The 70,544-nt window shown below is 38.8% G+C and overlaps 5 protein-coding genes across 6 annotated transcripts; 3 read left to right on the top strand and 2 right to left on the bottom strand.

The window, feature by feature from the left end:
* Window positions 1-2,170: 2,170 nt before the first annotated feature.
* Window positions 2,171-8,967, top strand: LOC104435945 (lysine--tRNA ligase, cytoplasmic). Its single transcript, XM_010048666.3, has 17 exons — window positions 2,171-2,449; window positions 2,594-2,669; window positions 3,394-3,462; window positions 3,555-3,720; window positions 3,813-3,906; window positions 4,665-4,750; window positions 5,820-5,938; window positions 6,014-6,076; window positions 6,512-6,637; window positions 6,723-7,005; window positions 7,092-7,188; window positions 7,288-7,444; window positions 7,802-7,945; window positions 8,038-8,106; window positions 8,183-8,326; window positions 8,434-8,485; window positions 8,601-8,967. Exons 1-17 carry the CDS (start codon window positions 2,364-2,366, stop codon window positions 8,612-8,614), a joined length of 1,845 nt encoding a protein of 614 aa, XP_010046968.2. The 5' UTR covers window positions 2,171-2,363; the 3' UTR covers window positions 8,615-8,967.
* Window positions 8,968-27,359: 18,392 nt separating this feature from the next.
* Window positions 27,360-34,429, top strand: LOC104435944 (plasma membrane ATPase 4). 2 transcript variants are annotated; one of them, XM_010048665.3, is made up of 16 exons: window positions 27,364-27,679; window positions 29,710-29,829; window positions 29,911-30,147; window positions 30,329-31,090; window positions 31,189-31,311; window positions 31,412-31,516; window positions 31,614-31,758; window positions 31,841-32,005; window positions 32,114-32,352; window positions 32,453-32,485; window positions 32,580-32,661; window positions 32,775-32,935; window positions 33,042-33,215; window positions 33,365-33,547; window positions 33,660-33,841; window positions 33,975-34,429. In XM_010048665.3, exons 1-16 carry the CDS (start codon window positions 27,623-27,625, stop codon window positions 34,069-34,071), a joined length of 2,865 nt encoding a protein of 954 aa, XP_010046967.1. In that variant the 5' UTR covers window positions 27,364-27,622; the 3' UTR covers window positions 34,072-34,429. The 2 variants fall into 2 exon arrangements, with proteins under 2 accessions (XP_010046966.1, XP_010046967.1); XM_010048664.3 differs by having other exon boundaries at window positions 27,360-27,679; window positions 31,841-32,352.
* Window positions 34,430-47,495: 13,066 nt separating this feature from the next.
* On the top strand, window positions 47,496-50,569 carry LOC104435943. Its single transcript, XM_010048662.3, has 3 exons — window positions 47,496-48,261; window positions 49,337-49,578; window positions 49,661-50,569. The coding sequence occupies exons 2-3, from the start codon at window positions 49,339-49,341 to the stop codon at window positions 50,270-50,272; spliced, it is 852 nt and encodes a 283-aa protein (XP_010046964.1). The 5' UTR covers window positions 47,496-48,261; window positions 49,337-49,338; the 3' UTR covers window positions 50,273-50,569.
* Window positions 50,570-51,684: 1,115 nt separating this feature from the next.
* Window positions 51,685-57,630, bottom strand: LOC104435942 (putative glucose-6-phosphate 1-epimerase). The gene is made up of 9 exons (XM_010048660.3): window positions 57,258-57,630; window positions 55,977-56,051; window positions 55,362-55,418; window positions 55,115-55,275; window positions 54,544-54,678; window positions 53,250-53,352; window positions 53,066-53,165; window positions 52,712-52,959; window positions 51,685-52,058 (listed from the first exon to the last, which is right to left on the bottom strand). The coding sequence occupies exons 1-8, from the start codon at window positions 57,402-57,404 to the stop codon at window positions 52,745-52,747; spliced, it is 993 nt and encodes a 330-aa protein (XP_010046962.2). The 5' UTR covers window positions 57,405-57,630; the 3' UTR covers window positions 51,685-52,058; window positions 52,712-52,744.
* A 1,373-nt stretch (window positions 57,631-59,003) lies between these two features.
* Window positions 59,004-69,227, bottom strand: LOC104435941 (villin-4). Its single transcript, XM_010048659.2, has 24 exons — window positions 68,938-69,227; window positions 67,189-67,308; window positions 66,865-66,964; window positions 66,228-66,296; window positions 65,910-66,146; window positions 65,643-65,820; window positions 65,434-65,566; window positions 65,028-65,190; window positions 64,793-64,940; window positions 64,544-64,644; window positions 64,250-64,405; window positions 62,820-62,888; window positions 62,653-62,721; window positions 62,426-62,563; window positions 62,160-62,288; window positions 61,792-61,939; window positions 61,648-61,658; window positions 61,279-61,419; window positions 60,963-61,088; window positions 60,820-60,885; window positions 60,110-60,437; window positions 59,809-60,011; window positions 59,526-59,719; window positions 59,004-59,423 (listed from the first exon to the last, which is right to left on the bottom strand). Exons 2-23 carry the CDS (start codon window positions 67,242-67,244, stop codon window positions 59,606-59,608), a joined length of 2,883 nt encoding a protein of 960 aa, XP_010046961.2. The 5' UTR covers window positions 67,245-67,308; window positions 68,938-69,227; the 3' UTR covers window positions 59,004-59,423; window positions 59,526-59,605.
* Window positions 69,228-70,544: the final 1,317 nt, after the last annotated feature.

The raw sequence follows: 70,544 nt of genomic DNA, 5'->3' as shown, positions 1-70,544 counted from the left end.
CACATTGCATATTTGGCTCAAGTTGACAAACCAAGGATCATTTGTGTCCGAAAAACATGAATTATCCTATGGCACAAATAATAGCATGCACATGTCATATTTTATCGGTGATTAAGATGACCTATGAAACCAAGAATTAGTGAGTGGCTCTTCTATACACTCATGTTTTAGATGGGTAGCTGACGCGTGATATGAGTTACATCCCTGGTAACGAGATTTCAAATTTAGATAATCTAATTAGGTTTCGATTCAAGCCTTACTTGATATTTTGTGAAACACAAAGTTTATCTTAATAAAAAGTAAAATAACTTTTCATAACACGACTAGATTTTGCACTCCTCAATGCGCTGAAAAAATAAAAATATTCCACTTTTGCCTTATGCTTTGGCTACACTTGCTCTCCTTATTAATGTTTTGATTTGTCATGACGCTATGTCGATTGTGGGTAATAATGTTACATGATAATTCGAGAGCAATGCCGTGATATATCACATAGGTAGCAGGGATCGATATGGCTGCCGTGACTCCATCCAATCCACATTAAAGTTTTCTTTTAAAAGAAGCAGCATTATCGACATTATATAATCAACTGCTGTGGAGTGAATTTTAGAGATATTCAGCACTGACATTTTATAATCTACGCGTGGAGACCAAACACATATTCTTATTCCCTCCAAAGTAGTAATATTTTATGAACCACAAAGTGTGATTTCCTTTGTCCTTTAAGCGTGGAAGCCAAGCGTACGCCATTGACAGTTTCGTGTGCTTCAAGACTCGAAAAAGAAACGAACTTTTTCGCTGCACACTATATAATAAGAATATATTCACTAAAAATCACGAAACTTATCATTAAAGTACTATTAACATTCAAAATTTATAAAAAATTCAATTAAATTCTAAAACTTATTAAATTTATTCAATCGAGTTATTTCATTGACTCAATCCAATTTTATTAATAGAAAATGCCAATGTAACTAAATTATAGAGTAAAGACTAAAACGGCGTTTTTTCAATTCAAATATGATTTTAAATAATAATTTTATTGATTTTTTTTTAAATTAAGCGGTAGGGCTATTGCCACCCCCATCGTTAGGTGAGGGTCAGTAGGGGGTTGGCCTCTCCCGGCGAAGGTGGGGCGGTGGTGGTGGGGGGAGCTTGCAGCCCTCGCCTAATATCTCCTCTTTAGAAAAAGATAAATTTAGCTCATTTTTTAGATTTAAATTAAATTTGTATGAAAATAACAATAAAGTCATGTCATGGTTAAGTTAGTATTTTTCATTAATCAAATTAGACGAAGTTAACGGAATGAGTGGAATGAATATATTCGATCAATTTTAGACCTTAAGGGCTTGTTTAGTAACTATCCAAATAGTGTCGATTCGATTTTTTGTCCTCAGGAGCAGTTTGGGAACATAATCACGTTTAGTAAAATTTTTGTTATCAAGAATAGATTTGGAAGTAAAATCAAGAATTAAAAAAAAAACTTGATTCTTGTTTGGGAACCAAAAAAAGAATAAAAAAAAAGTAGAACTCTTCTTCTCTACTGAGACCTTCTCTCTCATACATTCTCTCCCCTCCTTTGTTGCTGTCATCCGCTGTTGTTCGCTGCCATCTGTCGCCGTTCATTGGCCGCTAGCAATCGGTCCGACGAGCTCGTCGAGGCAAGCCCACCCACCGGGAGGCTCGGCTTTGCATCCAAGGCTAGCCCTCGCTCGGTGGCCGGGCAAGCTTAGCCCAGTGGCGAGGCCGGCCTAACCGGTGAGGCTCGGCCAATGAAGTTGCTCGCGAGGGAGCGATGCTCTTGAAGAAGAAGAAGCCGACCAGGCCAAAAAGGAAAAAGAATAATAGGAAAAAAAAATAAAAAAATTTAAAAAATTATTTAAAAATTAAAAGAAATTAATTTGGAACATAATCAATTAGCACGATACTAAACACAATTCTATTCCAAAATCATAAAGTTTGACAATTATCAAACGCCTTAAAATCTTAGAAATTATCATCGGGAATAGAATAAAAAATAATAATTTTTTATCGAATTTGTTATGAGGAATATAATCATTATCGAACTTGTCATAATTATACTTTCGTGATAAATTTTAAGATGTATAATTAACACATCCCAGATGAATAAGTCACCTTTATTCACTCATCGATCTTCATTCATAAGCTCCCAACCCAAAAATGTTAGGTTTTTTGTAACGCCAACCCCGGTAGTACGCGTGCATATCGCTGTCGAGAGCCTCCTCAGCTTCTTTCTCATCCCAGCGAAAACCCTAGCACCGGCGGCTTCTCCGTGATATACCTTCCTGCTCTGCACCCGGTCTCTCCCGTAAGGCATTGCGGCGCCGCCGTCTTCCCCGGCAATGGAAGGAGGTCCCGCCGACGAAGCGGCGAAAGCCGTCGCGGACCTGGCCGTGGACGCCTCGTCCGGAGACACGCAGAGCAAGAAGTAAGTTTCTCTGCGTATACGTTCGATGGTCGATCAGAGTTTGGTGCTTTGAGATCAAGCTCGCTTTTTTTCCTCGCGCTTTCGTTTTTCCGTTTGTGGGTTCTGATGGGTCGAGCTTCTTTTTTTTTTTTTGACCGACCGCAGTGCGCGCAAGAAAGAGCTGAAGAACAAGCAGAGGGAGGAAGAGAGGCGGCGCAAGGAGGAGGAGAAGGCTAAGCTGGTAGGACGTTGCTTCCCTTTGCGCTCGTGAATTTCCCGTTAGTCGTTCTAGAAACTGGTTCCATCGAGACGTCGGCCGGAGAGTTTTTCCGCTTTTTTCTTTCGTAATGTGGAGGAGTTTTGTGCATCAGCGGTCATAACTGGCCTTATCTGGAGTACACAAATTCCATAATTTTTACAAACCTAGTGCATATATAGTTAGGCATTTTGCATCAACAATCGGCAGCTAGATTGCATTTGGATTTGTCTCCCCATTGTTGGATGTGGATAAATTATCAGTATATCATGCAGAGCAAATCAGATGGACTGCGCACGCAAGTTCATAGTAAACAATCTTCTGTTTTCTGTTAACTCTGTTGGATAGATGTCTTTTTAGAAGAGTCTTAATCTTAGTACAAAGAAAAGGATTTGTTTTTCTTCCTTTTATTTCTTTTGGTTTTCTTTTCTTTTTTCTTTTTTTTTGGGGGGGGTTGGCACTTTTCTGATTATAGTTGCTTGCTTATTTTTGTCCTCAAACCTGCATAAACGAAGCCTTTAAATATAAATAATGCCCAAGGACACTTATTTTGAATAAAGTTGAATGGCAAAGATGATTATTTCTTAAGTAGATGGCCATTTTAGATCTTGAGTGGATCAATCCTGGTCCGACTCTTGTTAATGTTGGTATTGTCATTTCTTTCAATGACTTGAATCCTGATGCTAATTTGACTTGTACAAATGTGAAGGCCGCTAGCAAGGCAAGTTCCCAGTCTCAGAAACCTGGAGCAGCTGATGATGAGGACATGGATCCAACAGTATGTATCATTTCCTCCCTTGTTGTATTGCATATTACTACTTCTTTAAGAGCTTCATGTATTCATGCTTGTTTTCTCTTGCCTACTGGCAGCAATACTTTCAAAACAGGCTGAAGTATCTTGAGGCACAGAAGACAGATGGGAAAAACCCTTATCCTCACAAGTTTCAAGCTTTGATGTCTATCCCTGAATATATTAACCAGTACGGAGGCTTAAACAATGGAGAGCATCTTGAGGATGTATCCATATCTTTGGCTGGTACTTATAACGGTGTTTTCTTTGTATGGGAGAAATGTGTTATTTTGGCTTGGCTCCTGCTCTTTATCTCACCAGTGTTTCTGTTGTTCAAGGTCGAATCATGAACAAACGATCTTCATCTTCAAAGCTGTTTTTTTATGATTTGCATGGGGGTGGAGCAAAAGTGCAAGTCATGGCTGATGCTAGGTGACTTTGATTTCCTTTTTTTATTGCTTGCAAAATTCTTTTTTTATTTTTTTTGTTCTTTGATATTCTTTTGTCTACTTTTACTTTTACCATCTTATGTTTCCATTTAGTTAGCAATTCGCATGTAGTAGAAATAATCATTATTCTGGACATATTTCATACACTAGTGGCTTTAATTACCTCGGATATCTCTTTCAAATGCTCTCATATTTTTATTCATCGATCATCCAAAACCTTTAGGCAATAATGTTAGTCAGAAACTGAATTACAACAGCTTCAAGATCATTTGCTTATGTTTTCCATGCCCTTTTGTTTGCAATATTTTGAAAGCTTAGCGACAGTTTTGGCCTAAGAATATTTGGATTGCAGTTTGAGAGATTGTCAACACATCAATGATTGACTATGTTCTTAAGATATCTCCCTCCAACAATTTTTGCTTTCCCTTCCTCTAATCAAATGGGCCTCTCCGTGCGAGCCTTTGCTCTACTGCACTTCCATGTCGAAATAGTCAAGCATGATTGCACATATGCATGCTTAAACATTTAATGGCTTGCGTCCATTTGTGCGAGAACTTTGCCTTTCTCTACCACAAGTACAATCAATGAAAACCCATAAGATACAGAAAAGGAAAGGAAGAGAAAACCTTTTGTTTATTGACTATATTAACCCTTTCTTCAAAATGGTATATGTTTTGTAATACTCACTTTCGTTCTGTTGCTTTATAACTCCATAATTGAATCCTCTATTTCAAACTGCAGTAAATCAGGTATGGATGATGCTGAGTTTTCAAGATTTCATTCCAACGTGAAGCGTGGGGATATTGTGGGCATCAGTGGTTTTCCAGGTTTGGCTCTTGCCACTTTATTGCTGTATTTCTTTCATATGCTCATTATTTACTTTTGATGCCTGAGATGCTACTGTTGATGTTGCTAAGTGTAAGATCTTCTATTCTTTGTCAGTAACCATAACTTCATCATGTCCTTTGATGGAAAGAAAACTTCTAGCTGGTCAAGAGAACTATTAAATTGCTTTTTTGGATATATCTTCAAATTATAATTCAATATCTAATCAGAGAATGGTAGCGGTGCCTTCCATGGAAGTTTGACTCGCTGACTAGTCCTGAGAGGGAAAAACGGGTGTAAATCATTGTGTGTTGTGGCATACTTTCGCTTCTTCTGGCAATGGATGTGCCCTTTTTCGTTGTTTTGGCAATGCTTGGTTCCTCTTATGTTCATCTCCTTCTTGTAAATCCTAGCTGGAGGGGAAAGAGAAGGGATCATGGTGAAAGAATTTGACCATTTTCTTCTTTTATGGATATGAACACCCATGTATAAGATAAATTGCTGTTCACAAAAATTTCAAAGGGCACAATTTCTTAGGTTGGTTGGTTCAATTTTTTCCCTTTAATGCAGATTTCAATGAACACAGCTTCTGTGTAAAAGCAGAAAGTACTTTTTAACTTCCAGCCCAAATCTAAGTATTAATTGCAATTCAGAAAATTATGAAAATATTTTATGTAAATCTATTTGTTAGCATTTGTGTGTTGTGAAAGCTTTAGGAGTTTTGGATTTAAATAAATTTAAGGTGTATAAGTTGCAAGATTTAGATTAAACAAAAACAAAAAGTGAAAGTCAATGTAGACAAGCCCAGGGAAAGGTAAGTATAATAAGGTGTTCGAAAAGACTCCCCCTCCTGTCCCGAGAGATCGGTTGTCAAAGTCCATAGAATCACTTTTATATATTAGACCACATCAAATTTTGTTTTATAATTAATCACACATCATTAATCTTAACAGCCCTAGGTATATCACATATATAAAATATGCGTGCTGTATTTATTCTTAACCAGACCTTTATTTCTCCTTGGGTGGCTCCTTTACCTTGTTAATGTTTTTCTTTTCTTCGTTCTTTCAGGAAAAACCAAAAGGGGCGAGCTAAGCATATTTCCCAGGTCTTTTATAGTTTTGTCCCATTGTCTTCACATGATGCCAAGACAAAAAGCTGCTCCAGGTTCAGAAAATGCAAATGTGAAGGTAAGAAGGCATGATTTAGAATTATCTAAGATAGAAATTTCTTCATGATGAGATTGATTCTGCGTGCTTGTGCAGAAAACAGAACTGTGGGTTCCAGGAAGTACTAGGAATCCTGAAACCTATATTTTGAAAGATCAGGTACTTGATCAATATCCTTTATTTGGTCGTATTTATAGTCCGCAGTTCAGTGTTAGGACTTTTTATATTTGAGACTGGTTTGTTTAACAGTGCTAGATTGCAATTTGACATATAAATGGAAATCCAACATGTCTGATGTAGCCCTCTAGAATGCTATCGTGCCCTAAAAAGCAACTGTCTTTAGTTTATGTTGGAATGACTTGACTCTATCATGTGGTATTGCAAGGGATAGGTTCTTGGCAATATGAATATTCATTCTACTGCTATTTGTTATACTTGATTGACATCTAGCTACAGTGGTTGAGCTTTTTCTTAGTAACCTGTTGATTGAATCAAGTTTTCCTCCCTTTCTTATGAGTCATTTGCTAAATTGCACCAATGTGTAGAAATTGATATTTTTGGTTTACTTATTTGCTCTATATATTATCTTTCTAGGAAACTCGATACCGTCAGCGTTATCTGGATTTGATGTTGAATCTGGAGGTTAGGCATATATTTAAGACGAGAGCCAAGGTCATACAGTATGTTAGGAAGTTCCTCGATGATCTTGACTTCTTGGAGGTGAGTGAACTATGCTTTTCTGTTTGTCTGCTCTGTTTGTGACTAGTGCATTAGATTTCTCAACCTTGTCCTTAAAAACTTGCAGGTTGAGACACCTATGATGAACATGATTGCTGGAGGAGCTGCTGCCCGTCCTTTTGTGACTCATCATAATGATCTAAACATGAGGCTGTACATGCGTATTGCTCCTGAGCTTTACCTGAAGGAGCTGGTTGTTGGAGGATTGGAGCGTGTTTATGAGATAGGAAAACAATTTAGAAATGAAGGAATAGATTTGACTCATAATCCTGAGTTCACTACTTGTGAGTTCTATATGGCTTTTGCAGACTATAATGATATAATGGAGCTCACTGAGAAAATGCTTAGTGGTTAGTGTCTTTGACAGTCAAAATCATCCTGTATGATATTCGTTTCCCTTTATAAATCTCATACTTTGACATATTTGACAAAACAGGAATGGTGAAGGAACTTACTGGTGGTTATAAAATTAAGTATCATGCAAATGGACTTGACAACGATCCAATTGAGATTGATTTCACTCCCCCTTTCAGGTGCGTGATTACACATGACAAATTCATGTGATGATGGATTTATTGTTACACATTTGATCATTTGTTGGGACTCAAATTGTTGGGACTCAACTTGTGCAGGAGGATTGACATGATAGAAGAGTTGGAGAAGATCGCTAATCTTGACATTCCAAAGGATCTGTCGAGTGTTGAAGCTAACAAGTACTTGATGGATGCTTGCGCTAGATTTGATGTCAAGTGTGCTCCTCCGCAAACGACAACTCGTTTGTTGGACAAGGTAAGCATAAATACTTTTGTCTGTTCTGATACTCACAACATTGTTTAGCTGATTGCTTGATATATTCAGCAAATTGTCTCTGAATATGAGCATGCAAAGATGCCTGTAGTTCTACAATTGTCTTGTTATCATTCGTGGACGTTGATAAGATCCTTCCATTTAGCAGCCCTCTTGAATTGCCTTTTTCATTACTTAATGCGATATGGAAGCTTGGTTGGTACAGGTGTCTAGTTGAATAGAAGCATTTATTGGAAGTGGAAATTTACATGCTACTTAATTTCCACTTTAATTTTTTTTTCTTTTGGCCAATAACCTTCAGTCTGTTGCTGGAGTTCATTTCATCCTTTTCATTTGCAGCTTGTGGGTCACTTCTTGGAAGAGACCTGTGTGAATCCTACTTTCATCATCAATCATCCTGAGATCATGAGTCCCTTGGCAAAGTGGCATAGATCGAAACCAGGCCTGACCGAAAGATTCGAGTTGTTTGCCAACAAGCATGAAGTATGCTTTCTACCTTTGTTCAGGTTTTTTAGTTTTTTATACTTCCATCATGTCTCTTTTTCCTTATTCAACTTTTCTCTTTCTTTGGTCAGCTATGCAATGCATATACCGAATTGAATGATCCTGTAGTACAGCGGGAGCGATTTGCCGAACAACTCAAGGTATTATCATTGCTGGGTGCAATTTTTTATTATACTCTTGGGAAGCAATTCTGAATTGAATCTGCATGGTATTCAGGACAGGCAATCGGGTGATGATGAAGCCATGGCTTTGGATGAAACATTCTGTACCGCACTTGAGTATGGTTTGCCTCCAACTGGTGGCTGGGGGATGGGTATTGATAGGCTTACCATGCTTTTGACCGATTCGCAGAATATTAAGGTTCTCTCTCTCTCTCTCTCTCTCTCTCTCTCGTGTATATTTGCATATGCCCACGTCCAATCATGCACGCGGATGTAGCTTTGACGTTTTGCTTTCTATTTTAACAGGAAGTGCTCCTCTTTCCGGCTATGAAACCACAAGACGAGCCTCCGGCCAAAGGTACAAATCTGCATATCTTTTGCATGAAAATGTCTTCATTTATTCCTCTTCCTTAGAATTCAATTCAGCCAATTTTATAAGTTTTGTGCCTGATGGTTGAATGGTTATCTGGCAGCTCCATCATCTTAGGGATGTTGACATACTTAAAAACTGGAACATTCTGGTGTTTCGTCCATTCCGGTGGAAAGCACTACCATCCACCTAGAATCATAGCCAGTACCTCGCGCCGTGACCCAAAATTATCTGGGTATCTACATTAGTTTTTAAGTACAACTTGAAGTATTTTTACTGAAAAGCCAGCCATAGGGATGTGGAAGCACACTTTGTTTGGAACTTTATTAATTTGATTCTTGGATGCTTTGGTACTCATTTTCTCTATATTATGAGGATGTGAAATAGGCAATGTTTTTGTTAAGAGTATATGTCGAACACTTTGGCTCAGAGTTAATAGATTGATACACATATGAGCAAGTTCTCTTCAAGCATCGATGATCCTAATGCCATTCTTTGTAGAGCTCTCGTGTTCCTTCACAATGAGCAGCACATTAATAACTGCATTGTAGCGGGATTTGATGAAATGCATCTAACCAACCTAAACTGATAAATATATTGATTCAGTAATGATAATGGACCACGGAGAAGTCCAACAACATGACAAAAGAAAAAAAATGCCATTTATATAGAGAAATGTAGTGGAATCATTTAAATGAAACTTGGGAAAAGGAAGGCAGAATTCAAAGAGAAGTTTCCGGAAAATGGAGATTGTATATCATTCCCTTGAAACAAAGCAGAAAAGGAATCCCAAATTGTCTGAAAACATTGGGCCATTGTTGGCTGGAGCCGGTCTAGACCTTTGCAACTAGCTGGTCCCTCTAAGAAGTTGGCCTAGCAAAAGTAAAAAAGCCTAAACTCAATGTCATCTTGGACCATGGTATTTTAAACCTTAATTAGGTGGGTACCATAATGTTGGTGAATTTTTGACTTTTTAGATTGGAGCCCTGCCAAGACATGACAGTGATAGGTCATGGAAATTCATTTGTCCTTATAAGTTTATGCCAATATTTTTGTTTTGCCCACTAATCCTTTTCTAGTTAATTTGATAATTCAAATGCACAACCCTAAGACACTCAACATTCGATTGCAGTTACCACATCTCGATACAGAATAAAAAGGACTTAGTGTATCACGTTTCACATCTTATGCAAAGTTCATGATACCATAAATTTTCGTACTGTGCTTCATTATATTTACCAATATAAGAGTCAAAGGGAAAAAAAGAAAATAGTGTCATGGCTCTATACTTTTGTTAAGATAATCCTTTGTCCAATGGAGGTACGAAGCCTTTCTCTCTCTTTTCTTAGAAAATCAATGAAAATAACAATAAACTTGAAGTTGGGGAAGTGCAACAAAAGGCCAAGCCAAGTTGGGTAAGTGGGAGGAATGGACATTCCATATTCACAAGAAAGAATCAGAAGCCACACCTGGTTTTGCACTATCCGAACGCAGCTTTCGGCTCCTCTCTATTGTCTCGAGAAGACAAGCCACAATGTTCAAGAATCTCCATGATGAGGACATAGAAAGAGAAAGGAGAAGCAAGAGAGAGTGGAGAGGGCATCACACAACACAAAAGGTCACTCATTCATGGATTTGATAAATCGTTTTACGCACTTTAAAAAATGATTCTTTTTGGACTATCTTCAACTCTTTATTCTAACCCACCCACCCCCTACTCTCTTTTTGAATGCACCACTTTCGCTTATAGATTATTTCTCTTCACTTTAATAATTGAACATAGACACAATCCCTTCATTATTTGCCAAAATTCATTATCATTGGGCAACATCGTTTTATAAATCTTATATACTTAGTTCCGAGTGCACTCTTCGCTTTCCCCACCTTGAAGCTAAAAAAGCGTCATGGAAATACGTGATAAACATCATGGCCCGACCTATTTAAAAGACCAATTGAAAAACACCAATCTACGTTTATCTGGTCGTCATGCTTGGTTTGGTCCCCTTTTTACTTCTATCCAGTTTGTGGGCGCGGGTGTGTGTGTTTGTGAGAGGGAGATTAGTCAACTTGAGGGCATCGTTCTTCAATAATGCAAGAAATGTCATAAAAGAGAAGATTCTTGGGATTTTGTTGTGGGCACAGTGTGGCCAAAAAGCGACATGGTCCATCGCTCTTTTTCCCCAGACCACAAATTACAATCTCGTCCGGAGCCGCATCCGAACTCCATATATTGCGTTTTGATACCTTAGTACAATGGCGCAATAAGACCGATATACAGAATGATGCGACAACACTATAGGAATAATCTCAACTAATTGCATCCTTCTCTTTTGGACTCAAACGGTACCATATTTTCTTTATGATCTCGCACATTCAATATTGTCATTTTCATGCAATCTTGGCACGAATGAGCAAGGAATTTAAATTGCTTTATAGCCAACAAGAACAGACAAGTATGTACTAAGTTTGGGAGGGAGCAGAAGTGCCCTCCTTAGACAGCTTTTATACGCACGGACTCAACCATCCTCGCTGGACAAGCATTATCCATCCATTCACACACAGGACTACTGATACCCAACCATGCCGAAATTCGAGGACCAAGCAAAATACAAAATTGGGTTGAATCCGTGTCGATCGGCCAAGAAAAAGTGTCAGCCATTAAAATTGTGTCGGTCAGCATATGATGACCAACTTGGCCAGGCCACAATTATTTCGCTAGTCATGTGGAAGTAGGTCAGCATGCGTTTTATTTTGTCCAAATTTTGTGCCTTCTATGTCCCCTGGACAATGGATTATAATGTTCAATTATGAGAGAGGAACTAAATTTAAGGTTTCATCTCCTCGATCTCATCATTCCATATTGCTCCTTTGTTTCCTTAAAGGTTGGATGCTCAAGGGGCATGTTAATGCTAAAAGATAGTTCCATTCTCATGATATGACTCGCCAATTCTACCATACAACGAGAATATATAATTTTACAGATACAACCTTCGTGCTGCAAGGGAAAGGGATAATAGTGATGCCTAATTGGAGTGCAATCGAAAGTAACAATTATGAATACATTTGCGACATCTTTTAAGGCAGGTGGAGATTATTGTCACAGAACATAAAACTGAAATGATGTACATTCTTGTGGCATCTTGATATGGCAAATTATATGGACAGGTACTTGACATAAAATAAGACCTAACTGTTGTCACACACTGTCATGTCTAGGTACAAACCAAAGTGATATATATATGCATGGTTGGGGGGTGCTTGTACTTTAGCATTGAATAGGTGTACCACATGTTCACATGTTCCAATTAGTCTTGGTGGAGCCTCCTTTCGTCTTATTATTTGTGAATCAATTGCTGATCTTCACTCTATGGCATGCCGGTGAAGGTTGTTCGCATTTCGTGCTTGTGACCAGGGGAGATGCATTGCAATCTCTCAATATGTATGTGTTCAACCAATTAAATTCCCCATTAATGGCCCAATTTTCAAGGAAGAAAAAACTCGCATTATTTCAACTCCTCGAATAATTTCCAACACACCTTAAAGTTTAAATGGTTCAAAATAATCTCATTACTTCTTAGTTAAAGATAAGTTTGATGAAAGAGGAAAAACATATCTTTAACGTGAATCAATCAGTCTCATGATCTTTATCCATCATTTCTTGACTATTGTTTCTTCTTCTTTTGTGTTCAAGAAGGAGAAGTTTATAGAGTTTTTCCGTTTTTTTTTAATAATATAAAATTCCTCTAAGATTTGAGTATTTCAATGAGCTTGCAGTTAGGAATTCTATTTTAAAAGAATATCAATAAAGTGGTGATATCTAGAATGTTTATTTAAAAATTCGTAAAATTTTTAATCTTTAATAACTCTTGTCATATCCAAAACTTTGGCTCAAGTTCTCTTTTAGTGGAATTCTTTGATGAAAGGACACTAAAAGTACTAAAAGTTATGTGCAGTGTTCAATTTAGTGTTAATTTTTTTTTTGGATCACTTAAGTGTCATTTTAAAAAAAAAATGATCTTTTTAGTGTCAAATCCGTTTTGTTTGGCCATAAATTCGACATGACATTTTTTATATTAGTTTCTTAAGTCAACATGGCCCGCCAGAGAGTCTAGTAAGCATCTAAACCTTAAAACGATGTTGTCTAGTACCTTTTCACCAAATAAGAGCCATAAATTCCCAAGCTCACTTCCCATTTCGATTTGCCCCAAAGATTAATAGCTCAATCTTGCAAATGGAGAGTAGGAGCTTCAGTAGTAGCTCACAACCCCAATTTTCCTTTCACGAGCTGTAATTTTCTCTCACGGACCCTAATTTTCCCCTTCTAATTGAGCGACATAGAGAGAGAAACTCACTTTACCATCGGGGACGAGCAAGTGACAACAAGCAAGGGCAGACGTGCGACGATAAGCAAGCGACGGCGAGTGAGTGACAGGGAGAGATGTGACGGGATTGGCCTTCTAGTCAAGTTCAAACAATATGACTTTTGCCCAAGACAATGTGTAACATCATTTTGTTCATCAGCCAGCCATGTTGGACTGAGCGATGCCAATTTGCATGTCTATGTGGAATTTTTTATTTATAAAAATGTAAGATATGTCACTTAAAATTTTTATATACAAATGCCACGAGATCAATTTGATCATAATTTCTCGTTGTTGGCACTTAAATGATTATTTTTCTTTGATTTGACACCTAAGTGACCTGTCGAAAACTTTTGGCACTAAAATTAGCGCCGTATATAACTTTTGGTACTTCTAGTATCATTCCTCCTTTATTTAAAGTTGTGATATATGATTATAATTTGGATTGAGGTATGTTGATTAATAAAGGTTATGAAAATTACCCAATCAGTCTTAGAGCTATTGTATGGATGCCAATTTAATTCTAAGCTTTTTCAATTTATTAATTTAGTCCTAAATTTTTGTGTGAAATTTCAATGTAGTCTTTTTGCTCGATATTTATTGGAAGTCACTGACTCGATGATCCAATCATCACCGGCCGTCTTACATGACATACCACCATGTCAACGATTTTGACGAATATATGTCGGAAAGACCAAACTCAAATTATGTACAAAAGTTTAGGGCTTAATTAGCAAACTGAAATGTTTTGGATTATTGATGTCCATATAATAGGTTCAAACCTGATTGGATAATTTCTTCCAAAGATTACAGACAAGACTCAAGCTCATTACAATAAGTCTCTCACAGAATTCATTCTTAAGCACAATAGTAAGTACAATAGAGGAGACAGAGTTCTTATAAAAACGAAAGAAAAATAATAGAAAGATTTCACCCTTTCCACCTTAGTCCCTTGAGATTATTTTCATCAACTCATAAGTTAGGGTGTGTTTTAACCAATTTGAATGTGGAAATAGAGGTAATAACATATAAATTGAACATGCGAAAAAGGGTTAGAAGAAGAATGGGGGAAAAGAAAGAAAGAAAGAAAAGATTCCTTGTATCCGCATGAAATGGACTTACATGGCATATAGCAAAAGGTTTGCGCAATGAGAACCGCACATGCACATTCCCCATGCTTTGTTCAATGTGGATGGGATATCCAAAGAGGATAGAGCACCCGAACTAGCCGGGCAAATTCCTAACATTGAAACTCTTTGTTTATTAGTACAAATTCGTGGGATCATTCGTAATTTTGTCTAGTTGTCTATTGTCATGCATAGTCCTGCACAATTGAACGAAATTTTAGAGGCCCTAATGATCCATACACACTGTTTCGTATGCATGGAAACTGGCTGATCCTGAATTCACACAATACCTATTTCAACTCTCAATTCAATCAATTAACTAGCTTAATCTTAATTACTTGTAAGAGCATGGTAATATATGATCGATAGTTTTTTTAAGCTAAAATAAACCATTAAACCTATTTTACATCATTCGTGATACAGCATAGGTCGATAAGAATGATAGGCGATTTCGATCATGGACGCAACTTCACTCGATGGACTTCTACGAATCTGGACGAACATGGGGAAATCATTGCACTGATATACCGAAGACAGGAGCTCTTGACATGAGATTGGTGAATGAAAAGAAACGGTACACTGAAGCGTGCTGTTTCGGTCGGATGACAATTTAGATCAATTGCGATGTTTTTTGTATCTTGCACCTAATTCTATTATCTGTACTTTGTTTTTAGGGTTTTGTTGTTTGCGAGAAGGAATGCTACATGCGACTTCAAGGACAGAAGTACCAGACTTAATTAAAGTTACTTAGCTTGGCTTGACATCATTAAATCGTGTTTTATTACGCGTGACTCCGTGTGTGAGCAGAAGTTTATGATAATTGACAATGGAGCTAAGCAACAAAAACAAGTGACGTCTAACATGAGGCATGAAACTTGGGTTCTTTCCTTTGTTTTTGCTTTCTTGTTGTATATGCTTTTTCTTTGATAATTTTGAGGTTTTTGCGAATTCTTGTTAGAACATGATAGCATTAGATGATTTTTGATTTAGGGCTTTTTGATCCTTTCTTGGGAATGTCCCACTTGTGGAAACGAAATAGAAAGAAGTTGTTGAAGGCGGTAGAAATTTAATAGCTTCGCCTGGGAGATTAGAAAGGAGTTCAAATCCGAGCCGTTAATATATTTAGTTGGACCCATATTTACTCAAAAGTTTAAGTCAATGAGTTATGAGCCAACCTAGGATATATTAATTCCTTTACATAACATTAATTCTCCGATGTGGGATTTTGTTAACACAATTTATACGTGAATCTTACATGTGAGCTTCAATGTTAGATTTGCTCCTTCTTAATTTGTGTATCCTTCATCAGGCCTACATTGCTACACCACAACGTCCACTTGCCTAGGAACTACATTAGTCACAAGATTTCTCCTGGGCCACCAATCAACAGACTTGCGTTGTTACACCACAACATCCACCTGCCGAGCCACATTAGTCACCAGATTTCTTCTAGGCTACCAATCAACCATCGGCTCTCATATCATTTGGTGGGAGTGTGATATCTTTGCCTTGGGAGATTGTTAAGAGGAAGCCTAGATTCAAGCATGTTAATATATTCAGTCACATTCATTCAAAAACTTAAGCCAATGAGTTATGAGTCAATTAGGACATATTAACTATTCTATATTACATTAATTCTTTGATGTGGAATTTCTCTAACATAACTCATGCGTGTATTTTAATAGAAGTTGCCGTCACACAAGAGCAAAGTTGGCCTATTAGATGATGCCAGCCCTACCATCGCCTCATCTCTCTCTAATTTTTTTTTTTTTTTTTTTTTGAGAAAGGTCTTTTAAACTAGTGCATGCTCGAAGTATCTTTTTTTTTTTTCTTTTTAATTACCAGAAAAAGGTAATGAAGATTTGACTATCTAAATATGTTCAAGTAGTTTCAATTTACATCATCAATGCCATGCTTAACTATATGACTCCAAACTTTTAAATCTTTAATTAAAGTAAAAAGTGACATGCTGCAAGATTAACGGGCTCAAGTCAAATCGAATATTAAATAAAAGATTGCCGGAGTTCGATTTTCTTTCTTCAGAAATAGAAGGTCCTAATCAATATTACGTTCAACGCTGGCGGCCACTTGGACAGTTACCTATAATTTTATTTATCATCTAACATAGTCCACCACCAGCCGAAACCCTAAATGTTAAACGAGTATGATGTTCATTTCCTTGTCCCTACTCGAGAGAGAGCTTGACTCTCAATGTGGCTTTATCTTCACCTTTGTATTTCCCGCCAATTTCCCATTTTTATATTTATATATATCTGTTTCGGACGCTTTATTGAATCATCTCCCTATGATAAAGACTACAAAATTGCCGTACACTGCCGTTCGAGCGATGGAGAAGGCAGGCCAAAACCCAAGTTGCCTGACATTTCCGTTCACAAACGACGTGAACCGTACTCCATTTCCTACTATTAGCAGCATGTTAACATCATACGCAAATCCTTCAACTACTTCTAGCCATCCTTTTAAACACATCGTTGTCGAATTGGAGTTCCGCATGTCCCACGAAAGTTCCCACCCGTAGATGGTAAAGCACGGTTATTGTCCTTAGCGTGCATGGTCGACAACCTAATGCGACATGACTAGATTGGAAGTCTAAAGGGCAAGTTCGTATATACTCTCGTCGAGGGCATAAGTAAGAATGATCCTCCCGATTTAATAGGGAAAATTGTTCAAAAAGTCCTAAATCTATTGCACTTTTGCTAATTCAATTTAAACATTTTAATTTTGCCAATTGAGTCATGACCTTTTTCACTTCTTGCCGATTTAGTTCATCCGGCCAATTTTGGTAAGAAAATGCTGACTTGGACGCCGGCGGTGCCACATAGGATTGCCAGTGTTGACGTTAACAATTTTTAATAATATTTTAATATTTTTTGATTTTTTTGAATTTTATTATTATTATTATTATTATTATTATTATTTTGGCTTTCTTGGCCTTTTCCGGTGGCCGGCCACTAGCCACAGCTAGCCGGCTGGCCTTGCCCGCCATAGGCGAGGCCCCGTCGAGCGAGGAGGAGCCCTGGCGAGCGCTCCTCCGGTGATGGCGACGCTAGGCGAGGCCAACCTGGCCTGGGTGAGGGCCAACCTCGCCAGATCTGGCAAGGGGAGCCCTCACCGGGGTTCGCCCTCGCCCAGACCAGATTTGGGGGCCTCGCCACCGCTTCTCGCCGTAGCAGCATTGTTGGGCCTCTAGGTCAGAGGCTTCTTCTTCTTCGAGCTGAGCCGAGCCGAGCCAAGCCACATTGGGGGAGAGTGGGGGCGTTGTTCTTCGGTTGGCGGGGGGAGAAATGGAGGTGCTGATCAAGCTCTAGGACCTCATCGCGCATAATCCGGCACAATTTGTCGATAAGCTGGCGTGGATTTATGGCAGATGCCCCCAATCCGAGTCCGTCCTCGCCGGATCTCATAGGGTGGTCTCGCGTTCGCACCTCAATGTGGTTCTTGCTGTCATCTTCTTCTTCTCCTCGTTGTTCGTGATCGGCGTCGTCGCCCTCCTCATCAATGCAAAATCGTCGCCGTCGCCCGGCTAGGGGCGAGGGTTGGCCTTGCCAGATCTGGTCTGGGCGAGGCCGATGCTCGCCTGGGCGAGGGCGAGCCCCAGCGAGGGCTCCCCTCACCAGATCTAGCGAGGCTGGCCCTCGCCTAGGCCAGGCCGGCCTCGCCCGGCGTCGCCATCACTGGAGGAGCCCTCACCGAGGCTCCTCGCTCGACCGGGCCTCACTTGTGGCAGGCAAGGCCAGCTGGCTGGCTGTGGCCGGTGGCTAGCCGTTGCCTGTGGCCGGCCACCGGAAAAGGCTAAGAAAGCCAAAAAAAAAGAAGAAAAAAAAGGGAAAAACAGAAAAAAAAAAATTAATAAAAATAATACAAATTCAAAAAGATATTAAAATATCATTAAAATTGTCCACGTTAGTGCCAACAGTCCTACGTGGCATCGTTGGCGTCCAAGTCAGCATTTTCCAGCAAAAATTGGCCAGATGGACTGAATCGGCAAAAAATGAAAATGTTTAAGACTCAATTGGCAAAAGTACAATAGATTTAGGATTTTTTGGATAATTTTCCGATTTAATACATGATAATACCCAAAACTAAGGGTTATTTTTTTTCCTCATCTTTCTTATACAAATAAAATAACGGGAAACCCTAAACCTAACGTTCGTTCCGCTCACTATTTATGTAGTTAGAACTCCAGATTTTCATGCAAATGTTGCAAAACTCGGGACAAGAAACGTAGCTTTAAGCAAAAGGCAAAAGGCAAAAGGAAAAGACAGGAAAAAATAGTAGGAAAATCCCTTGAAACTCTGTCCTATGTGACCAGATTATTCGGATCTGGTAAAACACCTTAACCCTCCTCTGAATAAATAATATACTCTCCACATACGATGAGCTTGTGTTTCCAGATTTAGAAATAACACATGGCATTTATGATCCGAATTTATATTTTTTTTTCGGCTCTACTCTTTCCCAATATAGATAAATCATACCAGGTGTTATTTGCTCTATACAACCAGGTAGATCCAAAAAGAAAAGAATAGAAGAAAAAGGAAAAGGAATCAAGGCAATATAGAACTCCACAAGTCAAATTGCTCTTCCCCTGCGGAAGATGGAGCATCATTCTCGACCTAACCGAGGGGAAATAATGTGCCACGGAATAGTAATTTATTCCGGTAACATTTATTGAGATGTCAAACAATGTTTCGAGCATGTTCATAAACCAAGTCGGAAGCATATAATATGACATTATTGCATGATGATTGCATTTCATTGACCAAAAAAAAAAACTCCATATAAAACCTAAATTAGTCGCGTTCATGATTGTTGTCATACCGCAAGAGAAAACACAGGTGTGGGTTAGGGCTAGTGGCGCATGCTCGTTTGACTTCTCCTCGGTTCCAAATTGAAAATTTCAGTATTCCCATATTGTTTAGTTTGCATTATGCATCTAGGGTCAGTGAGTGCTCGGAAAAAATAAAACAATCATCGACAAGTGGGATGCAATTTAATTAATGTGGGGTCAGTGATTGAGAGAATACGTATAACCTGAAGAAGCAGGTAAGAGTTGATATGCATCGAGTCATTATTACACTCTTATAATTCGAGTGATTGAAAAATGAAATTAGAATTTTTTTCGAAAGTAATTAAGATAAAGGGTGAGAAGGAAGAAGAAGAGGGCGATGGTTGGAACTTGGAAGTAACGCGCTCATTTCACGGCGGTCTCTATTAAAAGAAGAGGGCGTGGCGAAATGCAATTGCAGCCGAAAACGAAAGGCTCGAGCTAGTCTAAATATGTAGACCACCTAATCCTCATTGGCTGGTGTAGATGAAATCTTGGCTTTTTCTGATGTGGACGTTTCATCACGTTGGAGACTCGTAGGCATTGCATTACGATCAAGAAGGCACGCGTGTGCTGTAGCTACTAATTTAATTCTATAAAATTCTAAATTTTTTGATAATTTATTAATTTAATTCTAAATATTTTAACGATTTAATTTTGATTGAAAATCGCTAATGTGATAGTTTAGTCCGCATTAGTCATTCCACGTGATATGATTAGTGCTAACGCCGATTTATATTTATTTATATTTATTTTATGTAGTTTTTTTTTTTTATTAATATTTTTTTCTCTTTTTCTTTTTCCCTTGTGAAGCCTTGCAGAGGGGAAAAGAAAAAAAAGGTCCGGATATATCACATTTTAAACATTCTTTCGTTTGTCTATTCCTTATTCTGCTATTTTTTATTTATTTTTTATTTATCTCTTGCAAGACACTAATCTTTTATCAACTTTTGTGGAAATAAATCAAACTTCTCTGTATCGTGCATTTTGAAACTGATTTGGCGTGATCTAAATTCGTGTTTATCCCAGTGCTCTTAGCCAAAAATTGCAATTCTTGATGCTTTCCTATTTGATTTGTCTTACATATCTTATCCTTTATTTGAAGCGCTCATGTCCTTCTACTGTAATTCAAGAATAGGATTTGCGATACATGAGTTATTATTATTATTATTTTTTTTTTTTGGGTCAAAGATACATGAGGTATTGGTTAGGGTATGCATTGTCCGGGTGGGTGGTTCCCAACCTAGAATTGGGAACCGCCTGCTAAGAACTGATTCCGAAAAATTGGAATTGGACCCGCTAAGAACCATTCGAAAAATTGGAAGAACCGATTCCGAAAAATTGGAACCGAAAACCACTTGCTAGTTCCATAGATCCACCCGGGAACCAAACCACCGGTCCGATCCAATTCCCGGGTGGATCCATAGAACCAGTCCAACCTCCCCGCCTTCCCCTTTTCACCCTCCCCACATTTGTTTATTTTGGCTCTCCCGACCATGGTAGCTTTATTCACCTCAAGTACTAGCTTGTGGCGGTGGTCACGACCATCGCGCTGCTTCCATCTCGGCCACCACCACCATCTCGGCCGCCACCACCATCTTCGCCACCACCTCCGCCATCTCCCGCTCCTCCCTCGAGGCCAACAATGAGGAGGACAACGTGAACGATGAGTTGTTCTTAGACCTAAAGTTCGCCCTTTTCCCTGAAGATGAGGATGATGGGAGAAGCCTGATGAGGGGGAGGAGGAAGAGGGAAGGTAGAAGCGGGACGAGCCCAACAACGAAGATGATGATAGTGACAGTGAATGCAAAGGTGGCGACGGCATGGAGAGAAAGTTCAAGTTCAAGGGGAGAAAAGAGAATTGTTCACTCTTTCGTCGAGTTTGAACTAGGACTCGAAGGGAGATGAGTAGATCCGGAGGTAAATTAGAGAGGAAGAGGGAGCGAGGGGAGATTTTGAACTGAGAGAGACGAGATGGAGTAGCAGAGTAGTGAATTGAGACATGGTAATTGGAGTCCTAAATTTTAGATTTGCTAATTTCGATTTTTTTTTTTAATATTAAAAATTAATATATTATAATAATATAATGTTCGGTCCGGTGGTGAGTGGGCGGATCTGCCCATGGAATCGAGAACTGGACCGTACCCGCCGGTTTCCATAAATTGGAACCGGGAACTGAACCGGTTCCCTTAAGAACCATCGGTTTCGGGCGATTTCGGTCCGATTCCGAGCAGTGCGGGTGGGTCCCGATTCTTTTGCACACCCATCCTTAGGTATTAGGACATGCTTGACTGTACACACTTATTCCGTGATAGGTAAATCTTTTAGGATGAGCAATTTCTTAGCAATTATTATAGTCCCACATAAATTATATGAAGAAAATATTGGACCAAAGTCTCTTTCCGATGAAAAGGGTCGAATCTATGAGGGAAGATCTCTTGAAGGTGAGTTATCACTCAATCATATAATTCAATCTTGAAGGTAATATGTAATTCCAAATAAAGTTAGGGGTATCGAGAATCCCTAAAAAATATATATGTTAGGCGTATTACCAAAACATCCAATTTTATCTTAATAAATTACATTGTAAATCAATTTTAGTCAGAATTTTTATCATTTAATATTGAAAAATGACGCAAATGATCATTGAACTTTGTCCCAATGTGCAATGTGGTCTCTCAACTTTTAAATTATTCAATGTGATTCCTATACTTTTTGTACATATTCAATTTAGTCTCTAGGTTATATAAAAAAATGTTTTATGTTGTCCCTAATCTTGAATTAATTGAATAACAATTTCGCATATTTTCACACAGTTCTAGAATTCATATTAAATAAATTAAAAATTTAACAGCCATATTGCACATTGGGATAATATTCTTAGATCATTTATATCATTATCCCTTTAATATATGTACTCATCATCCTGTCGCTAAATGAGATTGACTTAAGCTAAGGCTGATTTCCAGGAGGGCCAAAAAGAAATGTTCAACTCACCACTTAACAACGGCCTAATACCCTAAAATATTTCCCCACCTTTAGGTTCAATCATGATTCTTTCAAAATATTTTTTCATCCAAAAACTTTTGGTCTAGTCCTTTTTACCCCAAACTTTTTTCGTCTCATAAAAAGTCTTAAAGTCCAATCCCTATTGCATTTTGGACTTTTTTTTTTGTCTCATGAAAATCTCATATATGCCTCCATTAACCCTCTGTCTAAAATTACCTTTAGCGATGTAGCTTTCTAGTTTTTTTTTTCCCAAATTTCATATTTACAAAGACAGCTTTTGAAGATGAATTCCATGTTGGCCCAAAAGATGTCTTATTGGATTTGTAATTTGGGTAAAAACAAAATTAGATTGGCTTTCTTCAATTGCTCTTGCTCTTAGAAGAGTATTCCTTTTGTCTTGCTTGGGGATCTTCAGTTTTTCGCTCAGTTAGCAATTTGTCGAGCTCAAGAGTCTGCTTGAGACACTTGGCTTAGGACACTTGAACAACTCGCACTAAGGAGTTTTCCATCTCTTGAACAACTCGCACTAAGGAGTTTTCCATCTCTTGAGTCAAATTTTTTTGAATGGAGGGTTAACAAAGTAGATTTGGGATTCAAGTAAAAGTTGACGTATTTTTTTATAATATATAAAAAATTTGTTTTATAATTGGGACTGAAGCAAAAGTTAAGATTTTTTATAGGACAAAAAGAAAGTTTAGGATAAAATTGGGATTGAAGCGAAAATTAAAGATTCATTAGTGTATTAGACCCTCAATAACTCTATGCACCTACTGCCTATATACCCCACTAGCAAAAGCGTCAAATGCCTTAATTTTTTTTATTTTGGGACCTTATATCAAATGCTGCAATGAGATTCCCAAATATATCTCTAATAAATAGTATGTGCCTCCGGAGACATTGGATGCACACAGGTTTATCTGAAACACTCCAAGCTCCTCAAATTTGTATATAAAAAGGAAAATTTTCGGGCTGAATGAGTGTGATTATGTCCTTTCAAGTAATATGAAAAGTTAGGGTTTCAAACCCCAAAAGAAAATGAAAAGGTGAAGAGCGAAGGGACAGGAGACTAGAGAATAATCATATGGTATCGATGAAGGGACACAAAAAGGCTCGAATGTTTTGGACAAGGATAAAGATTCGAGGGTCTCTTCGAAGGGGGGAGGTGGATCTCTCACCCTAGGCTTTTCCAAATTGGCCTTCCACTAGCACGACATGGAAAAATTGAAGGGGGCAAAAAGAGAAATGAAAAGAAGGAAGAAAGACAATTGGCATTCTTAAGGTTGTACGATCAAAATCAAATTAGAAATAGCACAATATCGCTAGTCAAGACGGCATGTCATAATTTGTAATAATTGCTCGATATATCATGTAACTCTATTTGCTTTTCTTGCATGGATTCACGGTCTCCGTGAATGACACAATATCATAGTTGAATGTACATGTTTCATTTTTGTTATATGTCATGATTTGTAATCTTTTAACTCTGAATATGAGGATTGATTTTTTTTTTTTTTTTTTTTTTTGGGAGAAGGGTTAAATAGGAAGTCCAATAGACAAATTTGCATTCCTCTCCTAACCTCGCCGCCCAAAGAGAATCTCCGATATCGATTTCGTCAATATATAACTGCGGCGGCATTTGACACCGCCGAGTGTATTGGAAAGCGTCCCTTAATTTATAAGTAGCATTATGAAGTTGACCCTGCGACTTTTCTTTCCTTTTTTTTGGGGCGGCTGGCGTGGGGGAATCGCCATGTGCCACACTGTTGACACACCTTCCATTGCTCCACCTTCTCTCCCTGGCGTTTCTCCTACATATCGGTGACTAGCCTTAATTAAAATCAAGAAGCTATTTCTTTTTCGTACTGTTCCGCGGAAATTCGACCTCGCCACAATATACTTTTTATCAAAAGTTGTTCTTCGGGACAGCTTTTGTGGTGATTTCAAATAGAAAATATCACAGATAATTAAGAGAATTGATAAATTCACCCCAAATGGAACTAAAAGTACATAGATTTTGCTGAAATTTGATCAAGAGCAAGGCTTAAGAATTTAAAATTGCAATGTTGGAATTTAATGAATGACGAGGCGCCTAGAAATTACAGCAAAAATACATGTTAGAATTTAATTGACAACGCGAGTTTAGAAAGTTTAATTATAGTGTAGGAATTGAAAGATGACATGCTTATTTGTGTGCCGAGAACCTCTCTAGTAGATGAACACCGGTACTTATAGTGTTCACAACGTAACCATCTACGAGCAATGCTTCTGCAAGTTTAGCCATATCTCCATGTCTTCAAGAATCTGTTCTCGCGTTTGCCATGATTTCATCTGCATGTGGTTGTTCCCTAAAGAATTGCACCTCAATCTTTGGCACTTTGTTGTTGACTTTGCTCCATTCCTTCTCCCACGATTTCGCTGGACTTCAATGCTTTATTCACCAGTTATTTTAGAGATGTAATTGAGTTTTGGCGCCTTCCAGATACTCCCCCTTTACCTAGTGTCTAAATCGGTAATCTTTCGATCCCCTTCTAATCGGTACTCTTATCAAGCAATTTTTCCATAACAATCATTAACCATGCGCTATCGTGTGTCGACGGCACAAGCCACGGCCATGGATCATCTTTACCCACTTGCTTACTGTGTTGATGATCTATTTAATTTTTGGTGCAAACACCTACCCTTGAAAAAGTTGTCCAAGATCTTGGGGGATTTGGAATGATAGGATGTTATGCAATGCTTTTTAGAAGCCAAAAAGGCGGCATTAAATCATGTTATATCAATCACATTGTCAATACTTGAGGCAAATAAACTTTACATAGATTTGAACCGATTGGTGTTTTCTTTCTCTCTATCTATAAAGCATAGGTGGTGTTTCAGATCTAGGAAAGGTACTCACCAGATTTCATGACCCTATTGTCAATTGAGTATGGTGGGGCTACTTGTCCTTATATTCCGTAATTTTGTTCACTTCAGCGTAGCAATAAATGTCCTGCTAATTATACTAAATAAAAAGAGAGCCTTAGATATTGGTCACCAAGATTCAAGAGAATTATCAAATAAAGTTCAAAATTTATTGTATTTGTGCTAATTTAATTTTAAACCTTTTAATTTGGCCAATTTGGCCAAAATTCACTTACGTAGGTATACTGGCATCCTGCGTAGAATGAATAGTGCTAATGTGAACAAATTTTTATTAAACTTCTGACTTCTTTATTTTTATATTTTTTTTTCTTACTCTTTTCCTTCTTTTGTTTTCCTTCTTCCTTCGTTGGTTGCATTGGTAGTACTACGTAGGGTGGCTGTCATATATATTAGTGATTTTCAGTTAGAATTGGTTGAATGGACTAAATTGAAAAATTGTCAAAATGTGGAAGATTAAATTACTCAAATTAAAAGGTCTATGACTGAATTAGAACAAGTACAATAGATTTAGCACTTTTTGGTAATTTGCCCTCAAAATTCACTGTAATAATTACATAAATGACTCGTACACCTGAACACCCATTTCGAGGGAAAAAAAAAAATACAACTCGAGAGACAAGATCGATACTTTTTCGCTTGGAGAAGAAAGAAAAATTTACAATAGTGGAATATTTATTAGCAAATAAGGAAGGCAGGCCTAAATAGAAAGGGACCACCGCCACCACCGGCGGTCAACTTGGCACGAGAGCACGAACATAGCCTTGACGACATCTCATCCCTCCAATTGTCAAATTAAAATATAACTCCTCAATTTATTTATTCAAAAATTAATTTAATTCCTATTTCCTTTTTTTTTTCTTTTTTAAGTGTACATGGCTGGATATCTTTTAAGGGAATCCAACGGCCATAAGCCTTCGACCCCCCAAAAAAAAACGGCCATAAGCCACCGGTCACGCCTCTATTATTGTACCCAATTTTTATGATTTTTATGGTTTGTGAGTGAATAGCTTTGCTTAGGCTGTCGAAGGCTTCGACGACTTTTTACTTATTTATTTCTTTTTCAGGTGCGGCCCCACTAAATTAAAAGTCAAATATCTCCTCCAATCAAATATTATTTCCTCCCCCCCTTTTTTTTTAATCTTTTTGAATCTAGAAAATAGTTTCTGCCATGTGCACCTCCTTTTTTTTCTTTCAATTTTTAGTTTCTGAATTTCTTTGGCATCCTCCTGTTGGAGGGAGCTTAATGTGAATGCGATGCAGCTTAGTTGGACCGTCAACATTATTTTTTCTTCCAATTTTCCTTTTTTTGAGACTTTATGAACATCCGTAATTATTTAATCTTTTAAACCTAAATATGGACATAAATCTACAAAATTACAAGAAGAGTAGGTTTTTAATTTCTCGCGTGCATTCTTATGGACAGATACAACAAGAGAGTACGAGGGCATTGACTGGAATTTTGAATGAATTTCTCCACGAATTACAACTTTATTAATATTTATGAAGATGACTTATATAGAGTCCTCCAATTTATAATTAAAAGTTAAGAGATTTATTAACTAGATTTTTTTCCCTTCTTTTTGCTAAGTTACGAGGCAGCATCATATTGCGCAAGAGAACATTAATTTTTCTTTTTTCTGTTTTTTTTTTTTTTTGGATCAAAGCAGGAGAACATCAATTGAGTTATGCTTATGAATTGGTGGCCATATTATGAATACCACCAAGGTCTTCAGATACACCTTCCTAGATTATGTAATTAACGTCTCCTCAGTATTAAATAATTAAAGTGAATGAATTATATATGGAAAACAACGGAGTGGGCAGAACTATAAACATTATGTCCTAAAAGATAAAAGTGCGACAACATCATTAATTTCAAGAGATGGGTCGCACAGATGAAACGACTAGAAATCGATCTTTAGTGTCGAAACTATCTCATGAGGAAGAAAAGTACTTTTTGGTAATCTCCTAATCCAACATGAGTAACCCGTTTTGGATTCAACTTGGCATGAGCTTAATAGGATATGGCACAAATGTATCTCGAAAGTCAGCATGGAAAAGCGAAAATAAAGAAATAAAATATTGAAGCGGCAGATAATGATGTGAAATAGAATGTAACTAGTGGCAAGCGATGCACGCCCGGCTAGTCTTAGACCGATCAGGCTGCGGCTGGTGGAAAATTTCTCCTCGTTTCCATCGATTCCCAAGGCGAGAGAGGTCGTACTTGGAACCGGCCGAATCCGAGAGGCGTGATTGGGATGATCCCCGTTCGCGAAACGACATAGAAAAAAGGGTGTAGGAGGAGGAGGAGGAGGGGGGAAAAAGGGTCAATGATGATCGATCATGAGGGAGATGACCGAACCAGACAATTCCCACTCGATAACATCGGTAGGCTCGTGCACACGCGATCACAGTGCGCGCACGCATGTGTACGTGTCTGTGGGGCCCCGCTCGAGTGAAAAGGCAAAAGGGGCTAGGGGGAGGAGGAGGGGAGTGAAACGGCGGGTCACTTTTGGGAGGAGGAGGGGCGGCCTTGCGGGGAGAGAGAAGGTGGGGAGGGGAGGGGAGGGGGGGGTGGACTTGAGAGGTATATAAAGGAGAATCTCTCCCCATTTTTCATCACCCACCTTGGCCCTCCTTCTCCATCTCTTTTCTCTCTAATTTCTTGTAGAAAAGAGAGAGGGATTCTCATTCAATGGCCTTAAACTCTTCCTCGGGGTTGTCTCTCCATTGAAGAAAGCAATCATTTTGTGATCTTCTTAGCCGAGTGTTGTGCTCTCTCTGTCTCTGTCTCTGTCCCTCTGTTGTGTTCTTTTTTCCTTTTCACTTTTTCGGCTGGGGTTGAAGGAGCGCAGAAATGGGTGGAGCGGGTGCCATCAGCCTGGAGGAGATCAAGAATGAGACTGTTGATCTGGTAAAAAAATCATCACTACCCATTCTTCCTTGTCGTCCCTAGAGAATTGGGTCTCTCTTTTTCGTGGGGTTCTTGGTAGCTAGCACTCTGTTTTTCGAATTCATTTCGCCTTCTCTCGAATGCTAAGCCATCGTGTACGGTTTATATGTCCTGTTTCGCCATGTGCTTCGTTTTTTTCTCTTTGCTCTTTGCTCTTTGTCTCTTGTTCAGATATTGGAGTGCATGTACTAATTTCCCACCCCATGTAATGCGTTCTTTATCTCTCTGATTGATGATCTGAGTAATCTGAGCCTGAGCTGTGGTCTTGAACTCATCTGAGTGCTGAGAAAAGCAGAGAGAGAAAGGTCGTTGGATTGTCCTAGACACGGAAAAAGCAGAGCACAGGCCTTTGACTGCATGCGGTGCGGGAAAACGCCAGAGAGGTCGTTGGATCAGAGAGTCTGATCAGATCCTCGTTTCGTCTGATTAGATCCTCGTTTCATCATCATCCCCGAGGCTAAAAACTTTTGGGTTTATAGAAAGAAAGCAAGCTCGATGCTTTCTCACATGTTTTTCATTAGGCCTTCATTTTCACCTTCCCTCCCACCCAGAGAAGGCAGATCAGGGGCCCCAGTCGATTTGGCTCATCGCCGGATCTAAACATGTGAGGGAGAGAGAAAGAGAGATAAGGAAGGAGATGGAGAGTTTCAAAGCCATCGGCTTTCTCGCAAATTTTCAATCTTTGACACCTACCCATGTTCCCTAATCCCTCTCTCTCTCTCCTCTGTCTCTACTGTGTGATAGTCTGAGAGCTTTTTGTTTTGCCTGTTACAGTGAGGGAGGAATTCCAAGTACCTTTCCGTGGTACTTCTTTTTCCCCCTCATTTTCTGCCGTGAGAAACAAAATGAGATTTTGCCTATTTCCCCATTTCCCCATTTCCCTTTTCTCTTGCTCTGCTTTAACCGTTAGTTTCTTCTTCTCTCTCTCTCTCTCTCTCTCTGTGTTTATTGTAACTCTCACGTTCAACGGTTCTGAGCTCTGACACCTCCTCCTCCCCTGCCCCCACGTCGGTCCAAATTTATTTTATTGGAAAACGCAGCTTGAGTTATTTTAATGGGGAATTTTTCATTTATACATCGACCCATCAATTATGAGGGGAAAAAAATAATCTTCTTTCTTTGGCGCGTCATGTGCACGGACCAGCCACATGCAGTTAAAGTTGGAAGGCATCGATATCGAGCCGGGTTCTGCGCTCACTTTTTAATTTTTGTTTTTTGTTTTGGCTTTATCAGTTTGTATTTTCAGAGGTCAGCTCCACCGCAAGGCGTCGGTCAACGCTAAATGTGTGGCTGTCACAAATTTCTGTGCACTACCCTGTCATGGCCGGTTTTTGTCTGACTTTTAAAAAAAAAGAAAAAAACAATAGAGTTAATTGAACGATCTTCGGATTAGTAAAACTATAATCAATCTTAGGAATGAAGTTTGGCTTCTGTGTATATCTTCTTCCGCAATGATACTATTTTATCGCTATACAGTATTCAATGGACGGGATGGCTTCTTTAGTTTATGTATCTTGGGGCTATTTGTCATAATTTTTGTGGATGGAGAATCTAGATCGAAAGGATCAATGCCCTAAATAGGCAATACGTCTTCGATATCAGAGGCCTAGCGAGACAATTTTTACATCATTCCAGGAGACAATTTATGGTTTAAAATATTTGCTAAGAGAAAACATCGAAAAGCTATCTCCTACAAGGAAAACAAAATATTAGGAATCTCTTAATGTAATTACAGGAATAAACAATGAGGAAAATCTGCCAAGATGCTCTTGTAGTGTTGGTGATGTACAGCATTCGTTGCAGAGTTACTTCATACTGATAGAATTTTGGATTTTTCCAAGTGTATCCAATTTTGAATATGTATATGTATGCTTCCTCGCTACCTGGCATGTCTGATAATTTTCTAGGATTATTATGATCACTTGGTGAATCTCAGCTTTATCAGCTGAATTCAAACTTAATCCTCTCTATCATCTGAAAAATCTTCTCAGGAGAAAATTCCTATAGAAGAAGTGTTTGAGCAGCTGAAATGTACTCCAAAGGGTTTGACTACCGAAGAAGGAAACACCCGTCTCGAGATCTTTGGACCCAACAAGTTGGAAGAGAAGAAAGTAATTTCTCGCTATCTACACTTTCTAATGGCCTTTACTCATGAAATCCGTGAATGTCTGACATTGTTTCTCTGTCGATAGGAAAGCAAAATCCTGAAGTTCCTTGGCTTTATGTGGAACCCTCTGTCGTGGGTTATGGAAGCTGCAGCTATTATGGCCATTGCGCTGGCAAATGGCGATGGAAAGCCTCCAGATTGGCAAGACTTTGTTGGTATCATTTGCTTGCTAGTGATCAACTCCACCATCAGTTTTATAGAAGAAAACAACGCTGGTAATGCTGCTGCGGCTCTCATGGCTGGTCTTGCCCCCAAAACCAAGGTATCATATCATAAATGGCTTAAATCTTTGTGCTGTCGTGTCGAATTTTAGGACCTTGGCCATAATGAAATATTAGTTGATCATAGCCGTACAGTTCATCACTCATTGAGAGTGTCAATCATAGGCTTTGACAAAGCTTTGTCTGTCTGCACATGAACTTAGTTTCTGTTGTATTTCGTAGGTGCTTAGGGATGGCAAGTGGAGTGAGCAAGAAGCTGCCATTTTGGTTCCTGGAGATATCATCAGTATCAAATTGGGAGACATCGTTCCTGCTGATGCCCGTCTTCTTGAGGGTGATCCGCTGAAGATCGACCAATCCGCCCTGACAGGAGAATCGCTCCCAGTGACCAAGAATCCCTCTGATGAAGTTTTCTCCGGCTCCACATGTAAACAAGGGGAAATCGAAGCTGTTGTCATTGCCACCGGTGTTCATACCTTCTTCGGTAAAGCCGCGCATCTTGTAGACAGCACCAACCAAGTTGGGCACTTCCAGAAGGTGCTCACCGCTATTGGGAACTTCTGTATCTGCTCAATAGCAGTCGGAATGCTGGTTGAGATTATAGTGATGTACCCGATCCAACACCGCGGGTACAGAAATGGGATCAACAACCTCTTGGTCCTTTTGATTGGAGGCATACCCATTGCCATGCCCACGGTTCTGTCGGTGACCATGGCCATTGGGTCCCACCGCCTGTCTCAGCAAGGTGCGATTACTAAGAGGATGACTGCCATTGAAGAGATGGCTGGTATGGACGTCCTCTGCAGTGATAAGACCGGTACCCTGACCTTGAACAAGTTGAGTGTCGATGTAAACCTGGTCGAAGTGTTTGCCAAAGGAGTGGAGAAACCGCATGTGATATTGCTCGCGGCCAGAGCTTCTAGGACGGAAAACCAGGATGCCATTGATGCAGCCATTGTGGGAATGCTTGCTGACCCAAAGGAGGTACGGTATCTTTCGCGTTCGCATCGTGGCCTCCTCTCTAGTGAGCCAGTTTTAATCAGAAAGACTGATGTACTTGTCATTTCATGTGCTCGATGTAGGCTCGAGCCGGGGTCACGGAGGTGCACTTCTTCCCATTCAATCCTGTGGACAAGAGAACTGCCTTGACTTACGTTGATTCAGATGGAAGCTGGCACCGTGCAAGCAAAGGAGCACCTGAGCAAGTAATGCAACATGGGCCATCGTCCTCCAACAATGCATTGTGCAGTAAAATCCGATTAGATTGGTTCACTGACTTTGTTTCTTGCCTTTTGTGGGATACAGATTTTAGCGCTCTGCAATGCCAGAGAAGACCTTAAAAAGAAGGTCCACTCTGTCATAGACAAATTTGCTGAACGTGGGCTGCGGTCCCTGGCTGTCGCTAGACAGGTGTTTGATATATAACCTCTCAAGACTCCTATGGAAGTGTTCCTTTCACTTGGAAGCAACCCTAAGATTCTTTTTTTTTTTTTTTTGGCATTCACAGGAAGTGCCAGAGAAAAGCAAAGAGAGTCCCGGTGCCCCATGGCAGTTTGTTGGTCTATTGCCCCTCTTTGACCCTCCGAGGCATGACAGTGCAGAAACTATTCGCAGAGCTCTCAATCTCGGTGTCAACGTCAAAATGATTACTGGTAATTATGTGTTAAATCATTGCTGAATTAAATTGCAGTGGATATTCAATGGTTGGCATTTGGTTAACATGTGCTCTTTCAGGTGATCAACTTGCCATTGCTAAGGAGACGGGGAGGAGACTTGGAATGGGAACCAATATGTACCCATCTGCTTCTCTGCTAGGTCAACACAAGGATGCTAGTATCGCGGCCCTTCCTGTAGAAGAACTCATTGAGAAAGCAGATGGTTTTGCTGGTGTTTTCCCTGGTAAGTCCCTTCTTTTCTCATCTACTACTCTCTTGTGTCTATTTTCAACTAGAAGATTTGCTTACTCTAACAAGTACACCAAATCTTATCCAAATCTCTATTTGGCAGAGCATAAGTACGAGATTGTGAAGAAATTGCAGGAGCAAAAGCACATTTGTGGGATGACGGGCGATGGTGTCAACGATGCCCCGGCTTTAAAAAAGGCAGATATTGGAATTGCTGTTGCCGATGCTACTGATGCTGCACGGGGTGCTTCTGATATTGTCCTCACAGAACCTGGGTTGAGTGTTATCATCAGCGCTGTCTTGACTAGCAGAGCTATATTCCAAAGGATGAAGAACTACACAGTCAGTGTTATATTCTTTTATTTCTTATGTTTTTATTTTCCTCTCTTTTTTCTTCTTGAATGGAACTGATCATTGTTTCTGTTTTTTTAACTTCTTGCAGATATATGCAGTCTCCATTACTATCCGTATAGTGGTAATTTCATGTTTTACTCATATTATGTCTTGACTTGCGCCAATCTATGGATGGATTATTCATTATGTTTTTGTGTTTGCTCCTGCTTCTGCAGTTTGGTTTCATGTTTATCGCTCTAATTTGGAAATTCGACTTTTCTCCATTCATGGTTTTGATTATTGCCATTCTAAATGACGGTAAGCACTTACACGACTTTGGGAAATGCTTTAATTTTACCTGACAGTTTTTTTCTTCTTACAATGGCATGGCAACAATGTGAGTTAATAGCATCCTATTTCACTCTTTAAAGGAACAATCATGACGATTTCAAAGGACAGAGTGAAGCCGTCTCCACTCCCTGATAGCTGGAAACTGAAAGAGATTTTTGCCACTGGTATTGTGCTTGGGGGTTACTTGGCGCTTATGACCGTTATATTCTTTTGGGCCATGCATAAAACCACATTCTTCTCAGTAAGAAACATGAGATTCCTCCGCCCTTACAGATTTTGCTTTGTTCCGGTTGTATGATGTAAAGAATGATCTTTTCAACTCTAATTTGTGGCTTCTCATATGATAGGACAAATTTGGGGTCAGATCTCTGAAAGACAGACCGGATGAAGAGATGGCTGCTCTGTACCTTCAAGTGAGTATCGTGAGTCAGGCACTGATATTCGTGACGAGATCTCGTAGCTGGTCATTTGTTGAGCGCCCGGGGCTTCTTTTAATGAGTGCTTTCTGTGTTGCACAACTCGTAAGACCCTTGAGCCATTTCTTCATTTCTTGGAACTTCAATTACACTATCCTGCTGCTTCTGTTCCACCTGATGTTTATGAACTCAACAGATAGTAGTTCTAATACTGACGATGAACAAATTCTTTCTTTTTTTTCTCCTTTTGGCAGATTGCTACAGTGTTAGCTGTATATGCCAACTGGGGCTTTGCAGAAATTAAGGGATGCGGGTGGGGATGGGCTGGGGTCATCTGGCTCTACAGCATCGTCACCTACTTGCCTCTGGATATCCTCAAATTCGCTATTCGCTACATTTTGAGTGGAAAGGCATGGGTTAGCATGCTAGAGAACAAGGTATGTTTTTAGTCGTATTACCCTAGAGTACTACGTACAGCAATTGACCTACATTTAAATGGGCGAAATGAGACAACTGATTTCCTTTTGCTCTATTTTGACGATTCAATAGACCGCATTCACCACCAAGAAAGATTACGGTAAAGAGGAGAGAGAAGCCCAATGGGCTCATGCTCAGAGGACTCTTCACGGTCTTCAACCCCGGGAGACTTCCAGCATCTTTAATGACAAGCACAGCTATAGGGAGTTGTCGGAGATCGCTGAGCAGGCCAAGAGACGAGCTGAAGTTGCAAGGTATAGCTATTGCAGAGCACAGGACAAGATGACAAATCTTTCTTTCTTTCTTTCTTTCTTTCAAATGGATCTTTCTTAGTAGGATGCTTCCTAGTGAACTGAATAAGAAGCAAAACTTTTTTGGACTTTGCAGGCTTCGGGAGGTCAATACACTCAAAGGTCACGTCGAGTCCGTGGTGAAGCTGAAAGGGTTGGACATCGACACGATCCAGCAGCATTATACCGTGTGAATAACTTAATCGAACTCCATCAAAAGAGTTGCGGAAAAAGGTCCCGAGGCTCGCCACTTCCCCATTACACCATGGTCGTGACTGATCGAGTCGAAGGACTAACTAGCTAAAATACTTGTGCAAGGGAGGGAGAGGGTTTCTTGATCATAAATCTCCCTGCGCGTTCTTTTCTTTGTCCTTTTCTTTTGTTCCCTCCCTTCTTTTTCCATGTATTTGAAGGCCAGAAAGAAGGCTCGTGTTTGCTTTGCTCCGTTTTCCACCGTCCAGTTTAATGGGGGAGCTATGTAAAACTTTGTTGCACCATTTCCCAGCTTAAACGATCCTCTCCATCTTTAACTTAAGCATTTAAACTTGTCTCTCTTTCTGCCATTTTCCCATATTTTCAATTATATCTAGCGGAGTAAATCTGGAGGAACCCATGATCGGATTTCAGAAAAATAATTGTTCAGATCAAGATTAATCCGAACAAGCTAAGAGCATATATATATTTATATATGTTCCCCGTCAAAATCCATTTTCTTCTCAAGACCATTGGTCTGTAGTGTGAGGCTGATTTGCAAAATTTCATGAACAACATCTCAAAACAAGAGGAGGTCGCATTTTCTCATTCTTGTACCTATGATCTTCTCATCAAGAGCACCCATTCCTAGGGCAGTATGGTTCTCCAACTACCAAGTTTGATCCATGATGACTTGTGATAATTTGGGCAAGTCAAGCATGTCCACTAACATTATAGTTCTATAATAACGTAATACGCGTGACCAAATTGTACATGCTTTACACTTTGGAAATTATTTAGGTATTTCAAGAAAACATAAAGCAAGACTACGCAATCCCTCACAGCCATCTCATTTAGAGTAACTATTGAATCATCAGTCATACTTTCCCCTTCACGAATCAAAAGTGGCTGAGCACACAAAATTATTTAATTATGAAACCATAGTTGCTACATCAACGTAAATTCCAATTAGTTTGTTTGAAACGTATCCATCTAAATTGAGCATTTCAACTATCCTATTAATCATCGGTCGGAAAGTAGATTATTTTGTATGTGACCACATACAGAATTTGCCACTACATAGAGAAAGATCAAAGATCCCTTCCTATTTCAAAGTTACAAACGAAAAGTATTAATCTGTTTCTTTATCTGGTTATGCATATCGTACCATTCTAACATGATTTCACCCCCATTTTCTGCATTTCTTTTCCTTTCCTTTTCTTTATTTTGCCCCTCCTTTTGCAACTAAGGACATAGATTGGAACTGAGAATGAGACAGAAGTATTAATGACCATTTCTACTCCTCTTTTCCCCTCCATATGTACTTTAACAGAAACTTTGGCTCATCTCTAACTTAGAAAATTATCTATACTAGCAGCTGGAAAAGGTCAATCCACTCACATTACAATGTGTATGTAGTTTCCTCAGTTTAACCCCTCGTTTGCTTCACGAAAGCCCAAGGCCCTAGATTCTAAACTTCTTTGTTGGGCTCCTCTTAGATCTATATCTATCTCAATTAATGATTATTTCCCCTCAAAACATACACAAGCTGAACCATACAGGTTTCAACAACCATATCCTTTAGGAATGGATAGGACTTGCTATGTTTATCAAATCTTAAAAGCAATTAATCTTTGCAAATAACTCCTAAGAGCTGCATAGAATAGATAGATGTGCATTGGTTATTCAGTCACATCATAACTTAGAATTTTCACTCTCACTTTTATTTCAACGAACATCTCAAAATGCAACTCATAGCCAAATGTATTTTTGTGAAACATCGACATTAGTAGTTACTTCAAGAGGTTGATTCAATTGGCCTAAGCATGAGAGAAAAATGACTTTAGTATGCAAAAAGTTCAAAGTTAAAATTTGGTTTGTTTAGGTGAAGCTTCAATGGCATTTCTCAATTATTTCTCAGCCTCTGAGTGTTATTATAAAAAAAAAAAAAAAATTCAGAAATGTACTAATGTTTGCCCTACAACTTAAACTTTATATTGGTGACACATAGATCTTGGTGGAAATTACACAAGATGTTCATGGCACAAATATATGAAGGCACCCCAAATCTTGTTTCAGCTGATGAACCAAAAACAGAACAAAAAGATACATTTACCAATCAATCAATCAATCAACAGAATCATTCGGACTTTGCATCATTCCCTAGAGATACCTTGTAGAAAGTACAATTCATGTTGATAAATCTAAGTTGATCTCCAGGGAGCAATATGAGCAATCAAATTCAAGATTCTTGTTTGATTAGATCACCAATCCACAATTTTCCCATATGGAATCCAACTTCCCCAGTTAATGCCTCTTCCATGTAAAGATAAGACATAGGTTAAGAATACTTTACTTAATTAATCAAGGACTTTATTTCTTAATTGAGCATTAGACATTAAAGAAGCAAGTTTAGTTCAATCAGAGGGAACTCCTATATAACATTTTTTTTTGCCCCAACCGAGAGGAGCAAAGTAAGCATGTGCTTCTCACTTTTCCAACATGCCAACTGTCGTGACATAATGAAATGTTAAGGCCATAAATGTTATAACCGATGCTTTAATTATCGCATATAAAAAAATAATTAACTAGTTAACCTATTAAAAGAGAAGAATGGATAAAAAAAGGGGAAAGATATCTCCACTTGCAAGCGTTGGGATATCGCGCACATTCGACCAATAATTTCTGCTTGTACCTAATTTCATGTCCTCTCGATAAGCAAAGACAATGATTTTTTTCATTATTCTTAACTGAAAATATTATAATTTTTCCCTAAAAGAAAAAAAATATCGACAACTTATGACATGAAAGTTAAGTCGACCCAATTTTTATTTTTTTTCAACCAGTCAACTGATATATTGTGTTTATATTATTCTTGTGTTCAAGACTAACCACCAACTAAGGAAGTTAAGCTTCTTGATTATGTTCTCACTTATCTATTGCATTGTTTCGCGCTTTCAAATCATTTGGGGAGCTGAATTCATTGTATCAAATCACCGATGCATTTGAATGAATCCATTTCTTTCGATTGTATGATTGCTTTCACCGCATGATACCAATGTCCATTTGATCACTTTTAGCATATTAGTTCCACTTTCACACCCGCTTCACCTGTGTGTATATACTAGTGAAACACACAATCACTTTTCCCATCACAGGATGACAGTTGCACAATTATCATCGAAGTAGATGTCTCAGGTAAACAATAATTGAGGACGAAATGGGAGGAAATGCAGACTAAATGAGGCACTCGAACAACGTGGGGATGCAGATAATATTCTAAAATGGGGAGCGATGTGAAAAGGCATTGGATCCAGAGCAGATAAGCCTTGGTCCGAAGATAGAGAGATTCCCGTTCGCCCTAAAAACCCAATCCCCGGAATTATTTATTATTCATTCTCGGTGTATTTCTCTTGGGTACATGATAAATTATCAATTTGATTGAAGTCACATCCGCACATCCAATCTGATGCAGTGAATGTGGGAACTGAGCTGGAAACAAATGGGGTTTCACGCCTTGTGAACTAGAACACTAGGAGCTAGAATCCCCTCCAATTCTCTCTCCGCAAGTGACCTTTTCCAACTGGTCGTGTTCCCTCCTCTGACGCAAACCTATGTTATTGGATAGCTTATGGCCAATGAAGCTTCATGGTCTTAGTCAACTGATGTGTGTGCGCGTGCACGTGGAGAGAATGCAATAGCTTCCAATCCAGAGCTTGATGTGAAATCGTGCCATGGATCCACCATCTATGGAAGGAGGGTTTTCCTAATTTTACTGTTCCTAGGTTTTTTTATTTTTAGGTGTTTTGGGGTGGGGACTCAACGAAGAGACTGGGAAGATAAATGGTGGTCTTCGTGGCCAAACTCAGGTGATGGATGATTGGCTTCACGTAATTCGATAGTTGCATTGGGTTTTGATTCATTGGATTGCAACATGTTTACAAATATTACATGACTTGCATGAAACTCCACGAAAGTTTTCTCGGATTATTGAATTGTCGATGTTTCCTAGATCTCTCTATAAGAAGGGTCTATATTAATATTTTATGTAGAGGCAGATCTTCTTCACGTGGAAGAGCTTATCATCATTTATGTGTGATTTAAAAGATTAGCAAGGTCCGCCGATGATACAAAAAAATGTAACTAAACTTGTATCCGAACAAATCTTCAGCCATCTAGGAAATGGGATTATTTGTGCATCAAATTCCTCGTACGCTAACCAAACTCGAGACAATTCAAATTGGATCCGTGTGTTTTAATCGAGCAAATACCTTTCTTTAATTCCTTTTTGGCTCCTTACATCTAGCTTTTGTGTCCTCAGATATTCTTTTTTGTTCTTCTTTTTTCTTGGGGTGGATTCATGGTTTAATTGATCTCCATGATACATCAACAAAAGGACAAGAGAAACGTTAGGTAGGTCAATCTTATCATGTAAACATTAAAACATTCCATTCAACGCTTGTCATGTATCTAGGGGGGACCAAGATGTTGTTAGGGTTTCACGTTGCGGTGGATGATTGGGAGATTGACAGTGTGCATGTTTTTAACCATATGGCTTGCCTTGGGCTTGGAGAGGGCGTGATGGGTGATCAGGTCGAAGAGGGTGTGGCGGTCGTAGAGCTCGAGGATGAAGGAGAGGCAGTCTGGGAAGTTGAAGGCATTGACGATGTTGATGATGTGAGCCCTGGAGAGAATGTAGGCGAAGAAGTTATGTGTCTCTATTGTAGGTGCATTGGCCATGTTTGGTCGAAAGGAAGAAACGATGAAGAAGAAGAGAAACGCAAGGTCCAGAAGGGAGGCAAAGAGACTGACTAGTGGGGCCCATTTGGATACATTATTTTTTTTTGGTCAGTCCTACTCTATTCCTATTCTACACTCACTCGCAGACTTGTGCCCTGCCGCTTGCAGGGCGTGGGAGTCGCAACCCACTCTCAAACTTACGCGTCCCTACCCTCATCCCCTCCTAAGAAGATGGGGATTTAAACCCCTCATCTCCCCCTTCCATGTGGGTAGGGTGGCCACTGGGGCGAACCCCCAATGGTTAAGGGCCCATTTGGATACATGACAAGCCTTGAATTGAGTGTTCTACTGCCTATGTGATAACATTGACTTACCTAATATTTTCTCTAAGGACGGAGATAACCCGTTCCCCGCTGTGTCCCCATCTTACATCTTTTACATGTTTAGTTGATATGTGTTCTTATCTCTCATAGATTCTAAATGCGCTCTTCCTCTGTAAAAAGAAGATATTAAGAGGCTACATGGTGGAAAAAAGATGAAAACCCCTAAATAGAGTAATCATGTATAGTGAATATACTAAATTCACTTAGAAATGAGCAATTTTATTAAATTAAATGAAGGTATGATTAAATAGCAAAGAATTACTTATTAATAAGGTGTATTATTAATTACTTTTTTTTTCAGTTTTAATCTCAAAGAAGTGAAGTTGATCATAAACTTAGTCTATTAAATATTCAATTGGTAGGTTAAGTGAGCTTAGTATACACACTATACATGATTACTGCGTTTAGGGTTTTTCATTTTTTTTTCCAAACAATATGCTATAGCGATTGTCAATAAGACCCATCACTTAGCCTCTTAATATCTTTTCACTGAGGTTTAACATCTATGAAAGCTAGAATTTTTTGTCAGTCGACTACATAAGAGACAGGAGATGGGAACACGATGAGAGAGAGGTGATCTCTCCCTCAAAGAAGCAATGGAGAATCATACTGATAAAACGCATTAAGATAATGCATTTACTTTTTCCCAAAAAGAAAAGGGTTAGTTTACTATTGCAGGGACTAGAATTTGAGATTCAAATTGCTTGGCTAATCAAATGCATAAGGCACTTGAAGAATCTCACTCGCTTTTTACCCAAACTAATCAGCAAAAGCAATAAGCATCAAAGTCAAATCAAGCAAGTGAACATTAGATCCTCCCCACTTCGATTGGTGACACCAGCATTCACGAGCAGGAATGAGAAAAAAAGAAAAAAGAAAAAAGAATTCGGTTCCCATCAATGGGTGAGTGACACGTGTCGGGTTGTACCTGCTCTTGTGTCCCACTTGGGGCAACATTGCCCACAGGCATTCATTACAAACATTTGTGAAACCGTGACCCCATAATCTTATCAACTTGGTTGAGAGTGCGACCATCCCCAACTTCTTTTCTTTAATAAATCGCAACACCACTCATATTGCAGCCAATAATCGGAAGCCATCAAACTTTATCTTAAAACTTAATGGTTCGTGGATTAATTTATGAGCACACAATGCCCAATTCCGTGAAGCCTTTTTTCTGTGCAACAGATAATTTATAACTATTAATTTAGAACAATATGTCAAATTTTCAAACTATAACTACTCATATCAATATCGATGATTGCGCCATATGAAAATCATGTAATATAATTTACTGCTCCATTGAAAATTTACTGCTTTTAATGAACATGAGCACTGCTATTCCCCCTTTGTGAATAGGTACATTCCAAACTAAGTACAATAAAGTCTTAGCTGCACTCATTTTGTGCTCATGTATATTCACGGTTGACCACTTGGTAATCAACTATTACAAGCTTTAGTTCTCGTCGACAAGATTGCGCTAAATTGAAGCTTTGAGTAGCAGTACGCGGATGCATAAAACACTATGCATGCTTCTCTTTTTCATCATCTCGATAATGTCCCATGAATAAATCATATCGATCCGTCCATCTTTTAACAAACATATCATATGTGCTCTAACTTCCTTTCGCCCAAATTTTATCGTGGAATCATTTTAAAGTAAACCTTTATTACTTCCATCAAGTTTACACTGTATATGGTCACTTTCCAATTTCCAATCATGGGGTGTGGTATTTCCAAATGGAATCTATTCTCACTTGTGGAGTGTGGCCAAACCCTATATTGTCGCGTTCCATTACATTCTTATTTTATTTTTCTTTGTTTGACAGATAGAAATAGGTAGTATGGTCTTCCCCTCTTTTTCCAAGAATGTGTGGATTTGACCACTTGTGAATTTTAATTGTGTAATTGCAGATAGTTTTTTCAGAAACCCGAAAGAAGAATCCAAGAACAAACAAGAAAACATTAATACTTACTATACTAATGATTAGACATGTCTCTTAACGTTGCTAGGCGCAGATTGATGGGTTTGCAATGAGAGTGACCCTTTTATCTTTGTCCCAAACTGACGTTCACGATTTGAAAATGGCTCTTCAGAGTATTATTGTTCCCTGATTACGCTGAATTTTCTTCGTTACCCTTCTTTGGTTTCCTTCTTATTGAATTTTTTGGTTCCACAAGCCATAGAGAGATTGCATATGACATATGAGTATATTTATATATGGACCGAACGAAACTTGTTTCAAAAGCAAGACGACACACGGGATAACTCAATAGGGCTCGTGTTTAGGTATTCGAAAGATTGAAGAGATATAAATCTTGAACAAATGGTCAAACTGTTAGCATTTCGCAAAGTTCTGAACCATTTTTCCATAGTAGTTTTCCTTCAGTTTGTTTTAGGAAGCTCTATAAAATGATTCAAGAAGTAGGAGGATGAAAGGATGAAGATGATGATGAGGAGAGAGACGGTGAAATGGTGGGGTCTCGTGGAATGACGGCTGATGTGTCTTGGTAAGGCTACAAGGCGTGCTTCATCATTCTCAAATCCCAATCAATTCATTTTCCCATCTTCACTTGAAGTTGCCGTCACTTTCTTTTGTCTTGTCCCTCCCTCCCTCCTCTCTCTCTTCTCTCTCTTCTTTTCATTTTTTCCTTCTTTTATCTTTTTTTTTTAACGTACATAAATAGAATGTTAATAGTTCCTTTGTCCTCTCCATCCACTTTAATCTCTTGGATTCCACAACATCTCTTAACCTCTTCGTTACTTCTAGAAGTTGATGAAGGTATGCCGACGTCTGGAGACATACGTTTTCCTCTTCTTCTAGTCTTAATGCCCAGCAAAAGGCTAATGACGTTCTATTACTAAATGTTTTATTTTAATCTGTAAGATGGTGATGATGATATAGGATAATGAAATAGTTGCAAAATTGTAGATATCAAACACGATTAATGATGGTAGAGCTAATCTCTCTTGTTGAGAGGGAAAGGTTTACCAAGGAAACGAGGACTTACAATCTTTAGAAGGCACCGATCGTAAGTGTGTTGAAACTTAGTGACGGAGATTCATGAAAAGAATATATGAGGCGATTATAATAAGTTGGCTCATCGAGTCATGTGGTGAAAAGCAAACATTTGGAGATAAAACATTCGCAAACCTATGCACTCTCTCTTTTTTTTTTATTAGTTTTAATATATACGTGATAAGAATGAAAGATTATATTCATATCAACATTTGTAGAATGTACACAACAAGATCAATAAATGGATAAGAACGTTGGTAAAGCAAAAGGGTTAAATAAGTTATTGTAAAGAAAGTAACGCTACGAAATTTCTTAAGTTGACAAAAAGGAAAAAGAAAAATATTAAAAACCAAGTCAATACTTGCATAAAAATGATGATTTATTGGTTTGTGAATATAGACATATTGTCTTAAATGTTCTATAATTCGTCAAAAATCAGGAAATGCTTTATAGATAATATGTCGGTATGTAAAGAATTACTTAATAATTACCCACAAAAGAGCATCATAAGACAATCTTCAACCATATATATAATTCTCACGTGAAAACCTTCTAATTATCATAGTCTATATATGCATAAGACTTTTATGCCTTTTTTCGCTGATTTTTTTTATTAAAGACTTTTTATTGGTTGAAAATATAATTTAGAGCATATGAAGTACGATAGCTTAGAGTCATCCCTCGGCATTACAAATAGAGGTAATAATTCAAAAAGATGGAGGTAGGAAGTCTTCGCATAGTAGCCAATACAATATATGACTGGGAATGTTTGCTTTTTTTATAAAGTGAAGTTTTACCTCTTACATTTTTACACATCTTGGCCAAAATAATATGGATGTCAGTTGATTTGTTTTGAAACCATTTATGGTTGCACTTCATCCAATATTTGACTGGGAATGTTTGCTTTTTTTATAAAGTGAAGTTTTACCTCTTACATTTTTACACATCTTGGCCAAAATAATATGGATGTCAGTTGATTTGTTTTGAAACCATATATGGTTGCACTTCATCCAATATATCTTGAAAAGTCCCGCTATGAAATTTTTGCTCTTTGTCATCTTAATCATCCATTGAAGTTCTCATTCTATCCTCCTAAAGAACGCCTAATCCTATGTTGTGGAAGGATATTATGCCAAATGCTACCTATCCATCCGCATTGGAAGAATTGAGTTTTGTCTTCTATACTGGCCTTTATGCTAGATATCAAATCGGGTCATCTATTGTGCTACGATTTTTATTGTCGTAATTTATCTCTTCAAGCTACCCCGCTAATAAAATTGTTTGCTAATGATATTACTCCAAATTAGGTCATGCCACTCCACTACCAGAGCCCCGTGTCTGAGTTCGTCATTTATATCATTGCAATAGTACCTTGAGCTAGATATAATTGAAGTTAGAATATGTCATAATTTGAGGGGACATCACCAACTCCAAGTCATGCTACCCCTAATGTCAAGTTGCATAATTAGGGTACCTCGGCATTTTGTGCCGTGAACCCAAATGCTCCAAAGGAAAGAGGATGGATGATTAATAAGGTTCCATAGCCTGCAGCCTAACAAAACTTTATTCCATATGTTCAAATCAAGTAATCCTAATCCTCCTTCCCTTTTAGTTGAAAAAACTACTTGCCATGCAAACTCGTGCAATGATTTGTTGCAAAACTACCCCATAAGAAATGTTGAATTCTCTTTGCAATCTCATTTATAGTTTTCTTTGGAAGTAAGAACATTTGCATCCAATAGATGCAAATGGAGATAAGGACTAATTTAGTTTGCTGTAGACGCCTTGCATAACTCATATGCTTCATGCCCCAACTTTCAGTTTTCTTAAGGATCTTGTGAGTAAAACTCTTGCAGTCTGTATGAATAAGTCTTCTAGTGACAACAAGAACACTCTTGGGAAGGGTGCTTGTGGAAAAACGCCTGTGGTATATAAGGAGCTTCTGATCCTCGTTCAACCTAGAGAAAAAGATTTTTGGCATTTCTCAGGATTATACCACAATCCTGATGATGGATGGTGGTAAGGATGAAAATGGATAATTTAGTGCTCCCTAAATCGAATCGCCACATCGGTAGGCTACTTTAAAAAAATGCAAATCTCTTAATTACTTTTAATCCTCTACAATCTACCAAATATAAAGACAGAAAAACAAACAGGAAGATCAATAGGACCAATTCCGGAAGCGAGTTTATTCTATAACTCAGGCAGAATGCATAATAATATCAAAGAAGTTCAAAGATATTTATAGCTGGAGCTCTAGGTAACTTCCAAGCAGTGTGAAATTTAGCTAACATTACAATATGAAATTCACATAGGTGACGGTATTATAAAATCCCTAATCCAGATAAGAATAATTGAATGGACATTCAATATAAAATTTGCAAAACAAGATAATATATAAGAAGGAGTGTTCTTACATTTATATTTGTTGAGCTCTGTCTCGCGATTCTCTAAACTTCATGCCCAGTTAATCAACTATAGAAAAAATCAGATATGCCATTCGTCGTTTTATCATTGGATCAAGTTTCTTCTTGTGGTAATATTTGGCCACTATGTTTATAAGGGGTTAGTGCTGTACATTATAATGAGAACAAACGTGATGAGACTGTCTAGGGTTTCCTTGCTCAGTTCTTGCCTTCTTGGGAAAAACTTTTGGTCTTATCTGTATCTGATATGTTCTTGAGCGAAATTGCTATTGAGACTCTGATTTTGTTCTCTTGATGGCAAAATTGGTGAACCACATAACAGATTTGGATGCCGCTACACTTCATTAGATGTCCTTTTTATGTTCAGTTATTCGATTAATTATTTGCTTGGGACCGTGCACTCTGCGGCTAATCTCAAGCACTTAGATTAACCCGTGAAAAATCAGGTTAATATAGTACAAGGATTTTCTACAATGGAAGATGACTCAAAATCTTTTTAGGTGAAAATGAGGTGATGTCAACATTTCGCAAGCATGTTGCATGAAATCCAATAATGAACTTTTCCTCCAAGAATGTGAAACATGACAACATAGACAGATACAAATAGTTCTTCCCACTGGTCAAAATACATAAAAAAAAAAAAAAAAAAAAAAAAAAAAAAAAAAAGATATCTGATTCTGTATGTGCCCAGGATCGTGTTTAGTCGGCCGAACTGGAATTTCTGCATAAACGAATCCGCTGGGCGAGTCATCCAGATATTGCACAAGTCAAAGTGGATCTATGCGGTGGAAGTTTAGCGAGGAGAAGGGTTCCATGTGGACAATGCAGCTGGGATCGCTTGTATGCTGGGACAACCTTCAACCAGGACAAAAGAAAACCTAGAGAACATGTCGTATGAGCAATTACAAGATAAAAATGTACCTTGTGTGTGGTCCCTTGTGAAACTTTAGATTCCAACTTTGAAAGTTACTGGACAGAGAAGGATTTATGGCATTATTGGCCTTTGTTCTTATCAAGATCTCTTTCTTGTGTACTTTGACCTCATCTACTTTGCCCTAGATTTTTTTTGGATGCTAGGCGTGTATGTGAGACCATCCATGCAACGCCAAAGGATGTGTAAAGACCCAACAAAACTGGAGATTGTTGGCTCTTCTGTCAAAGGAGTTGTACAATATTGGGAAAAGAAGAGTCACCTAATGGAGTCACATTCCATGGATTAAACGTGAGAACTAGAAGGCTCATGTAACGATGCAAATTACATGACGCAAATGGATAAAGTTTGAATGAGGAGAAAAATTACTAAAAGACTATAAAGGATTTTGATGTTTTTCAATAAAATATCGCGACAACTTCTTATTAAGTGAATACATAGTTTTAACTTGTATGGAAACTCATAAAGTTTGTCATCACTTTGTATATCAATTTTCATAAAAGGTTGTAGGTATTGATAACGTTAGACAATCAGCTTTTTCTTTTTTGGGATGATTTTGAAATATGCTTCATTGTGTTATTCACATGTCTCCTGGATTTTTGTGCTGATGAGCTGAGAGGTAGGCCTTGAATTGTCTATCAGCATGGGATTTGCTAATCCTTGGGGAATTTACTGATAATTAGTAAAGCATAAGGGTAAGGATGGAACAAATTTGAGCAGACAAATCTTTTTTTTTTCCATGCGCGTGCACGAACAAGCGTGCAAGTGGTAACTGCTTGAGCAGATCAATGGGCAAAAAGGCCATGTTAGTATGTGATTTTTGGGCAGACATAAACAAGTAAAAGACAAAAGAAAGGCATACATTTCATACAAAGCAATCATTTTTTTATATTGCTTCTCTCTCCCAACGCATGTGGATGTGTGGGCTGTTGATTTCCCAGATCAGAACTGAGGGTTTCCTCTTTTTCATTTATTTATGATCATTATCAGTTTATAATTATCTTTTTGGTTTTTCTTTTTGGTATATAATAATTTGGGGGACAAGTATGTTGCCTGGCCCTTTATCTTTTGGAGGAAAGTGATATGTGGGAAGTTTCTCTCTTTCGCACTCGTTTCAATGCCAATGGCCCGTGTTTACTTAATTCTAGGCATATCACTTTTTACATCTCATTAATCCTCGCATAATTACCCCTCAACTTTTTACATCCGAAGATTTTGCTTCTTTTTTTAGTATAGTGGACAACTTTAATGATTTTGATAGATTTCGGGTGAGTTAGTGGTTACTTTGTAATTAATGGAAAGACAGAGAATGAATAGGAGAAGAAAGTTTCCAAATCTTACTCCCTTTCCATCATCCTTTGCTCATCCTTGTTGTCAAGAAAGATAGAATTGCTTTTTGTGTGGATGACAGTTACCATGTATCATCATGCGGGATGCACATAAAAGCATGAGCTTCCAAAAAGTCTAGTTGGCCAACATTCATACTGAAAAACACAGGGCAATATTATACTAGCTAATAAATTTACTTTCGCTGTGTTTATTGCTAATATTCCAGATCCGCCTCTCTAAATTTAAGTAAAACGAATGAATTTTTCATCGTAAAATATGGTAAGTTGAGTCCGCTATAGCTAAAAGGTAAGTGAGACTTGACAGTGAAAAAGATGACAACATCTTGAAACATAAGTGTCTTTTCATATTGAATTATGCCACATAGATGCACAATTCAACCATTAAAAAAAAAAAAACCATACTTGAGTGGAATGTGACAGGGACGCTGATCAGTACGGAAAGGGAGGTGATAAAAATCAGAATCTTAAAATGGTTCTTGGAAAAGAAGATGGGTGGGTATTATGTAATACCAGAGGATAGGGAAGAAACCACACCGGATGTTTCCACAGCATCATTTCTTTTCATACAGATCTTCAATGTCCAGCAAAACTTGTCCGGAATATCTTGTTCACAGGCCTACATTGGCTTATGTTTAGGATATGTCACTTGCTTTATTTACATATATGAATATATATTCTCAAATGTGGACCCTCCTTTTGATCTTCATCCCTTCTAGAGTCCAGTGCAACGCTAATACAAAAATCCCATCAAAGATTATTTAAGTCCCCTCCCAAGAATATAGCTCTCTCTCTCTCTCTCTCTCTCTCACTCTCACACACACACACACAGAAAACACACACATAATATTTAGAATAAGCACTGTCACATTGCTACAACAGCTTTCCTTTTCGTTTTTCTTTTTGGGGTTTCCTTGGCATTCTCCTTCCCTCCTTTCCCAGCCTGTCAAGGGCTGAATTATTAACATACCAGGAGACTATAATTTTTTAAGAGAAAGGTGCTTTGTTGTCTCTCCAAGTAAAGTGAGGACTGGTTTTGGCCAGCCGAGAGTTTTATTTGGATGGGAGTGTTGTGATGTCGTGAGTCCTTTCTTGAAGCACAGCTCTCTTTATTTTTATTTTTTTTCGGTTTGCCTTGTTCGGTGGCTCCGTCGCATGCTGCGAAACAACATGTCATGTTTGCTCATGGAGGTTTTGGTTGGTTCTTGTCCTCCTGTTTCTGGGCTTCTTGTTATTTAGCAAGGCCTTCTTATGGATGGTAATACTGGGGATTTTCATGAAGAAAGATGATGTTGAATGACCATCTCCATAGAGTTAGCAAATCTGGTCAAGTCCATCTCTTGCAGGTGATGATCATAACTCTCTCTCTCTCTCTCTCTCTCTCGATATGTTTAGTAAGAACAGATGATGTCGTGAAGTATCAGTTTCATTTCACACTGTAGATGAGGATACCTGTTTATGGTTTTTTCTTGCGTTTGGAGTGGCTGGGTGCAAGTTTTTCCTTGGCAGTGCATAGATGAATTTTCTGGTCAGACTCTGCTTTTTCAGGCAATAAAGATGCATCTTTCTAAGCTTCTTGAAACCAGATATTGAGCAGAGACAATGAACGTTGAACACTTAATTGGTGGCCATTTAGACCTTTTTTCTTTTTGAGTCTTATGAAGCAAATTCCGACTGCTCTCCCTGTATTTTCAATTAGAGCTCTTTGCATTTTGAGGACTAATGTTACCAAAATTCTCGACCTATTCACTACGGAAGAATATGAATCTCTGACGATCCTTCTTGAAAAATGAGATACGAGAGATGGAGAAAGTGCTAATAAGACAGCCAGTTACTTTTCATCTTCATGCATTTTAACTGCCCCAGAATTTCATTCAACCAACATCCTGTTGGACTTTTCTTCCTTTTTTGGGTTTACTGATTTTGAGTAAGAGACATCCTGGCATTTAGGAAATCTGTAAAGTTCTACATGTTGTGGCTGCATTTGCGAAGGCCAAAGGCAAGATGAACTGTGAAACAGATTTGGACGGACAACAAACCTTGTTGTTCTGCATTTAGAAAATTTGCTGACTCTCTATCTCTCTCTCTCTCTCTCTCTCTCTCTCTCTCTCTCTCGGCGCATGCTTGAATTTTGCTGAGTCATTGTGTGAATGAGCATGATTCGTTATTACGGTGGAGATGACTTATCCATCATGTCAGATTTGTTTGAGTCACTTCTAGATCAACCCTGTCTCCACACGATTCAAGTAGTGGCCCTCCTAAATTTCTACCAACTACCGAAAAAGTGAAAATTGGAAAAGATATGATCCTAACTCAACTGTGAGTGCACAGTTAGAATCTTTTTATGCTATTTCATTTATAAATTCTCTAGCAAAATCAACCATAATTTGGAAGCACTTCTAAAGATTAATTCTTTTTCAGGTATGGGAACCGAACTTCAATATGCCATCAACCCTCTAGCAGTAGCTTCACCAAGTAGCCACATTTTTTCTTTTCACCGTGTGGATGAGCGGGACCATTTTCAGAACAGAGAGCTCAAAGAAAGCATCAGGAACACTGGAGTGAACAATTTCATAGACCCCATGGATCAGGTCGCCGAGAAGCATAACATCGAATCTATCAGAAAGACAATACAGATGCATGAAGATACCTTCAAGCAACAGGTAGGAGATTCTCTGCAGCTTCTCTCCTAGAATGAAAAACTACTTCATAAAAATTTAAACCGAAAAGGGTAAACAATTGCAGGTGCGAGAACTCCACCGGCTGTACAGTGTTCAAAAGATGCTAATGAGTGAGCCGAAGAAAGAAATAGACCAAAACAGGATCCGGAATACCATGAGGAGTTCAGAGACTAACTATGTCATCAATTGGCCCCAGCAAACAAGTCAACCCAGTAGCGGCCGTCCGTTTCATTTACGAAGTCTGAGCAATGATCCAACTTCAAACGAGAGGAGTAGCAGTAGCTGTGTTGAGGCCATAAGAAGGCCGAGAGGTTTCGACCTCGAAAGCCCAGCTAAGGAAAGCAGCAACATTGACGAAGAATTACCAGGGCCTAGCTTTAGCAACCCTTGCAAAAATGAAGGAATGAGCATTGAAGGCTCGGATGAAGAAACTGAAGTGGAGCTAACGTTAAGCATAGGAGGGAAAAGGTGCAATAAAAAGTTCAAAAGCTACCAGCAGCATTACAGCAAACAAGAGGCGGGTTTCTCCAGGATGAATCATAAGGAGCTCGTTTCATCATCATCACTCATGTCAGATCGAGGCGATGCTTGCAGTGGACCCACCGCCAGTATCGGTGGTTCAGCTACTAGATCTGATCGGGAAAGAAAACAGCCACATTGGCTGTTTCAAGTCTGAAGTCAAGATTATTTGAAGATAGGGGCATGTTCATTCATCTCAAGCCTCTCCTGAACCATCTTTATCAACATGATTCATCATCCATTCAGATTCTATTTTGCTTCCTCCTGATTCTAATAAGAAGATGATCACTTTGCCATTTCTGAGTTCACATAGATGTAAATACCTCTTCATCAAGACTTGTCATTCTAAATTTCAGCACATGTCTAGGACTTAAATCTGCCCCATGAGCCAGAAGACCAAGTTTGAATTTTGTAGAGTTAATTGTCTTTGTTGAAGGATGAACTTTTTGCTGTCTATCTGTTGAACGATATCAAAGGCTAGAACAATCAATTAGCTAAGAGCATTCAAATAGAGGTCTCAGATGCTCAATGGCTCAGACAGACAGCATTCCGATCTTTGTAGGATGCAGGGGCTTCTTGCGCTAATCCGGAGTCTGTTATGGTGAAGCACGTGGAGAGAGTCAACGACCCCAAGCCAAAGGCCTGAGTCGTTCAAGAATGATATTGTTGACATCGATTGTCGTTGTCACGGCCAAAACTAGGTTAAAGTAATCTAATCATTCAGTCGACAATTCAAGTAATGATGCAAGTCTGCTCGGTTAAGCATCGTCCACAATTTGGGTGTAACTCTTTTTAATAGATAGGTAAGTTAATCAGAGTAATTTCCAACGGGATAATACTTATTATTTCAATTTAGGATAAAAGCATGTATGTTCTTCCGTCATCGCAGGTCTTTGCTGAGGAAAGCCAATTTTCTTTGTAATTACCTGAAAACGGTTGCTGTGTCTCACCCCTGTCCACCACCACTTACCCAAGTGCGAAGTGGATGCAATGAACAAACCGACATGGAGACTGGTTATTCTTTAGACTACAGTTTCAGCGTTCAAATCATATGTGAGAGAAAGGAACTACTTCCCCACCATCTAATTTGACTACTATCATTGCCCATGTCGTGCTGAGAGAGAGAGAGAGAGAGAGAGAGAGAGTTTCCAATGTAAGGGAACCGAAGCAATAGCGGTCTCAATCAAATGGGATTCTAGTCTGACGTCATAGAACGGTTGCAGGAAAACAAGTGCGGGTTTCCAGTTCCACAGAGAACCAGTTACAAAGAAAGGTTACAGAAGAAGCCGAGGCGGCACAGAACCTGCATAGTTTATTGTTAGTTCACTCAGGGCAGATGATGGTTGACCTGGGGCCTGGGCAGGGAGAGAACTCCTGAATAAAACATCAATTGAAAGTCAATGTCTCCCGCTGAGATCCGAAGTGATCTAAGTCTGCCATGATTTGATAAGCAGTTTCTAAATGTATTACCCCTGCTATCTGTTCATCAAATTCCAAGACAGCAAATCACGGTTTTGCTCTAGAAGCTACTTTGCAGGCATAATGCACCCAATTAGCTCCGAATAAGGATTTCGCAAGCTTCGCCATACATCAGAGGACGAGGCAAATATCATACTAAAGAGATTTTCACTACCGTCACATGTTCAAGTAAGATCTGCTACCTAACAGAACCATTTCCATTCTCTAGATGCAATACAGCATCAAATCTCAGACGACAAATCAATCCATCCACAACCACAGTTTAATTCTTGCTGGCTATATTCATACACTACTCAAAAGTTTTATGACATATTTTGGATCTCCTCATCAAAAGCAGCATCTTTAGAGGAGTCGATGTACTCATGAATCCATTCTTCAACCCAATGTAGAAAAAACTCAAAGGGGAGGGGCAAAAAAATGATGGCCAGGATTCATGGTTGATCCATCCAAAATTGCAACATAACCTGCAACACATGGTAAGTGTGATTGATACATTAATGGACAAGCTAATATAAGAGACATTCCCAAAGCTGAATCTCCAGAAGCAAAAACAGTTTCCCACACTGAAGCTCTACTTGATCAATCAAAACTAGGTGGGAGTCTACAACAATCAATAGTAAGTAATCCCTCATCCATACTTCTTGGCCTCAATAATCTACGGGGAGGTTCAAGTTCAGACAAAATTAGGGGCAACAAGGTTCTGCAGAGCCTCCAAAACCTAAGGTCGGGAAAAAAGACAGAAGACACACATTTGCCTAAGACAACTGACTATGGGCAGACCTTACAGCTTGAAAGTGGAAACATCAAACATTCACTTTACTGGTATGTGCATTCTTAGATGGACATCTCATGGGGAAAAAAGACCAGAAAACAAGGCTATTGATGAATATTCAAGACATGTAATCCCATCATCATCTGAAAATTCCTTCCTCACAAAGCACAAGAAAATTACTCTGAGATAAAATCGCCTGCAGTAGTTCACTAGTGACATAGAGTCAGCGTACTTATGATGGTGCATCTTTGTGCTTTTAGTTGTTGGAATCATTTGTTGAAAAGTCACCAATTTTTTGTTTGCTAAGAGATTAGAAAAAGATAATGGGACATTTCCAAGAATCACCTGTACACAGTATAGATTGCAAGGAAGAGTTATTTAGCAACCCTGAAGAACTTTCCGGGGGTCCAGTTGACCACTACAATAACTAGAAGGAACAGCAGAAAGCTCCTGCCTTCCTCTCCACTCCTCGCCTGGTTTCAGTGTGATAGTTTTTTCAATGGAAGCAGGCTCAACGCAGAGCATATGCTTATATTCATCATCACCAAAGTCGGCCATGGCCTTTGCCTTCTTATCCCATGGATTCCAAACCACTGTATGCAAGAGAAGATAGTTAAGACATTCCATGCACCAACATAGATCCAGCAGTGAAGTGATGCAACTGTTGATGAAAGCCATAACCCAGCAGATTTATCTCACCAGCATCTGGTAGTCCATCTTTCCGTATGACAAATGTTCTCTTCTTTTCGTGATCAAGAATTGCAATCTTTGTAGGTGTGCTGAGATATACCTTGTCCACCTGTTCAACCGAATAATGCAATAAATAACCACAACTAGAAGATCACAACAGACTAAAGAGAAAAATGTGGAACTTTGAACAGACTTCTGATTCAAATGTTATTGCATCCCCTTGCTCAGTAAAGCGCTCCTTATTCTGCAAGTTGTCCAAATAATCAAGAGTCTCTAACCCTTCTACTCGAACTTCACTGAGAACAAATAAATCAGATTTATCAAAAGCAATTAATACTGCTGAAGAAAAATTTTGAGCTGACTCGACTAGTGAATATATGACAATCTGCTGACTAATCTCCAAACGAGCTGATTAAATTCATGACATATGTAAATACATACTTATGACTCATGGAATTCACCAATTGAAATGATAATAGACTTAAGAATGAGAAGTATGGCTGCCTGGAGAACACTAACTGCACTTGAAAATTCTATTAAAAGCATTAATTTAAACCCCACGTTATAGGTATCCATCTCACTGAGAAATGATCATATACTTTGGGGGCTACAGGATTGCAGGTATAAACAACTGGTAAGGCAGCTCTTCAAAATTTATCCATTGCTTCAATATCAAGATTCAAAGCCACCACCTAATTCCTTCAAACCATCAATTGGCATGAGGGCAATGAAGAATTATATTTGCGATATACTAAATACTAAAATGATCTTGAAAGCTACTTCAGAGCAGGGACAATAGTTTCTCATATGATAATGGGGAATATAACCTGCCACAAGTTTGTCTAATGCCAAATTTTGTAGGGAAACATCACATGGTCAGAATTTGTGGGCAGGAAATGCAGTCGTACTAAGTCTGTCTATCAATGTAATATAGTTGATTTCATCTGAAAAACCATATTTGCTCACCAAACCTTTTTTCTTCACCCCAACTGATGAAAAACGTGGCATTGCTTGGTGCTTCATGATGCGAAATGCATGTGTGGCTTATCGTGTCCTATCAATAATATTCACAATTTTGTTCCATCCTGTCAATTTACCCTTCTACTAACAACTTCAATCACTGCAGGGTCAAGCTGTATAAACTGAACATCTGTTTGTTGTCAACCAAAACCATAAGATTAAATGACCATTTTCATAGCCTGCTGTTGACCAGTGACAGACTTAATATTGTTGTTCATAAATCTTCTAGAAATATAGTAGCATAGTCCTAATGGGTCACTTACAAGTATAAGTTCAACATAAATTTCAGTAAGACACAAATAACACATTTGTTGACTAAGTCCCATCAAAACAAAGGATCAACAATAAGTATCTATCGAAAGGAGAAGGTAATTTCTCCATGCACAATAGCCATTCTAACAATAACAGATTCATTTACCAAGCCAAATAAACAGGGAATGTAGAGTAAAACCTATTTCTTCTATTACCTTATATCAGAGACAGAGAAATAGGTGTGGTAGGCAAAGGTGAAAGTGAAAGGTTTTGCATCAGTATTCCTGATGCGAGATGTCAGCATCAGATCTCCACCAGGTCCCAAGGCTACTCTCAGACGGAACTCGAAACTAAACATGACAGATAAAAGAGGAAAATCTCAGAGGAATGATAACGTAGATAACAGTTAAATAATAGAACGCAAGGAAAGTATCAATAAGGTCCCAATGTTCAAATTCAACCATCCATCCATAGTAGTGCGGAATGGTGTCAAAGGAGCTAGGAGCATGGAATGCTTTTTGACTTTAGAACTTAGAACACAAATTCCTTCGAGTCCTTCCTGTTTCTAGTTTCTAGTTAGTAGGGAGCAAAAAGTCATTTATTTCACAGAGAAGAATCCGCCCTTGACCTCTTCACTCAGGCTCCTTCCACACATTAATTTCTTAGGTATAGCAGGAACAACAAGAATATGTAGAAATGATGTTCCAGATCTTGTCTTATATTCTCCGGCAAATGATTTGTATGCGGATTGGAATCCTTATGGTACAAGTAAAGACCTGTAATTACCTGTGAGGCCAGATCTTAAGGTCGTCATCTGATGGCTTAAAGATCAGATCCACACAAGCCTTACTAGTGGAATTAGTAGGAAGAGGAGCTGGGTCATTGTCAATACTCCAGACCCTGTTCCTCGCAAATCCATGTTGCTCTAAAGAACCATGATTTGAGAACTGCAGATTACATAAACATATTTCAACTGAGACAAATGGCCTAAACTTAAGTTACAACGGAATGGATATTCTGTAAAACCAGGCACCTGAGGAAAGCATATCGGTATCCCTCCACGAATTGCCTTTGGAGGCTTGAATATAGACTGTAACAAATGAAGGGTTTCAGTCGAAGTGGAATTGGACCATGCAAGATAACACAACGAATATGAAATGTGGAGAAGATTTGAGGTACATGGTGCAAACTACACATGACATGAGGTTTGGAAAAATTGGAAAAGATCATTAATAAGATACCAAATGTAAAGGTACATCCATTTTTGTCAACACACAAACTTACTAAGAGCAAAGCCAATTTTCTAACCTGAGGGCCTAATAATTGTCACCATAAAAGAAGATAAAGGTTTATTATGATCTCAAATGTTAAGTATGAGAAGTGTAAAATGCAAGTATTTGATGTTTTATGCCAAACCATCAGCTCATTAAGTATTCGAAATTTGTCTCCACCAAAAGCAATTAAAATAGGAGCACGATGAAACATTCATGGCCGTAGACAAAGAGTCCACGTCAAATAAATCCGACATCATAGAGAAACAGATGCCAAACGACTTTTTAAGAACCTCATCAGCAACCTATACGAAAGTCCCATGGCTTTTTCCTGCATGATGAAAAATAAAATAAAATTTGACCCTATCGCTCTTTACCTTGCTACTAACAAAAAGCAACTCCTCCCCATGATCATTCTTCCAAGATGTCACTTGACCTCCATACAGATAAACCTGAAGTAGAATGGAGAATGGAGGAGGACAATTTACAATTACTAAAGGAAAAACACATCTATCATGAGTAATTATGTACCCTCGCACAAAATACTGGAATCTTAACAGAGAGGAAAAGAAATAAATGAAAGCATTATCAAATCATGTCTAAAAAGGAAATCTCATTGGCCAAACATGAGTGGAAGGATAAATCGTCAGGGTGTAACCTTTGAGCAAATTAGCATGCACTAAAATATTCATTGAGATACACTTCCATCAGTCTTTTCAATAAAGGATCATGGATTCCCTTTTAAGCCTGGAATGAGATAATCAAATCTATAGTTAATTCCAGCAACTACTCTGAAAAACGCATTACTGTGATTCTTCATATTCAGAGTAGTCCATAATCTCGTTGAGAGGACGAAAGAACAAGTAGACAGAAGCCTGTCCACGAGGCTTAAAACTGTCGATATTCAAAGTTCTTTGACCCGAAGCTGCAACAGCTACAGGATGATATCATACGAGCATAAAGAATCCCTGTTAAAAATGACATAAAGCTTTGGTACAGAGAAAAAAATTGGTGAATCGTTGCTTGCACTTGTCATCCCAAAAGACCGGCCCGAAAAGCAACCCTCGAAATTAGGCAAAAGATATCTCAAGTCCAACAGTGCCTTGGTCAAGCACATTCACAAAAGATGGTATCGGCTAACCTCAGGCATACGAGGCGATTGCTATCTTCTTAAATCTCTCGATACTACCATTTACACCACCAATAACCACAATACTGCTTTCACATGCAAGCAGATCTAACTTCTTGAAATCCATCTAACAGTACTTTAGCGTCGGTAGCAAAGGTTGAAATGTCGGCACCGCCCAGTCCTCCAAGCGTTCTGATAATCAACCCGAAGTATGATCTAGAATACGGATACTCACGCGTCCCTCCCTAATCACGGATCGCACGCGCCCCTCTCGTCGGCTCACCCCCAATCGACGCGACTCTAAATCCTCAAAAAACACACGCTCGAGCAGCTACCTCAACTCCTCGAGCCCGCCGCCCAAAGAACAGCGTCAGCAACAAATCAGCCGGCTCCGATTCGCCAGACCAGATCAACAGTCGCGCGAACCGGCACGCGCATCAATCGAAGCTCCAACCGAGACGAACGAGACGGCGAAGGAAGGAAGGAAGGAAGGAAGGAAGGAAGGAAGGGACGCGGAGAGTGGAGTTACCTCAGCGGAGCTCCCGCGGGACTCGCGGAGGACGACTTTGTCGAGACCGTTGACGCCCTTGGAGAACTCCACCGGCCGCGGCCGCGGCCGCGACGGCGGCGGCGGAGTCGGGGACGGCGGAGGAGGAGCGACCTTGTCGGCGGACATTCTCGCGGGGGCGCCGGAGGTGGTTATCACTCAGCGGCGCGCTTCTATGGCGGCGCCGGCGCGAGTCCGTGCGGGGAATCCCGTGCTTTCCCCCTCTTTCTCTCTCCTAGGTGCAGCTTGCTCTTCTCTGTAGCAGGTGCTCCACAGTTCATCAACAGATGAACTGTCTCTCTCTTTCTCTCACTAAAAAGGAATGAAGAGAGGGAGAGAGATTCCGGAAGTTTGTTTTTCTGTTTGGATTAGTTGTGTATACATATATATATATATATATATATATATATATATAAATAATACATATATATAAAATAAATATATATTTATATATGTATGTATGTGCGCCACGTGAATTCCGTTTGGATAGTTAATGTATACCGGTAAAACAGAATCCGAATAACCAACCGTTGCTGAAACAATAATAATAATAATAATAATAATAATAATAATAATAATAATAATAGTTATTACGCCATTCAAAAAGAAAGACTAAAATTGAAATTTTCACTGCGAAGATATAAAATGCTAAATTGGATTCTCTTGCATAATATAACGAGATCCAATTATATTGAGAATAGCTTGCGATGGACATATGTTACAATTTTGACTACCCAGTAACCGATTGAGTTTCAATTCTTGAGGTAAGGAATAACTAGTTGCGTCGAAGGAAAGAAGATGGGAGCGTGTGTCCCATTGGCGTGCATCCAGTAGGAGTTGAACCTACGAATTCGCCAATTATGAGTTGGGCTCAATCCTGAATAAACATGGCCTGACAGATTTATTTTATATATAGAAATAAAACTTCTCATGTGTGTCGCATCATGTGAAGATGAGTTGCGAGTAAACGTTATATTCCCTTTTAGTTAGTGGGTCGACGTGCATTTTGCTATCCGCTGAAATGCAAAGATATGGTTTAGAATTTTAGTTCAATCCGCAATTCCATCCTGCTTGATTTATGGAATCAAATGGTTTATGGTCTGCAAATTTCTGGATGCGTCCAAGAAAAAGGCGTAGCTTAAAAGTAGGAGAGCAAATGCGCACTCTTCCTATTTGACCAAAACGGAAAAGAAAAATGGACTTTTTTGGCTCTTCCTTTCGAGACTTTTTCTTCAAGGTTTTCAAGTAGCAAGATGCCATTCTCATCTCATGCATGGGTTGGTATCTTCCTTTCCTTTTTTTTTCTTTCCCTCCCTCTTTTGCCCTTTGGGAATGAATGCTCTCTCAATTAGCTGAAAAGGAGATAAAAGGGTAAATCTCATTTTGCTCTCTTTGAACTAGAATTGATTGCAGAAGTACAGGAATGCCAACCATCCTGGCCATGTAACCTCAAGTTGAGCCTGAACCTTCAATAAGCTGAAACAAAAGGATGTTATAGACTCAACTTCAGGATTCTAGATTACCTTTCATAGAAGATCTCATACCTGTCCAGCATCACATAAATCTCCAGAAAGGAAAAAATGGGCCATAGACAAGCAACTGTAGGTGATTCTCTAGCTCAGGAACGATGATCGATAAGTGCAGTCTTGCCCTTGCCTCGCAGGCGCAGAATGGAGCTCAGATCGACTCCCCCAAAAATTCGATACGTGCGTGCGAAGACAAGGATCATACAGGACACAAATCACACCTTTATTACAAGAGCAAATTGACCAAGTAAGCTGATTTTACACTGCTGTACACGCTTACATCTTCAGACTTTAAAGAGTACACTTTTGAGTAGGTACTGCAAACCTCCTAATCTGGCACCAAAATGGAATTTTTCTCGGAAAAATCGAAAGAGAAAGGGAAATTAGCAAAATTGCAACCTCACAACACGCCTCTGAGAATAAAGAATACCAAGCAACTAACTCAACAAACAAAAAGAAAACCGGAAAGAATATAAATTCTTCGCAACACCGGGACAAACTCAAAAAGGAAAAAAGATCTGATCTGTCCATAAATTGCCAAAAATAGTTCCTTGGGAGCAGAAGCATCCAAAAAAAAAGCACCTTTCTGTCCCTTTGACTAATGCCGCTCCAAATTCACCAACTGCACAATGAAAAGTAATTAATCGGTGGTTAGACAACACTCAATGAAGCTTATATTTAAAGTAATATTGAAGAAAGCTGAGACAAGGAAAGATTTTATTACAGATATCCAGGAAAGCTTCCTTCTGCTCGCCATGCCTTAATGGAGAAAGCAAAAGAATAAATAGAGCTATCAAGCCAGACTCAAAACAATTGAAGTGCCATTTTAAGCTTGTTCTGTCTCCATTTGGGCAACTTAGAGAAAGCATCCTTTGTCATCCCAAATTTCTCTCTGAACTCCGCTGATGACAAATAAGTCTGCGACATTTCATGCAAAGACGATCTCAGAACATGGTTGAACAGGTGTACTAAGATATAAAGTAGTGTATCCAAGTTCAAGCTACTACCTCTCGTTTGGTAACATCAATTTCCGCCACAGGATCTGTTGATGTTGTCTTAAGACGATCATATGGGTAGATTGGAAGCCCATCCTCATCTTCAGCTTCACCCTCTTTCACGTCTTCTTGAATGGTCAGGGATCCTATTCGGCTGCTCATAGAGTTCTCTTTGTTATTTGGCTCTGAATTCTGTTTTGGTGTCTCAGGACTCACTGCCCGGTAAAACAAAATGATCAGATAAAACTCCATAGAAACAATAGTCGGCTGTTGGTGTATTTCCCTAAGCATTAATTTATAAGTTATGACGTACCTTTGATAGATTTGGGTATGATGACTTCTCGTATTGGTGGTGATTTCTCAAAAGTGGAACTGATAGAGGAGATAGCTGAAGATTTGGAAGCCAGTTTCACTGAATCAGGGGTGACAGACTTTGGAAAGATCTTCCTGACAACTGGTGGTGGAGTTGAGAGATTTCTTGCATTTGGGTTCTCAAAATTAGCAGCTAGTGCATTGAAAGCAGGAGACCTGCCCCTGACGCGAACACGGTCTGGGCTAAAAGACATGCTTCTCGACCTCTGATTTTTGTCCGGTACACTAGATCTTCCTCCATAGGAAACAGGCGCTCTACGCTTGGGTTTCTGATCATGCAATATGCATTAAATCAAATTGACCACAAACAGAGAACAATCTAGCTGGAGATGTGAGCTGGTAATTATCCATATCAAGCAGCACATATCAACAAGAAAAGCGCATCTTGATGTGTGTTGACTATTAGAAGAAAAAAAAAACCACATTTTGTTATCAACTTTTGGAAATTCAGTCACTTCAGAAATCAGTTCTCCATATATTTGCCTGTTATGAATGAAAGTTGAAAAGAATTATGGGAGTTCCTTAAAGAGTCAAGATATCCACATACAGGCATAAACAAGCTGATAAGAAGTGGATATGCATGATAATCCTAAACAGCTAACAATCATTCAAGCAGGCATGTTTAGAAGCTTCAAAGTACGTAAGTCTTACGTCATTAGTTGGTGTACCACCATGCTTAACCATTGTAAGCTTCCTTTGGAATGAGTTCCCATGCATCTTCACCAGGAAAAAAAAAATCAATCAGAATTCTAGGACAGCTAAAACTCAGATGTATAATGATTACAATTACTTACAGCAGATTTTGCGGAGTCCCATGAGAAGAAGCGCGTGAAGAAAGGTGGTTCACTTCCTTCCATGATGACATATACTGGAGCTTCACGAGATAGTTTCTCAAGAAGAAAGTCATGCTCAAGAAATTTCTGCAAATCATAAAGTTGGTGTTCATCATCTTTTATGAACCATAAACAATGATTTTTAATTTACAACTCAAAAATTGCTCATGCAGCAAAGGCTTTCAATTATGGACCTAAACACTTGAGCAGAAGAACATGTAAAAATACATGGGACTCAAAATACTATGCCACCTCTATGCCTCGAGTTGAACCATACCTCTCCAATGGTTAAAGCATGCATTTTCATCTTGGAGTCAACTTGTTGTCCTACCCAGACAAAGATTGCTGAGTGACAATCCAGGATAAACATATCTTCGGTCATCAAATCATCCTGACTAAAATTGTGTATTTCTGTCACCTGCAATAACAATATCAGAATGGCTGTACAAGTAAGGACCTCGATAACATGCTAGCACAACAAGTAAGAATATGTGCAAGCATCTTAAAGCAGTGGCAATTGAAAACACAGGAAGACATTAGTAAATTGATCAGAATACTCTGAGATGCCTCAGTTTTATGATACAGCAGAAAAGAGGCAAGAGTCGGAATGAATGCTTATGATCAACAGGGAAATTATTTTACACACCTTCAGATTTCCTGCAAATCAGCGAGCATTTTTTTCGCAGCGGCAAAACATGGAAGAAAAGATAGATCAGTTGTAACATCTATATACAGAAAGGAATGAAAGGAATAGAAATTAAACAAATATTTAACATCACCTTATGTATACCTTTTGAGAAGATGCAAGAAAAGAGGTGAGGATCACTCTCAGAATCTTGTGCTATCTTCTGGCTGGGATATTCCGATTTTCCTCCCAATAACTCCCAAAAGTGTTCAGATTCAGCACCTTCCTTTTGTGTCTTACATTGTGCATTTGGCTGAATACAATTGAGACCCATTTAGAGAGTAAATAAGAAGGCACCTCTCAGAATAATAGCAAGCTTCAGATAAAACCAGAAAGCAACTGCACGTGGAGACGTTCAAGAATATGAAAACTGAGTTTGACCGGTTATTTGTCTTCGAGGAAGGCTGTCAATCACGTAAGTCATAGTATACTCTTGAATACTGAAACTATAGACATTTTCACTATTATCAAACCTTTATCAGATCCAGCTGCCTCTCAACAAGTTCCTGATCCTCTGAGGTTGTAAGGTTCCCATACCACGTAAGGACGGAGGAGCCACTATGCAATATGTAACAGTATGAGGAGTTCAAAGATGATGCAACCTGATTCATTAATTGCATAAAGTGAAAAAGGAAAATTCCATCAGCAGATAACCAAAACATCACATGCTGTGAGTTTCGTGCAGCAAACATGACATACATGTTTCTACAAAATAATAAAAACAGAAAACACGACATACTGGTTCCACTTGAATTGCTTGCATATTATCAGGTCCAGAACCCTGGACTCTAAATAATGCCAAACCATCCTCTTTATATGTCTCATCTGGGATTTCCTTCTCTGCTATGTAGCTCTTATACCCTTCACTCAAGCCACCCTGAATATTACGGCCATAGAAGTGCATGAAAATTTTATCAGTTACCAAAATATTGTATAAGAAATAATCTACAATTATTGCCCACATACCTTGAAAACAATGAAGCTCTGAAAGATTGAGAAGAATTGAATTGGTTCATTTCCTTCATATAGGCGAGCCTAAAATGTGTTATCAAAGATGTTAGTTATCCAAACAAGATGAAAACTATAACATCAGATGACGAGAGCTAAAGCAATTGCAGTATGATAGAACCAACCTGGACAGGGAGAAACTTCAAAGACTCAACCATCTTGCTAACCTGTGAAAGAGCAGACGCTCTCTCTTCCTGCTTTCATTCACGACAAAAACAAAGTTACCAATGTAATACAGAGACTTTGTACACCTATGGGTTTTCTCAACATCAGTGTTATGTAGTACACCAACTGGAGCCCTTTATTCATAAATGTAAGCATACAGGCAACCGTATTTGACGAGGTTCTTTGTCGATAATAGCATTTAGAGAAGAGGAATATAACTCAAATTCTAGTCTAGAAACAATAAAAGTAACTGACTATTGGTAAAACTTAAGTTACTGCACATCCAAGAAGGTTGGATCCTTGATGAACATTGAAAAGACAAAATGCAGGAAATGTATAATTCATGAGTTACATGGGAGTTTTTTTAACAAGGGTATTGTTAACAAGTGGCCCAGGGGCACTAGTTAAGACTGCTAATAAAAGTAAAAACACATTCCAATATGTCCTAAAAATTTGAAAAAAAAAAAAAAAACATATTTCAAGAAAGTAGAAAAGTTTAAATAGTGCCCCTATTATTAATAACCCTTAACAAGGGCCTTGGGGCCACTCTCTAATATTTTCCTTTCATTGATAGAATACCAGAACAGAGGTGGCTGGAAGCAACACCATTCTGTTCCGAAGCTCCCAAATGACATTCCATGTTAATGTGATGATACTCTCTGTGTCAATTCCAATTTCCTTGGCAAATAGAGAGGTATAGGTTTCAGAGTGTCCCTTATTATCTGTATCATGCAAGCGAAGCGTCAAATCCTGCTCATTTATTAGAATAACCTTACCAGGTTAGTGCAACAAACGAGTTTGCCGACCACACTACCAATGCCATAAAGGTTAAATTGAGCTGTCCACAGTGGATTGTAGTACAACAATGTGTAACGGAAGACTTGACTGAAACCTAGATAATTTGTAATCAATAGCAACTTCAAGCTACTACTATCTGTTCTTCAATATACATTAGAAAATGCAAATCAATCACTTCTCCTAAGAAGCAGCATCCTCATTGCAAGAAAACAGTGCCTTCCAGGAAGCGATCAATAAGGATTCTAACCATCAATATGCCCATACATTTCTGGACTGTTGCTCTACTTAAACCAAAGGGTCAGTGGTTCATTTTGCCAGGCATCTTTGCACGAAAACCTGCTAATTATCGATTAACCTCTACAAAACTTATGTTTTCTGATTTTAGGACCTATTTTCAAGTAATGTCTACCCTAGTAGAAGGCCCTCCAACAAACATGCTTTCTTGGAAAAAAAACTCTCCAATAAAGTCTTAAAAATTCATGTCATTCTCACAAAAAGCATTGTGCTAACAGTATTGCAATTATTAGACATCACACGTAATTAATTGCTCAGCAGTTGGGAAAACGAGAATGAATAATGTGAATTATCTCACCTCGACGCTCTTCTTCCCAAACCACGTTCCTATGAGATACTCTTCCCTGTCATCTCCTGGATAAGAATATTGAAAGATATAGCAATCCCCACTATAAAATTTCGACTGGTCAGCAGATTGAAGAAGAATCTTCTCCTGACCATTTACACGCCAAACCTGCACAAACGATGTGGATGTGTCATAATATTATAGTCTGGAACACTGAACCACCATCTCACCTACCCCTGAAATACAAAAAGACAACTGACAAAGAACATTTTGCAGATAAATTCAGCTCGGATGTGCATATAGAACCTGTAAATGTCCAGAACAATCGATATATGGTTGAGGTTCTTCTTTAACGGGAGAAGCTTTCATGAGACCCTTCACATTTAGTCCTTGGCGTTTCAGAAGTGCTAAAAATGAAAACGAAATGGTATGCAGAGGATGAGAAGCAGAAAAGGCAGCAACAAGAGTAATAACCAAGAAGGATTTATATAATACACCCAAGGTTGGATATTAAGACATTGCAAAAAGTGTCAAAATCCAAAAGTGTGTAACAACCTGCAACTTTGCCCCTCCCATCCTCAGTCACTGCTACATCCTCTGTCTGAGGCCAGGAATCAAACTTGGAACGGAATACCACAGTCTCGAATCCCTCAATTAGACGAATTATTTGAGATTGTGGCCGATCAGGACCATGGATTAACTCCTGTTTCATTCATTGAACAACAGTGAAAGAGATAAGAGACACATAGCAGTTGAAATCCATGTCTAATAAGTAGCTATACTGTTTTACCTCAGCAGCAGAACTAGCACTCTTCCTGTCATCAAGAGAGGTACTTCTCCCCATCCACACAAACACTTCCGTCCCGCAGTCCAGAAGATAGCATTTGTTTGTATCCAATAAATCCCTTGTCAAAGACTCATCCCCGATAGGTTCACTCTGGCCCTTCTCCACACTTGTAACACAGATGATTGGAGTTAGTGAAAACAATAGGGGAGAAAGAGAAAAACAGCAAACTGCAACAGAATTGGAATCAACCATCGGTAGATTTAAATATTATTTGCTTTTGACAGCTGAATTCATGTCCACAAACAAATAAAAATACACATTTAACATTCTGTTTTCAAGAGAAACACCAGTCTAACAGAGATTGGAGATATTTAACCTTAGGTATGCAGTCTAAGAATTGAATACATACCGAAGTAGCTTGGTAGGATAAATGCCAACGTTCTTGTCCTCTTCAGAAGCCGTTTTCCTTGGAAGAGGGGCAAAGCCACCAAAAAATCCCCAAAACTCACCAGTCTCAGAATCCGCCATCAATTTTCCATCCTCTGTTCATAATATTTGTAAGACTCGTGTACATTGTTGTTCTCGGTCACCTGATTGTTAATCTATTAGTTCACTTACCAATGGCTGCTATGTCACATTTTCCATGGTGATATGTATCTTTGATGTATTGGACAACTTCAAGAGCTTTTGCTCTTTCTTGGATGGATGAATTCGAACCATTAAATTGGAAAATCTTTGACTTGGTATCCAGAATAAAAATGTCGTCATGATTGAGTGAAGATCGAGCAAAAGGAACCTGTAAAGTAACATGACATAATCAGCAAAATAAAAACAGGTATTTGGTAGCACAATCTTCATTCATAACTTCTACATCTGATCACTTGCCTCTTTTACATGCACAACATGCTTTCCCCTGCAGACAAACAAGCGTGTCTTATGTTCTTCCTCCTCAGCATGTTTGAACCCAGTTGCAACTCCACCTTCCTGCGGGATTATACATGGCTTAAAATATGATAAGAATCTCTCTGTTTCATGACCCTGTACTTCACGATACTGAACAGCTCGTCCTCCAAGGGCTGCATCTAATTCTACTGTCTTTATGGCTGCAGTACCAGATTCATCCTATAAAGAAATAAAGCCGATGTTACTAATGCTCAACATATTCGATGCTATTATAGATGAACAAAGCAGTGAGGAACTAACCTGAGTCGTATCCTTGCCTAGCCAATAATGAATGTCATGACGCAAGGCACCATTCTTCAATGCAGTAGTCTGCAGGTATTGAGATGCAATCTTTAAACCGAAGACAATAGATTCTTTTACCCAATGACACGCAACATAATAGAATAGAAAACTCAGGAATATATCTAATTCATCTTAGCTTTCTTTTCTATTAGGCCTCGTTCAGTTCACCATGGAATTGGATTTAATAGGAACGGGAATCCTTTTCATGTTTGGATAGAAACTTTGTCTTAGAGTAATGGATCCCGCGAAAGTGAAAAGTCTAGTAGTAGGGTCTTCATTTTTTATGTAATTCAATTTCAAGATGAACACAAAACGAGGTCTTTGGCGAAATAATTTCTAATAGATAAGCCCCTTTCCTCATATAACTTAGTCAGGCCATCATGATATGAACTGGGGTGCACACTTATTTGAAACTTGCACCAAGCGACTTAAAGGAACAGCCATCTTTGTGTTTGTGTTGAAACCACTTTTACATCTCATTTGGATTATCAACTCAGGAACACTACCAATGACAGTGCAGTTGAGAATATTCCTCATGTCAAATACATAGTACAAAAGATGCTAGAGATGAAATAATTGAAGCCAAAACATTTACCTTCAAAATCACATAGGAATCCCCCGTGAAAAATTTTCCGTAAGATGATTGAGGGACCAGAACAGGACGGAAATTTTCAATTCGCCATATTTCAATTCCACTACGAATGGTTAAGGAGAATCATACATAAATGATGGTTAGATGGTAATTCGAACAGAAACAAAGAACGTAGAGAAGGGTAAACTGTTTGCCAATATACTGTCATTTTGAACTGTAAATAGATGCACCAGAGAAATTGCAAAATTCCTCTTCATATCAGTAGTTTTTTTTGGCAAAGCATTGTAATATGCAAACCAACTAATTATTCAGACAGAAAGAGGATACGCCTTTTGTCCAGCTCCCTGGAAAGCTGGATCCAAGTCTCTCATGGAAACAGACATGCTTTCTCTGCAGCTTTAAAAATATATGTCTGCTGCCAGTTTGCTTAAATTAAGGAAGAGACGCCTGCAACATCATTACATTTTTGCACGAGTCAAATCACATGAGATGAAATTGACAACAACATAATTGAAAGCAGTATATATTTTGTGAGGCAAAAGGAAGATAAGAAAGGAAGATGAACAGTTGCTTCTTGATGGAAACTGTAAGCAAAAATCTGTGTGGAAACTCAATCGTGGGAATAGAGACTAATTTAATAGAATTTTAAGTCACTTCACTAGCATTGACGTTTGCAAATGTCAGAAGTCAGAACATAGAACTCTTCATTTGAATTTGCAATAGAAAATAACCAGTAGATAACACATGACCATGACTGCCAACCTGTATATGTATGATTCTCAACGGTTTTCCCCTTGCTATCACATTATTGTTCCACAAACTAGAGAAATGCTTATCCTAATTTGAAGTGGAGAAAACAAGGGCCAACTAGATATATCAAAGAGGGTATGAAATACTTCACAGACTTCAACTTCTCAATTGCAACCTGAATTAGATTTCCGAATACAACTTCCCCAGGTAATTCAGAAACATAATTCAATCATTACTTTTTTTGCTTTGGTCTTCTCAGGTACAGTCAAGTGCCAACAATCTCCTCTCTACTCATGGATGGGTGACATATATAAAAGGTTGAACAAGCAACCTAGTATCAGGGAAACACAGCTGGAGAAGAAGGCAAATATTTGCAGTGAAGGAGAAGTAGAAAGAAAATCACATCCTATACGTGTGCTTTTCGATAACTCCTAATTCCCGAGTTGACTTGTCGTACTCATCCTCATCAAGGGTATCTTTAGTATTAGTTATCTAATTTGGGGCGCAATTTTCAGAGACTCGATTAGGAGAGGATGTGGAGCCTTCAACACCATAATATACGAGTGGATTGGTATGAATATCAGTTGCATTCCCAGTTATGCTTTTGTGAGGCATAATTCCGAGGGGCTAGATTAGTAGAGGATCTTGAGTCTTCAGCATCATCATTTAAGAGCGGATATTAGTCTCAACATCACGAAAGGCAAAACACAAAAAATTGGAAAGAAAAAAAACAAGAAAGACAACAAATCGAAACGAATTTCCAGAGCATGGGAAATGGAGTAACAAGAAAAAAAAATCGCGAGCTGGTTGCCGCAAAAGAAAATGCTCTTAGATTGCTGAAGCATTCATCGGGGAGCAGGGAGCTCGAAACTTTTACATCGGAAGAAATTGACGAAATCCAGACACATTGTCGAATGTACAGCATTTCGAAACAGCGCATTGATCTCCAAGACCTCAACTTTCGAGAGTTTTCCCACTGCCATCTCTCTCCTAAGCTCCCGAGATTTCACCCCACGTCGAACCCATCAAAGAACAAGCCGAGCTGCAACTATTCTCGTAATCCGCATCGACATTCCACCAGATTTTCCGTGCAAATCAGGGTGGCATACCATTAAAAAAAAAAGGCGAAAAAACACACGCAGCAACCGACGCAGATCACAGAAAACGATCGTTCTACCCAGAAACCAATGACCCAGAAACGCGAAAACCGAAAACGAGACACAGAATAGAATAATCCGAATCCAGCCCCCGAGACAACAATCAACGACCGTCAAGTTCACGCATTTAACCCAATTCGCCCACAGACGAAGCTGGAAACGAGCTTACCAGGACTCGGGACGGACAATCCCCGAACAGGGTGGAGTCGATCCAATCTAATCCGACCGAATTAAGGAAAAAGAAATCGAGGGGCAGCCAAAAGATCCTCCCTTGAAAGGAGAAAGGTCCAGAAGCGAAGGAGAGAGAGAGAGAGATAGAGAGAGAAAAAGGAGAGGAGATTTGAGGAACAGAGCAGGGTGGGGACTAAAGAAGGAAGGAAGAGAAATGGGCTGGGGGCAGAAAAAGGGGAAAAGGATTTTTAACAAAATAGCGCAATTGAAGAAGAAGGAGAGGAGGCGTTCTAGAGAGAGAAAAAGCTAGAGAGAGAGAGAGAGAGAGAGAGAGAGAAGGGAAGGGGTTGGAGGGAATGATGATGATGATGAGTGCCAGGCGTGCCAATCACTAACGGCAACAAAAGCCAACAGTCTGCCGAGCTCAAATGAACTGTAAAAATCACCCCCCTCCTCCCCCTTTTCCTCCTCCCTTGTTTTATCAATTAATTAAAAAAAATTGTTAATTTTTTTTTTTTTGGATTGGGGGTTCAACTTAGCCCCAAGTATAATGCGGACAAATTAGTACTGCTAGCTCATTTGATTCGCTTGTTTTTTCTTTCGTTTTTTTTTGGGTGGAAAAGTGAGAGCTTCATATGATAATCCAATGGGGGAGTCAAAGGGGGATCCTTCTTTGTTCATTTTTCGGACATTTCCTTTTGGTGATTTACTGAATTCTTCGCCATGTAGAAGTGACCGAGTTGGCGTATTTTCAGTGAGAGATTTAGTGGTGTGGTTTGGGAATTTTGAGGGAGAAAATGGCATAAGAAAAAGGGAAGATAAAATGTGGGAGAAAATGGCGAGAGCTAAGACATTCTTGTGGGGTTACTGAGATAGAAAGAAAGGTATGGTTGGATTTTATGTTCATCTCTGTCTTTGCCGCTTTGAGAAAGAAAACGTTACGTGATTTTCTCAAGCACCGAGCGTTTGTTGTGGGGGAAATTATTGTTAATTTGGAAAAGAGGTTGGGGCCAAAAAAAAAAAAAGAAAAAAAAAGAGAGGAAGAAAGACAGCCTTTTTTCCCCTTCTTTTTGTGATGGATGGAAGAGGATGGCAAGGTGTTTCCGCTTTGTGAGGGAGGGAGTGGGAAAGTAGTCGGTCACCGGCCATAAAATCATGCATGCCATGAACTCTCAACTCTCAACTCTCTCTCTCTCTCTCTCCATATAATTTCTTCTCATATAATTTCTTCTTCTTCTTTTTATATATATAAGTTTATGAAAAGAGTAATATCTTGGATAGTCCCTAAACTTCTACTCAATTTTCAATGTTGCCTCTAAATATTTGTTTATTCAATTTAATCCTCACACTTTCTAATATTAGCTTTGTATAGTCCTTTCTTTGAGTGTGGCATCAAATTATGAGCTTTTTTTTTTTGCTTATGTGGATGACCAACTCAGCATTTGGTGAGTTAAGGACGATCACTGAACTTTCAAATGATTTTTCTTATTGCTAAGTCAGCAATGCTGATATTATTCTCATCTAATTTTTCTTTTTTTTTTTTTTCTTCCTTTCCTTTTCTCGTTCTTTCCCAACAACAATCGATTTCTCTCTATGTTAGTCCTC

The sequence above is a fragment of the Eucalyptus grandis genome, chromosome 3 (assembly GCF_016545825.1).
Source record: "Eucalyptus grandis isolate ANBG69807.140 chromosome 3, ASM1654582v1, whole genome shotgun sequence".
NCBI classification, from domain to species: Eukaryota; Viridiplantae; Streptophyta; class Magnoliopsida; order Myrtales; family Myrtaceae; genus Eucalyptus; species Eucalyptus grandis.
The sequence above is the reverse complement of the archived record's forward strand: the minus strand, read 5'-3'. Positions and strand labels throughout refer to the sequence as shown.

Excerpts from the sequence above, each read along its gene's own strand:
- LOC104435944 (XM_010048664.3), top strand. The coding sequence starts at position 27,623 with ATGGGTGGAGCGGGTGCCATCAGCCTGGAGGAGATCAAGAATGAGACT. Across the intron at positions 32,353-32,452 it reads AAAGGATGAAGAACTACACA|ATATATGCAGTCTCCATTAC; the intron begins GTCAGTGTTATA and ends AACTTCTTGCAG. Across the intron at positions 32,662-32,774 it reads TATTGCCATTCTAAATGACG|GAACAATCATGACGATTTCA; the intron begins GTAAGCACTTAC and ends CACTCTTTAAAG.
- LOC104435941 (XM_010048659.2), bottom strand. The coding sequence starts at position 67,244 with ATGTCTGTTTCCATGAGAGACTTGGATCCAGCTTTCCAGGGAGCTGGA. Across the intron at positions 66,965-67,188 it reads CAGGGAGCTGGACAAAAGGC|TGGAATTGAAATATGGCGAA; the intron begins GTATCCTCTTTC and ends AACCATTCGTAG. Across the intron at positions 60,886-60,962 it reads GGGACTCCGCAAAATCTGCT|ATGCATGGGAACTCATTCCA; the intron begins GTAAGTAATTGT and ends TTCCTGGTGAAG.
- LOC104435945 (XM_010048666.3), top strand. The coding sequence starts at position 2,364 with ATGGAAGGAGGTCCCGCCGACGAAGCGGCGAAAGCCGTCGCGGACCTG. Across the intron at positions 2,670-3,393 it reads AGGAGGAGAAGGCTAAGCTG|GCCGCTAGCAAGGCAAGTTC; the intron begins GTAGGACGTTGC and ends ACAAATGTGAAG. Across the intron at positions 3,907-4,664 it reads CAAGTCATGGCTGATGCTAG|TAAATCAGGTATGGATGATG; the intron begins GTGACTTTGATT and ends TTCAAACTGCAG.
- LOC104435943 (XM_010048662.3), top strand. The coding sequence starts at position 49,339 with ATGGGAACCGAACTTCAATATGCCATCAACCCTCTAGCAGTAGCTTCA. Across the intron at positions 49,579-49,660 it reads AAGATACCTTCAAGCAACAG|GTGCGAGAACTCCACCGGCT; the intron begins GTAGGAGATTCT and ends AAACAATTGCAG.
- LOC104435942 (XM_010048660.3), bottom strand. The coding sequence starts at position 57,404 with ATGTCCGCCGACAAGGTCGCTCCTCCTCCGCCGTCCCCGACTCCGCCG. Across the intron at positions 56,052-57,257 it reads CCCGCGGGAGCTCCGCTGAG|GTTTATCTGTATGGAGGTCA; the intron begins GTAACTCCACTC and ends ATTCTACTTCAG. Across the intron at positions 55,276-55,361 it reads TACCGATATGCTTTCCTCAG|TTCTCAAATCATGGTTCTTT; the intron begins GTGCCTGGTTTT and ends TGTAATCTGCAG.